Source organism: Meles meles, chromosome X (genome assembly GCF_922984935.1).
Source record: "Meles meles chromosome X, mMelMel3.1 paternal haplotype, whole genome shotgun sequence".
In the NCBI taxonomy this organism is placed as follows: domain Eukaryota; kingdom Metazoa; phylum Chordata; class Mammalia; order Carnivora; family Mustelidae; genus Meles; species Meles meles.
Genome location: NC_060087.1, coordinates 52,105,486 through 52,177,574, shown reverse-complemented (window position 1 = coordinate 52,177,574; position 72,089 = coordinate 52,105,486). Strand labels below are relative to the sequence as shown.

Genomic DNA, 72,089 nt, shown 5'->3' with positions numbered 1-72,089 from the left:
AAGTCATCTAACATCCTATGAATTCCCTGCTGTTGTTAATGTGTAAGCAGGCTGCATGACCACTTCATAAGTGTGGTAGACAAGGCTGAAGAAGGAATTGGGTCAATATCAGCCTGAAAGAAATAGTTGAAAGAGTTGGACTATTCTCACCGAGATAAGGTGGCATAAAGGATAGGATATCTGTGTTCAGAACACTAAAAGACTGTTTAGAGGCAAAGGAAGTGACCGTGTTCTCTGACTTTCTAAGGGTTAGCAAAGTTATGATCAGCAGTCAACCTCAGAGGTGATTTATAGGTGCAGATCTAGATTTAGCAGAAAGACTAGCTGAACTGCCCAGTGATGAGATTTGCTGCTTGTATGTAAAACATACATTTTGTATGTAAAGAATGCCCTATCATTGGAAGCATTTAAGCAGAAATAATTGAATACGCCTCAGAAATGTGGAAATTTCTTTTCAATGTGCAGATTCTAACACCAAGGTAATCATGTAAAGCTGGGTTGCTAGTGTTTTATCTCAACACATCTCTGGTTCCCTCACCGACTTGTTGTTTTCTTTTTCTTTTTCTAATTGAAATCCTCCCTTCCTTGTGATTGGAAAGGAAATAGAAGAACTCTGATGTCTTGGGATCAGAGTGGAATACCTTTGCAGGAAAATTCAAGTTACCATTGCTTGTGGGAGCATGTAGTAACATAGAACCCTGCAGTAATTTGGGAGATTGGCATGCATGCAGAATAAACTTAACCAGCTTTTAGTTCTGGCATTTTTTGAATTATATGAAATATAGTTGTTTCAATATTTGGTTTTCCTAATAAACCATGAGATCCTTCAGGGACACCATGTCTGTCTTTTCTGTGTGTTCTTCCTGCATCTAGAACCTTACACACATAGTGGCTACTTGATAGTTTCCTCCATAAAAAGTTTCTTGGACATGATCAGATTGTTTGTGGCATAGCTTGTATACCAAACACTAGGCTGGCATTTTTTTCCCGGAGGTAATGGGGAACTTCCTCCCAGATTCCTTTTGGGTGATACCTAAAACAGATAATGTGACTATTTCTAAAAGTATCTCCCTATGGCCACCTTCGTATAAAGAAACCAAGGAGATAAGATGATACTCTTAAGAACTGAGCTTTTGACAAAGTTTCCAGTTCTGGAAGTATTTTGTTTGATGCTTTAGGTATGAGAAGAGTGGGAGAGGTTGTGGGCAATTTCTTTTCTTTTTTTTTTTTATTGTGCTATGTTAGTCACCATACAATACATCATTAGTTTTTGGTGTAGTGTTCCAAGATTCACTGTTTACATATAATACCCAGTGCTCCATACAATATGTGCCCTCCTTAATACCTAGCACCAGGCTCACCCATCCCCCCACCCCATCCCCACTAAAATCCTCAGTTTGTTTCTCAGAGTCCACAGTCTCTCATGGTTTGTCTCCTGATCCCTCCCCCCTTTGTTAGAACTGAGGTTACTATATTGGGGAAGCCTTTATAAATGAGCAGGGCCTTCTCAAACTTTGCTTTAAAAACTTCTTCAACTTCACTGACACATGTTCCAGTATGGGAGTGTCTGCTTCTCACTGTTCTCCTCACTCTTGGGAATGGAGGCAGGGTGGTGTGAGGGGAGAATGATGTGTTGCTGGACTTTCAAGAATGAAAAAAGGAAATTCGGAGAGGCTAAGTTAGAGAGGGAAAGAAAAGAGTCCCTGGCCCAGAGGGAGATGTAATAGAGGAGGCTGGGACTTTTCAGGCCCCTTCGTGGATAGTTAGGAGCACCCACAGTGGAGGAGCTTGGCCTGTTTCAATGATGGGGATGCCTAAGCAGGGACAGACTAGAATCCTGAGACCTTGTCTCACCAAGCACCTGTCTATCTGTCAGTCAGAGCTTCCAGGACTTCCTTGCAAATCCCCCCCTTCCTTTTGCTGGGATGGCTCCCAGAAAGACATTAGTAAGATAAGACTGCCCTTGGAAGGGGGGTGGAGGATAGCCTAAAATTAACCCCTGGACCTGATGCCTAGCTTTTAGGCAGTGTTGTTAACAGTGGAAACCAAGGACCCCATCTGCTTAGGCCTCAGGACAAATAGGGGTTCCCTGTGGAGGGGCCACCAGGGCCCAGTGCTTCATAGAGGGGCAGCAACTGGCAGTGACTCCAGGCAGCCTGGCCTCAGGCTGAAGCCCAGTGAGTATCTGGAGCCTAATACAAAATGATGTTGCCAGGGGGGAATGAACCCTTAGGGTTGCAGGCCCATGGACCTGTAACCACCATGCTTCATAGGTTTTTCCTACTGGATCTGGTTTCTGGGAGCACTTGGGAGATTGGTAGGGAAATCTGCCCACATAGGGAAGGAGGATTATGATAATGGCTTCCTGCTATGTCTGTCCCAAGAAGGTGTGTGTGCCTAGGCTCTGGGGTCCAAATGGACTTAGTTATTGAGGGAAATTGTGTTTATACAATATGGGGAAGGTACAGATTTGTCTTTGTATCCCTGTATGTTATATGTCTCTGTTGTGGGGTGCATCTGGCTGGACTCAAGGGCAGAAGGGCAGAGCTCCTCAGGTTGTGGGGAAGAAGGTAAAGCTTAAAAATAGTCTACTAATGCCTCAATAACTTTTCCAGGGCCCACTAAACGTAGGCTCTTCCCTGCAGTTCTTAATATGTATTCATAAACCCAGAAGAGGTCCTTAGATAGAATTTAAAGGGTACAAAAACATGGATGAAGTAAACAACTACCTTTTTTTAGCCTCTGATCTCTAACTGAAGTTTACCATTTCCTTTCAAGTATGAGCAGACTGCAAAAGGCTACAGTATTACTAGTTCCTATAACTTGGTCATCAGAAGAAATCATATTTCATATCATATTACACTTGCAGATGAAATCTGTAAATGTCATTCATACTTATCATCACTTAAATTATTAACAGATCTTGGCATTTAATTTGTTAATAAATAACATTTATTACTACATCATGCAGTTTTAAAAAAAAGCTGTATTTCAATATAATTGGTTCCCTTTGATCTGATGTATTTTATGTATTAAAAAAGAATCTGAAAGGAGACAAGAGACTTAACCAAATTGCTATAAAGGTCAATGTCACACAAAAAAAGTTTTAAAACCTCTGCCTTTTGGGGATTAGGAAGGGGAACCTTGCATAGAATGGTCACATAATATCTCTTAGCTTAATAACCACAGCAAGGTGAAGTTAGTCTCCCTGGAAGTCTCCCTGGAACCAGCCTCCCCTTCCACCAAATAGCAAGGGAATCCCCACTGGCTGTCGGAAGAAATGATCTATAAAGAAATATTCCACGACTGAAGTCCCTGGAATTCAGCATGATCCTCAAAACTAAGGATTCTGAGAACTGTAATGTAACTCTACTTAAGGCAAGGGAAAGGGGCACGTGTTTGCTTTTAATGTTGCAGTAGAAAGAACAGGATGAGCAGTAGGGAAACATGTATCTATTTCTGGCTCTGCTATTTCCTTGATGTAAGGCACCTGGAAAATCCCTTCCTTCTCAGACTTCAGTTTTCTTCACCCACAAAATAGGGATGATACTACCTGTCCCAATGTGTGAAATAAGTTTGAAAAGCACAAGATTATAGGTGTATTCTGGGTTTTTGCTAATGAGACAATTGACAATAACAGCCATGTGACCTTAGAAAAAAGTCCCTGCTCTCCTCTGAGCCTTGGGTTTTTAATCTCTAAACCAAGGGAATTAAATGATTTGAAGCATTTCTCTGAATTTCTAGGACTTTAAATAAGGGAGCAATAGTAGAAACTGGAGACCTAGGTAATAATAATTACTTGGTACTACAGTTACTGAGCTACTGACTACTATATTCAGGTACTATTATAAACACTTAACTCATTTAATTATTAATTTAAGTGTTAACTCATTTAATCCTAGCAATAACTCCATGAAGCAGGTACTACTATCATCCTCTCTTTAGAGATGAAGAAGTAGGCACAGAGAGATTAAGTGATCTTCTCTAGGTTACACAACTACTAAGTAGTGGAGCTGGGATTGAAGCAGAATTCCAGACAACGTCTTTCCACTACCTTATATGTCCTTTCATTATGCAGTGGGTATAAAACAGACCCATATAAAGGAGTTACAAAGCAGTTTCATGACTGCTATGGTTATATAAGAGTACAAACTCTGGAGAAACTAACTCATCAGAAGAAATTGCATGTGACAGAAAGAAGCATGATGCATATGGAGAGCTGTCATTTATCTTCCCTTATTGCTGGATCATGGGGGATAAGTAGAGGAGTAGCAGGAAGTGAGCCTGGAGATGTTATTGGTCAAGATTTGCTCATAAAGGACCTATGAGCCAGGTCAAAGTATTTGGGATATACTCTGAATTCTGATGCTAGCTCAGGTCTCATTGTTTGATCCTGGACGAGCCCCCAATGTTAGGGTCCGTGATCAAAGGAACAAGACTGACACAAAGCAAAAATCAAACAAAGCTTTATTTCACACCAAGCATCAAAAATCAAACCGACCGGTCAGGGCCATCTCTTATGCAGAGGCGATGACGACGAGGATGCCGCTCCCGATGACAAAGAGGCGAGGATGAGGAGGATGACGAGGATGACAACCCTCATGACACAAACTCTGCTCCCTCCCCATGAGGCCACTCCAACAAGGCCACTCTCCAGAGGAGGCCGCTCCCGATGATGAAGAGGCGAGGATGACAAGGACGACAAGGATGACAACCCTGATGACACAGACTCTGCTCCCCATGAGGCCACTCTGACAAGACCACTCCCCAGAGGAGGCCACTCCTGATGATGAAGAGGCGAGGATGATGAGGACGACAACCCCAATGACACAGACTCTGCTCCCCATGATGCCACTCCAACAAGGCCACTCCCCGGACGAGGCCACATGCCAGAAGAGGCCGCTTCTGATGATGAAGAGGCTGCTCTGGACGAGGCCGTTCAAGGACGAGGCCGCATGCCAACGAGGCCACTCCCCGGAATGACGCCACTCTGGCGAGGCCACTCCGGACCAGGCCACTCCAGTGAGGTCTCGTCTCAGGGTGGTGAGGCCGCTGGCGGCAGGGCTACAGCTGGGGGCAGCGAGGCTGCTGGTGGCGGCAAGGCTGGTCGTGGTGGGGCTGCGGCTCAGGGCGGCGAGGCCCCTGGTGGTGGGACCATGGCTTGGAGTGGTGAGGCCGCTGGCAGCAAGGCCGCAGCTGGGGGCAGCGCTGCTCCCAATGACCCCGACACTATCACTCCTATGACTACCCTAATGGCTTCCAAAGGCTACCCTAATGGCTACTCTAATGGCTCCCAAAGGCTACTTTAACAGCTACTCTAATGGCTATTCTAACTGCTATTCTAACTCCTCCTAGTTCTCCAATGGCTATTCTAACTCCTCCTACTTCTCCCATGGCTATTCTAACTCCTCCTACTTCTCCCATGGCTATTCTAACTCCTCCTACTTCTCCTCCTTCCCAGCCTCACAGACTAACCTTTATAGAGGTGGTTGAGCCCGGCCCACACACAGGTGGCCAATGAGATTTCAACTCACCACAGTTAATATATGTGCAACCCACTGATTGGATACAGCTATCTGGCCTGGTCTGCCCCTATATCCAGGGTTTACAGTTCCTCTGGCTAATCAGGCCCCTACAGAAGTATCTGAAGAAACTCAGTTAATACATTTTGCTGAAAAGAGAGCTGGGGGACTTGGAGTGATAAACTTGAAATCATCAGATCTGGAGCTCTGGGACTGGAAAGAAGAGGATCAAGGAGATAACAAAGGAGAGCATAACTATTTCAAGGTAGAACATAGGGGAGAAAAATGAGGAGAGTGTGCTAGTCAGGAAACCAAAGGAGGAGTATGTAGGAGAAAGTGGTTAGTGGGGACTGATGTACCAGGAAGGTCACAGAAAGAAAGATCTGAGAAGAAGCCAGCAGATTTAACCACAGGATGAATTTTTAAAGAACCATCTCAGTATGACAGAGGAGAGGTGGAGCCAGACTGCAGAGGGTGATGAAATGAATAGGAGATAAGGAAGTAGATGGTAGACAACTCTTTGGATACGTTCAGTGAAAAAGAGAGATGAAGAGAAAGGTAACTAGAGTAAGAGAAAGGACCATAGAAGTGTTTTATTTCCTAAGATGGTTGAGGGGAAGGAGCCATTGAGGAGGCTGATGGGGTAGAGAGAGGAAACTCACCTTGAAGGTAGCTCTTTTCCTCTGAACAGCACCATGAAGCAGGGACAATCATTTCTGTCTTGTAGATGAGGAAACTGAGTCCTGAAGAAGGGAAGTGATTTGCCCCAGTCTTCTGAGCTAGGAACTGGGGGTGCTGAGTTGCAAACTTAGGTCTATATGATTTTTAAAATCCTCTATTTATTATTGCATACCTCAAATAATAAGACCATATATGGAGTTGATGCTATTGGGTGAGAAGGGGCCTAAAGTTGAGGGAGTCCCCACCCACTCACCTCACAGGTTTTTTTCTATGAGGTATGTACCTAAAGTACCAGGCTAACAAAGAGGGGTGGAGGTAGATGGTGAATAAAAGGAGATTATGTGGCCCTGAGACCATGGCTGCAGGGTATGGGTGAGTAGGGAGACTTGAGTTCTGAAAAACCTACCAGCTTACCCTGATGACATTACAAACTGAGGTGGGTGACTTTGTCTTTGGAGCACTAGGAATAGGCCAGGTAAGGTCAAAGGGTTAAGTCAGTTATTGGGCCATGGATAATTTTATAAGGCATAGGAATAATGGTGAGAGAAGAACTGAGGGTTGAGGCAAAGACTCTAAGCTGTATTGGGCAGAGATGATGGGAAAAGTTTTGACTCAAAGGGATGGGGACTCCATGGGACTCAAGGAAGTGCTGGGAATCAAAGCGACTATTGTACTGAAGTGGTCCTGGGGGATAAACCAGTTCTCCACCAAAGAGGACTTGCCCTGGAAATGACTATTTCCTGCCATCTTTTTGATTTCATTTTACTTGAAGTGTTCTTTGTAATGTCACCTTTATTTAATCAATAAATGTCATTCAACATCCATTTCCTGTGTAACTCTGTTGCCTAAGCATGAGGCCTGAGTCTGAGGGGAGGTCACATATAAAGGACTGTGAGGAGGTTGAACTTCATCTAAAAGGCCAACAGATGGATTTGAGGACCTGCCCCATGAGGCTAATGTCAGAATGCTTAGATATGACAACTTGACAACAAAAAACAACATTCTTCTGGCCTAGCAACTGCCAGACCAGAGCCACTTCATTAGTCCACACATTCTGAACTAAAGAAGAAGCCTCTATCAAATCCCCAATCATGAGTCCTTTTGGGAGTGGAGGAATAAAAGATGGATCCTGCATTCCTTATCTTGGAATTTATGCACTGAAGCACAGATAAGTGCAAATGTAGTGTGAAAGTTCATAGCTAAAGTCTAGTTGTGATCCTTTGGATTCCCTGAGCAAGAAGATGAGATTAGGGAAAGCTTCCCAGAAGTAGGAGATGAAGGTCAAGCAGAACAACATATACAAAAGCACCAAGCTGTGAAATGGCCTGATCTGTTTTGGAAACTATCTCTGAGCCCTAAAATAATATGAAGTAGGAATTGGAAGAAAGGGGCCCATGAGTGAAGTGCCTGATGATGAATGGTGGGGGGAAAGGGCTGGTATCCAGGCTTTTTGATGTGGGCCCTCAGTCTTCCCCCAATATTTGTCACCCACAGACCTGACATATCCTCCTGCTCATAATGAGAATAGTTCTGCTCCAATCAATCAGGATGAACCTCATGGACATCACCAAGATTTTCTCCCTCCTGCAGCCTGACAAGGAGGAGGAGGACACCGACATGGAGGAGAAGCAGGCTCTCAATCAAGCAGTGTATGACAATGATTCCTATACCTTGGACCAGCTTTTGTGTCAGGTGCGTTACAAACGTTTCATCAACAGTAGAAGTGGTTGGGGTGTTCCTGGGACACCCATGCACTTGGCTGCTTCTTATGGCCACCTCAGGTGTTTGCAGGTCCTCCTAGCACATGGTGCTGATGTTGACAGTTTGGATGTCAAGGCACAGACACCACTTTTCACTGCTGTGAGTCATGGCCACCTGGACTGTGTACGTGTGCTTTTGGAAGCTGGTGCCTGTCCTGGTGGTAGCATCTACAACAACTGTTCTCCCGTACTCACAGCTGCCCGTGATGGTGCTGCTGCCATACTTCAGGAACTCCTGGGCCATGGTGCAGAGGCCAATGTCAAGGCTAAACTACCAGCCTGGGCATCAAACATAGCTTCATGTTCTGGTCCCCTCTATCTGTCTGCAGTCTATGGGCATCTTGACTGTTTTCGCCAGCTTTTGCTTCATGGGGCAGACCCCAACTACAACTGTACTGACCAGCACCTTTTGGCTCGTGTCCCACGGCCCCGCACCCTTCTGGAAATCTGTCTCCACCATAACTGTGAACCAGAGTACATCCAGCTGTTAATTGATTTTGGTGCTAATATCTACCTTCCATCTCTCTCCCTGGACCTGAACTTGCAAGATTATAAAGGCAGTGCATTGCTGTTACAGGCCCGAGGTAAGTTTCAAGCATCTCAGGTCTATGGGCCTTCTGGCTTTGAGGTCCTAGGGCTGCAAATCACCCCTGAAGCCAATCCTTCTATGATGAGTTGGAGAAACTACCATCTTTCTCCCTCTCCTAGGACCCCATTGGAGAAGATGATTCTTTCTTAAGGAAGGGACCACTAAGATAAGGTGGGAGTAGCATCAACAGAATTTCTGGTTCTGGCTCTGCCAATGACTGTTTTGTGGCCTTGAACATGCCCTATCTAGGCCTCAGTGTGTTCCTATTGGCACCATGCATTGAGGACGGTGGGGGGTGGTGCGGTTCATAGAAGGGAGAAAGCAGTTAGAGCTGCAGGGGCCAGGGCAGGGTGGATGCAGGCTTAGATTGGAGAATTACACTGATAATTCCTTCTTATGACTTGTTTCTTCTTGCTGTAGCCACTCCTCGGTCACTACTATCACAGGCCCGTTTAGTTATCCACAGAACTCTGCTCCAGGCCAGCCAAACACAAGCCCTTGACCAGTTGGATATTCCCCTTGTGTTGATTAGTTACCTCAAACACCAACTGTAATCTTGCAGCCTTATCATAAACCCACAATGCCTACAATAACCACCTGGGAATCCAGGTAGCTGGAGAACACTACAGCTACACCGATTCACCTAGAGCTGCTCTCCTGTATTATCCTCCACAATAAAATCCTCAAAATAAATTCTGGTGGCTGTTCTCCTGTATTATCCTCCACAATAAAATCCTCATCAAAATAAATCCTGGTGGCTACTATGACTGCTATGTGTATGGCGGGGGGAGAGGTTCACTGGGGAAAGCAGTCTGGTTGGCCAAGGGGAAGGATGGTAATTACCTGGCATTTGACAGGCATAGGAGTCCTGGCTACAGAAAGGGGAAAACAAAAGTAACTCAATGACTCACACCTCCTTCAAGATTCTCAAGAAAATTTAGAGCTGTGTTGTCCTAAGAAGTAAGGTCCTAAAAATTCAAGTGGATGCAAGTGTAGCATCTGCTTGCTCAGCCTTGTACCTCCATTCACTTCTCTGACTGCTGCAAGGCACCCTTTCTGGGACTGTCACCCAACCCCCTATTCCTCTGAGTCAAGTAACTAAGGATCCTTCCATTCATTCACCTTGAATCATAGACTGCATGCCCACTAGCCCAGTTTATAGTCAAGATATAATTGTAGTCCATAAACAATGAATTCTGGAACATTGAAAAGAAATAGAAAATTAAATTAAAGAAAGATATAAATGGGAAAACAAACTACTAAATATCTATAGCAGAGAATTTAATGCAGGTAAGAAATATGTTACATAGAGGATAGGTTCAGAATCCAAGCAGGACAGGAAGGTAACCCAGAGATTAGTTATAGCAGGATGCCAACACTATCCCTACTCTGAAGGGATGAGGGATGAGGTATGGTCAGAGTCCTGGGACAGGGGTTACCTCATGGAAAGCAGAATCATAGACTTGTCCCTGGGTGCTAGAATCACAGAAGAAAGATGCTGGTCAAACCAGAAGAAAGGAAAAAATACCCCCCCCTTTTCTTCATTGCTGCCTGTCAGTCTGTCTCCAATGTCACTCTCATTGGGGGAAAATAGAAGTCAACGAATATGAGAGTCTGGGAAACAGCTCACAGGGGTCAGCCCACTTGCTGCATAGGGCTGAGCAAGGGAAGGTGAAGAATGGAGGGGCAGTGGGAAAAAGTGGTATGTTCTGAGCCAGGAGCAGGGATCATATAATAGAACTGGAAGTGTATACATTGGGAGCCACAGAAGAGACACTCCAGAGGTACCACCATAGGCACAAAAGCAGAGGCTAAATACCATGTTTTCTTCATTTTTCTAATATTTCATCCAGTTCCTCATTGAACCCAGCCAGATGATTGATGAAAGGACCTGGAAAATGCTTCCTACAGTGGTCAGCCTCCCCATGATGTGGAGAAGATACTGGACCAGGATAAATAACCACCCAAATTCAGATCTAGGCATCTAATAGTACCTTCTTGTATTTCTCCTGCACAACTGTGGGTGGGGATGTGGACAAATAATGAAAGAGACACAAGATGACGGAGTGGAGAAGGAGACCCCAGATAATCCAGGAGCTGCCTTGACTGTCCCTCTACATCATGATCTCCTATTATGAGAAAATGGAGGCAGAGGATAAGGTCTTGAGCTGACTTGCCTCCTAACCTCCCCCACTCTCCCTAGCTCCTAGTGCCTGAGAAACTTTAGGAAGGAAGGTAAGAAAATTGGACATCTATCGCCATAGTCCTGTTCCACTCGGCTTCCAGATTTTCATCTTTGTTTTGGAGAGTATGCAACTGTTTATCTACAAGGAGCAAAATAACTGAAGGATTTAGCTGTAAACACAGACAGACGGATTCAGGGAAGACAGACATAGCTCTGTTCTACCTTTCTTTCAATCTGGTCTCCTGAGGAATGAACTGTCCTGGACCCCATGCTTTGCTCTGTCTCCCATCCCTTTAGGGCTCTTGAGGATTAGGAGTCAATTTCAGAAGTTCCATCTGCTATAGGCCCCTGGGAAAGTACATCTTTCAAATGGGACCTGGCCAGGGACACCTCTCCTGTGGCATCTGGGACATGGATTTTCTGGCTGACCCATGAAAGCATGTAGATACTCTGGGCATTTCAAAAGGAATAACATTTGAGAAGGATGTAAGGACACACCAAATTCTAGGCAGAAAGGAAGAGGTGGAACTCAGATGAGCAGACTGAGAACCTGACAAAGTCAAGTTCCCATAATTGTCCCAGCTCTCCAGACTACCCCTAGCTGTTATTTTTCCAGTTGCCTGTGTTGCTGGTAAGGAGAGACAACTTCAAGACCTGGTTCCTTATTTTACTCCCCTTCCCAGGCCTGACCATTCCCATTTGGACAATAGGACAGGGGCTGGAATGGCTCATTTCAAAGTCTGATGAGAAATCTTCTGAGGCAACTTTCACTAGGAGGCATGAAGAGGAGGAGAAGGCAGAGGTGATATGTGTGTTCCTGGAGTGAAATCTCCCCCATGGCCTTTAGTTTCTTGTTGGCATTGGCCCCCAGTGATAACCCAGTCTCCCTACCACCACTACACTCCCACTTTCCTAACAACAACTACAAGTTTCCAGGAAGCCATATCTTAACCCTTTCAGGTGACCTAGGCTACCTCTGACTGTCCTTTCCTCCTTTCCTCCTTCTTTCCCTCTTTTTCTCCCTTATTTCCTGGCATTGTCATGAATATGGGGCTGGCTCAGCTCTGCACTTGCATCTATTCACCTAGAGTTTGTGTTCTCTCTGGCAATGTGAAAATTCTTTTGCTTTATTCAGAAAGGTGGACCTCAAAGACTAGATCCAAAGTACAAAATGGCCCACTGGACTTCAGACACCAGAGAGATCCCCTTCAGTTGCTAACAGAGAAGGTTTGATGGAAAAGGTTATATTTGATCTTGGCCTTGAATGGTGGAAAGAGTTTTAATCAGCAGAAGGGGATAAAACGTATGAGTGGAGGGAATTCTGTGAGCAAAGACACAGAAGCAGGAAAAAGAAGGTCAGTGTTTGGCTAACCAGTTTAGTTTGGTTCAAGTTCAATGTATTTGAACAAGAGTTAGGCTGGGTACTAGACTGGAGAGGGCCATGGATACTCTGGTGTTGTGGACTTAAAGATTTCAATTCTTAGAATGAGATATGCACAGTCATAGGAATGACTTATTGAATGAATGGAAAACATGTTTTCTGATTTCCCAGGGAAAATCTGGTATCATTATATTTTTAAATTGGGATATAATCAACACATTTTATTAGCTTCAGATGTACAACATTGCTTTAATATTTGTATATATCATGAAATGGTCACCATAATGTCTAGTTAACATCCATAACCGTACATAGTTACAAAATCTTTTCTAGTGATGAGAACTTCTAAGATCTACTCTCTTAGCAACTTCCAAATATTCAATAGAGTATTTTTAAAAGATTTTATTTATTTATTTGACAGACAGAGATCACAAGTAGTCAGAGAGGCAGGCAGAGAGAGAGGAGGAAGCAGGCTCCCCGCTAAGCGAGCCCGATGTGGGTCTCGATCCCAGGACCCTGAGATCATGACCTGAGCCGAAGGCAGAGGCTTTAACCCACTGAGCCACCCAGGTGCCCACATTCAATAGAGTATTATTAACTATAGTCAACACGCTGACATTATATCCCCTATAAATTATTTATTTTAAAACTGGAAGTTTGTACCTTTTGATCTCTTCACCCATTCCAACCAACTCCTTCCTCCCACTTCTGGCAATGACCAATCTTTCCTCTGTACCTATAAGCTCATTAAAAAAAATTAGTTTTAACATATAAGGGAGATCATATGATATTTGTTTTTTTGAGTCTGACTTATTTTACTTAGCGTATTTCCTTCAAGTCCATCCACGTTGCTTCAAATGGCAAGATTTCATTGTTCTTTATAGTTGATCCACATTTTCTTCATTAATTCATCAATGGACATGTAGGCTGCTTCAGTGTTTTGGCTATTGTAAATAATGCTACAGTAAACATGGGGATGCATGTATCTTTTCAGTTGTGGTGTTTTCTTCCTCTTTGGATGCTCAGAATTGCAATTTCTGGATCATATGTAGTTGTATTTTTAATTTTTTGAGAAAACTCCATACCATGTTCCATAGTGGCCACAGCATTCACTCACCAACAGTGCATAAGGGGTCCATTTTCTCTATATCTTTACCAACAATTGTTATTTCTTGACTTTTTGATAATAGCCATTCTAACTAGGTGTGAGGTGATAGCTCATTTTTTAAATTTAAATTCAATTAGCAAAGGTATTGTTTGGTTTTGATTTTCATTTCCCTGATGATTAATGATGTTGTGCACCTTTTCATGTACCTCGTGGCCATCTGCATGTTCTCTTTTTAAATTTCTGTTCCCTGTGTGATATTTTTATTATGCTCAATTAGACATCATATAGTACATAATTAGTTTTTGAAGTAGTCTTCAATGATTCATTAGTTGTGTATAACACCCAGTGCTCATCAAATCACATATCCTACTGATTGCCCTCACCAAGTTACCCCATCCCCCACACACCTCCCTTTCTGCAAGCCTTACTTTGTTTCCCAGAGTCAAGAGTCCCATATGGGAAGGGAAGAAAAACTGAAGGGAAAGAAAGAGGAGAGGGAGACAAACCATATGAGACTGATCAATTTTTTTTAAAGATTTTATTTATTTGACAGAGATCACAAGCAGGCAGAGAGAGGAGGAAGCAGGCTCCCTGCTGAGCAGAGACCCCAATGTGGGGCTTGATCTCAGGACCCTGGGATCATGACCTGAGCCAAAGTCAGAGGCTTTAACCCACTGAGCCACCCAGGTGCCCGGAGACTGACTATTTTTTTTTACTTTTATTTAAATTTCTTTTCAGCATAACAGTATTCATTGTTTATGCACCACACCCAGTGCTCCATGTGAAACGTGCCCTCCCTATTACCCACCACCTGGTTCCCCCAACCTCCCAACCCCCCCCCCCCCACTTCAAAACCCTCAGATTGTTTTTCAGAGTCCATAGTCTCTCACGGTTCATCTCCCATTCCAATTTCCCTCAACTCCCTTCTCCTCTCCATCTCCCCATATCCTCCCTGTTATTTGTTATGCTCCACAAATAAGTAAAACCATATGATAATTGACTCTCTTTGCTTGACTTATTTCACTCAGCATAATCACTTCCAGTCCTGTCCATGTTGCCACAAAAGTTGGGTATTCATCCTTTCTGATGGAGACCTAATACTCCATCATGTATATGGACCACATCTTCCTTATCCATTCATCCGTTGAAGGGCATCTTGGTTCTTTCCACAGTTTGGTGACCGTGGCCATTGCTGCAATAAACATTGGGGTACAGATGGCCCTTGTTTTCACTACATCTGTATCTTTGGGGTAAATACCCAGCAGTGCAATTGCAGGGTCATAGGAAAGCTCTATTTTTAATTTCTTGAGGAAACTACCACACTGTTCTCCAAACTCGCTGCACCAACTTGCATTCCCACCAACAGTGTAAGAGGGTTCCCCTTTCTCCACATGTTCTCCAACACACGTTGTTTCCTGTCTTGCTAATTTTGGCCATTCTAACTGGTGTAAGGTGATATCTCAAGATGGTTTCAATTTGAACCTCCCTGATGGCTAGTGATGATGAACATTTTTCCATGTGTCTGATAGCCATTTGTATGTCTTCATTGGAGAAGTGTCTGTTCATATCTTCTGCCCATTTTTTGATATGATTATCTGTTTTGTGTGTGTTGAGTTTGAGGAGTTTTTTTTTTTTTAAGATCTTATTTATTTATTAGACAGACAGAGATCACAAGTAGGCAGAAAGACAGAGAGAGAGGAGGAAGCAGACTCCCTGCTGAGCAGAGAGCCCAATGCTGGGCTCGATCCCAGGACCCTGAGATCATGACCTGAGCCGAAGGCAGAGGCCTTAACCCACTAAGCTACCCAGATGCCACCGAGGAGTTCTTTATAGATCCTGGATATCAACCTTTTGTCTGTACTGTCATTTGCAAATATCTTCTCCCATTCCGTGGGTTGCCTTTTTGTTTTGTTGACTGTTTCATTTGCTGTGCAGGAGCTTTTGATCTTGAGGAAGTCCCAAAAGTTCATTTTCGCTTTTGTTTCCTTTGCCTTTGGAGACATATCTTGAAAGAAGTTGCTGTGGCTGATATTGAAGAGGTTACTGCCTATGTTCTCCTCTAGGATTCGAATGGATTCCTGTCTCACGTTGAAGTCTTTTATCCATTTCGAGTTTATCTTTGTGTACGGTGTAAGAGAATGGTCGAGTTTCATTCTTCTACATATAGCTGTCCAGTTTTTCCAGCACCATTTATTGAAGAGACGGTCTTTTTTCCACTGTATATTTTTTCCTGTTTTGTCGAATATTATTTGACCATAGAGTTGAGGATCCATATATGGGCTCTCTACTCTGATCCACTGGTCTATGTGTCTGTTTTTATGCTGGTACCATGCTGTCTTCGTGATCACAGCTTTGTAGTAAAGCTTGAAATCAGGTAACGTGATGCCACCAGTTTTGTTTTTGTTTTTCAACATTTCCTTAGCAATACGGGGTCTCTTCTGATTCCATAAAAATTGTAGGATTATTTGCACCAGCTCTTTGAAAAATACAGGTGGAATTTTGATCAGAATGGCATTAAAATTATAGGTTACTAGGCCGTATAGACATTTTAACAATGTTTATTCTTCCGATCCAAGAGCATGTAAAGGTCTTCCATATTTTTGTGTCTTCTCCAATTCCTTTCCTGAGTTTTCTATAGTTTCTCGAGTACAGATCCTTTACCTCTTTGGTTAGGTTTGTTCCCAGGTATCCTCTGGTTCTTGGTGCTATAGTAAATGGAATGATTCTCTCATTTCCCTTTCTGTATTTTCATTTTTAGTGTATAAGAAAGCCACGATTTTCTGTACATTGACTTTGTATCCTGCCACGTTACTGAATTGCTGTATAAGTTCTAGTAGTTTGAGGGTGGAGTCTTCTGGGTTTTCCATATAAAGAATCATGTCTTCTGCAAAGAGAGAGAGCTTGACTTCTTCATTGCCAATTTGGATACATTTTATTTCTCTTTGTTTTCTGATTGCTATTGTTAGGGCTTCTAATACTATGTTAAACAAGAGTGGTGAGAGTGGGCACCCTTGTGCTCCTGATTTCAATGGGAAGGCTGCCAGCTTTTTCCATTGAGGATGATATTTGCTGTGGGTCTTTCATAGATAGTTTTTATGACGTTCAGGAATGTTCCTTCTATCCGTACACTTTGAAGCGTTTTAATCAGAAACGGATGCTGGATTTTGTCAAATGCTTTTTCTGCATCCATTGAGAGGACCATGTGGTTCTTCTCTCTTCTCTTATTGATTTATGCTATCACATTGATTGATTTGTGAATGTTGAATCATCCTTGTAACCCAGGAATGAATCCCACCTGGTCATGGTGGATAATCTTTTTCATGTGCTGTTGGATGCTGTTTGCTAGGATCGCGTTGAGAACCTTAGAATCCATATTCATCAGTGATATTGGTCTGAAATTCTCCTTTTTCGTAGGTTCTTTGCCTGGTTTGGGGATCAGGGTAATGCTGGTTTCATAAAAAGAGTCTGGAAGTTTTCCTTCTGCTTCAATTTTTTGAATCAGCTTTAGGAGAATTGGTGTTATTTCTTCTTTGAACGTTTGGTAGAATTCCTCAGGGAATCCTTCAAGTCCCGGGTTCTTGTTTTTTGGGAGGCTTTTGATAACTGCTTCAATCTCGTTACTAGATTTTGGCCTACTCAGGTTGTCAATTTCTTCCTGGTTCAATTTTGGGAGTTTATAGTTTTCCAGGAATGCATCCATTTCATGTAGGTTGCTTAGCTTATTGGCATATAACTGTTGGTAATAATTTCTGATGATTGTTTCTGTTTCCTTTTCTTTCATCATTTTATTAATTTGAGCTTTCTCTCTTTTCTTTTGGATTAGTGTGGCCAATGGTTTAATGGTCTTATTGATTTTTTCAAAAAACCAGCTTCTAGATTCATTGATATGTTCTACTGTATCTCTGGTTTCTACCCATTGATCTCTGCTCTAATATTGATTATTGTCCTTCTTGTGTGTGGAGTTGGATTGATTTGTTGTTGATTCTCCAGTTCTTTAAGGTGTAGAGACAGCTGGTGTATTCTGGATTTTTCAATTTTTTTTTGAGGGAGGCTTGGATGGCTATGTATTTCCCCCTCAGAACTGCCTTTTTTGTGTCCCATAGGTTTTGGACCATAGTGTCTTCAATTTCATTGGTTTCCACGAATTGTTTAAGTTCTTCTTTGATCTCCTGGTTGATCCAAGCATTCTTAAGCAAGGTGGTCTTTAACATCCAAGTGTTTGAGTTCCTTCTGAACTTTTCCTTGTGCTTGAGTTCCAGTTTCAAAGCATTGTGATCTGAGAATATGCAGGGAATAATATCAGTCTTTTGGTATCGGTTGAGTCCTGCTTTGTGACCCAGTATGTGGTCTATTCTGGAGAAGGTTCCATGTGCACTTGAGAAGAATGAGTATTCTGCTGTTTTAGGGTAGAATGTTCTGTATATATCTATGAGGTCCATCTGATCCAATGTTTCATTCAATGCTCTTATTTACTGATTTTCTGCTTGGATGATCTGTTATTACTGAGAGGCATGTTAAGATCTCCTACTATTAATGTATTCATATCAATATGACTCTTTATCTTGATTAATAGTTTTCTTATGTAACTGGCTGCTCCCACATTGGGGGTGTAGATATTTACAATTGTTAGATCATCTTGGTGGTTAGTCCCTTTAAGAATGATGCAGTGAAAAAAAAAAAGAATGATGTAATGTCCTTCTGTATCTCTGACTACAGTCTTTAGTGTAAAATGTAATTTATCTGATAGGAGAATTGCTACCCCCGGCCTTCTTTTGAGGCCCAGTGGCATGAAAGATTCTTCTCCATCCCTTCACTTTCAGTCTGGGTGTATCTTTAGGTTCAAAATGGGTCTCTTGTAGACAACATATGGATAGGTCCAGTCGTTTTATCCAATCTGCAACCTTGTGTCATTTTATGGGTGCATTTAGGCCATTTACATTGAGAGTGATTATGGATAGATACATTTTTATTGACATCGTCTTACCTTTGATGTTTTTCTATCTGTAGATTGTCTCTATATTTCTGTTCAATGAGATTCTTAGAATTTTTTCTTTTTTATAGAACCCCCCCTTAATATTTCCTGCAGTGTCGTCTTGGTGGTTACATAGTGTTGTAAGCCTTGCCTGTCTTGGAAGCGCTTTATCTCTCCATCCATTTTGAATGTCAGTCTCGCTGGATAAAATATTCTTGGCTGTATGTTCTTCTCATTTAGTGTCCTGAATATATTTTGCCAGCCCTTCCTGGCTTGACAGGTCTCTGTGGACAGATCTGCCTTTATTCTAATGGGCTTTCCTCTGTATGTAAGCAGCTTTTTTGTCCTAGCTGCTTTCAAGAAGGTCTGCCTACAGTTATAATTCTTCATTCTTACTATCAGGTGTCGCTAGGACTTTTGAGAATCCATAATCTTGGGGGGAATCCTCTCTGCCTCTAGTATATGAACACTGTTTCCACTCATGAGATTGGGAAAATTTTCATAGACAACTTGTTCCACTATAACTTCTAGACTTCTTTCTTTTTCCTCCCTTTCAGGGATTCCAATAATTCTGATGTTGGAATGTTTCATGGCATCATTTATTTCCCTGATTCTGTTTTCGTGGCTTCTGAGCTGTTTGTTCCAGGCTTCCTCCTGATCCTTTCTCTCTATCTGTTTGTCCTCCAGATCACTAATTCTATCTTCTGTCTCAGTTACCCTAGCTTTTAGAGAATTTAGATAAGATTGGAACTCATTGAGAGCATTGTGAACATCATCCCTGGTGACATTCAGTTCTGCCCTAACATTGCGAACATCATCCCTGGTGGCTTTCAGTTCTGCCCTAATCAATTCCATTTGGTCATCCATGGCTTTCTCCAACCTAGCTATTGCCTGGATAATTGTTAGCCTGAATTCCTTTTCTGACATATTGTCTATGTCAATAGCCATTAGCTCTGTTGCAGAAGATCCATCCTCTGTATTTTTCTTCTGCTGGGCATTCCTCCTCCTAGTCATTTCGGTGAGAGATGACTGAATGGATGTAGCTGGATGTAACGACTATGGTGCAGTCAAGGTGCTCCCTGGAATGCTTCTGAGCAATCAGTATTCCCCACCGAAATGAGAGAAAAAAGAAAAGAAAATGAAAAAGAGAGAGAGAGAGACAGGAAAAAAGGGAAGATAAAAGAGAAGGCTCAGCCCAAATGGGCCACAAGGTAAGATTTATGAAGTATACAAACAAAAACAGACAAACAAAAAGACTGATAAAATATATGACAAGAGAAAAAAATATATATATAAAAGCAAAAAACGGAAGAACCTCATCAAAAAGAACCCCAAGTATTAAATTTATATACTATCCGGACAAACACAAATACACAGAAACAGTGGTGGAAGTAAAAGATGGGAAAGTGGTTATAAATTCTCAATGTGGGTGAGGAAGTTTATTTTCATTCTTCCTGGATGTATCTTGATGTCTTTGTTAAAGGACTCAACTTTCCTAAGATAAACGGGAATTAAAAATTGGTTTACCTATAGGGGTAGCATTGATTGGGGAAAGGGGATTACCTTGAATTTTAACTCTATATGTATATTAGAAAATACAAATTAAAAAAGAATAAACTAGACTAAACTAAACTGAAATTTTTAAAAAATTTAAAAAATAGAAAAGCAAAAGAAAAACATGGGTGTATGTATCAAAAGTTCAGGTTTGATGGTTATTAATGAATTTGATGTACTGGACATCCCACTGTGGTGGTAAATAGGTTAAAAAATTATCTATATGTATTAAAAAAATGAACCAGAATAGTGGTAAGAAGTTAAAAATAAAAGTTGTATCTATGAAGTAGTGGTGGTTATTCTCTTATTTTCTTTTTTTTTTCTTTTTTCTTCCCTGGTTGGTTTTCTGGGGGAGGGGCCTGGCATGTGGTTTTTCAGTCAATGATGTTCCCTGAGTTAAGTCCTCCTTCACCCCTCAAGGGGGTGGGCTCTGAGGAAACCGGTTTTTTTCAGGATTTTGTTTTCTGGAGGTTTTTATGTTTGTTCATCTGTTTTCTCTCACCTTGACAGCTTTTGATGGTTTTTGGAGGTTTAGAGGAAAGCAAACTGCACCCCGACCTCCCTCTCAGAGAGAAGCCTCAGAATGCTCTGCAGAGCTGCTGGCAGAGTAGGTTCCAAGTCACGGTCCCTGGGGATGCAGGATCTCTTCCTTGTACCCAAAACCATGGCAGCGGCGGCTGTCTGGGCAGCTCCAGACTGCCAGAGGGTTTCCAAGCAGTGATTGCACACTGAGATTTTCTCACTGGCCCTGGCTGGGAGTGCCTGGTTTTTCCGGGTCCCAGAGCTCCCGGCTAGTGCCTGTGAGTACCTCTCCCAGGGGAGGGTGTGGGGCGCATGCATCTCAGGCTCTGATCCCTCCACATGGGTCTAAGAGCACCAGGCTAATGCCTGCCTGCATCTCTCTCAGGGAGGGTATGGGGTGCACGTGTCTCAGGAGCGCCATCTTGTGAGGCTCACAGCCCCTCATGGGGGCTGGAACCCACGCGTTCTAGGCATGGTTATGGCTCAGGCGCACTGGCAGCTCAGGGACCAAGACCTGGTTTCTCTGCTGCACTCTCTCTGCCTCAGCACTAGGGGAGGCTGTCCTGGGTCCCGGGACTTATGCCCCTGTCCCTAACCACCCCGATTCCCACAATTTCCCCCACAGTCCTTTGCTCTTTTTTGAGTGCTTTCAACCAGACTCCAAGTTAATGCTGGTCCCCAGATGCAGGGCACTCTCGTATTGGGGTATTACTTTCCAATGGGTCGCCTCTGGTGGCTCCCTCTCCCTTTTGTTTATCTTCAGATATCAGTCTGACGTTCCCACTTCGCTTTACCTGCCCACTGGCGTCTTCTACTCCTGTGGAGATCCAGACATGTATAATTCTGATCTCAGGCTGATTTCATGGGTGATCGGGGTTCTTTGGTAGGTAATCAGCTCACTTTAGGGTACAGGTTGAAACAGCGCCTCCTCCTACTTCCCCGCCATCTTGACTCAGAGACTGATCAATTTTTAATGATTGTTTTGTTTTTGCTATTGAGTTGTATGAGTTCTTTTTTTAAGAGAAATAAGTGTTTATTTTATTTTATTTTATTTTATTTTATTTTATTTTATCCCTTTAGCCACTGCACACTATATCATTAGTTTTTGATGTAGTGTTCAATGATTCATTAGTTATGTATAATACCCCGTGCACACCACAACATATACCCTCCTTAATACCAATAACCTTGTTACCTCTGCACCCACCACACCTCTTTCTGAGACCCTCAGTTCATTTCCCAGGGAACATAGTCTCTCATAGTTCATCTCCCTCTCTGATTTCTCCTCCTTCAGATTTCCTCCCTCCCCATGCAGTTCTCTGTGCTAATGCTTATGTTCCACATATGAGTGAAACCATATGATAATTGTCTTTCTCTGCCTGACTTACTTCACTTAGCATAATCCCCCTCCAGGTCCATACATGTCGAATTAAATGGTTGATATTCATCCTTTCTAATGGCTGAATAATATTCCATTGTATATATGGACCACCTCTTCTTTATCCATTCATCTGTTGAAGAGCATCTTGGCTCCTTCCACAATTTGGCTATTGTGGACATTGCTGCTATGAACACTGCGGTGCATGTATCCCTTCTCTTCACTACATCTCTATCTTTGGGAAAAAATACCTAGTAGTGCAATTGCTAGGTCATAGGATAGCTCTATTTTTAACATCTTGAGGAATCTCCATACTGTTTTCCAGAGTGACTGTACCAGCTTGCATTCCCACCAATAGTGTAAGAGGGTTTCCCTTTTGCCACATCCTCATCAATATTTGTTGTTTCCGGTCTTGTTAATTTTTGCCATTCTAACTGATGTTGTGCTTTTGAGTTGTATTTTCCTGATAGCTAATGATGTTGAGCACTTTCTCATGTCTATTAGCTATCTGTATATCTTCTTTGGAGAATGTCTATTCATGTCTTCTGCCCATTTTTGACTGGGTTATTTGTTTTTTGAGTGTTGAGTTTGAGAAGTTCTTTATGGATTTTGGGTATCAGCCCTTTATCTGTAATATCATTTGCTCATGGATTGGAAGGATAAACATTGTTAAAATGTCTATCCTGTACATAGCAATTTCCACTTTCAATACCATCCCTATTAAAATACCATTGGCATTTTTCAAATAGCTGGAACAAACAATCCTGAAATTTGTATGGAACCAGAAAAGACCCAGAATCCCCCAAAGGAATGATTAAAAAGAGAAAACAAAGCAGGGGCATCATGTTGCCTTATGTCAAGCTGTATTACAAGGGTGTGATCACCAAGACAGCATGGTATTGGCACAAAAACAGACAGATGGACCAATGGAACAGAATAGAGACTCCAGAAATGTACCCTCAACTTTATGGTCAACTAATCTTTGACAAAGCAGGAAAAAATATCCAGTGGAAAAAAGACAGTCTCTTCAATAAATGATGTTGGGAAATTTTGACAGCCACATGCAGAAGAATGAAACTGGACCACTGCCTTACACCATACACAAAGATAAATTCAAAGTGGATGAGTGACCTCAATGTGAGATAGGAATCTATCAAAATCCTACAGAACATAGGCAGTAACCTCTTTGACATCTCCACAGTAACTTCTTTCAAAACATGTCTCCAAAGGCAAGGGAAACAAAAGCAAAAATGAACTTCTGGGGCTTCATCAAGATAAAAAACTTCTGCACAGCAAAGGAAACAGTCAACAAAACTAAGAGACAACCCACGGAATGGGAGAAGATATTTGCAAATGACATTACAGATAAAGAGTAGTATGCGTTCTTTATATATTTTGGATATTAACATTTTATCAGTTATATGACTAAGAAATATTTTCTCCCTTTCAGGAGGTTGACTTTTCACTTCCTTTGATGTACAGAAGCTTTTTAGTTTGGTTTAGTCCCACTGATTTATTTAGGTTTTTGTTGACTTTGCTTTTGGTGTCAAATCCAAAAGTGTCATTGCCAAGACATGTCAAGGAGTTTACTGCTGATGTTTTCTTCTAGGGTTTTTATGGATTTAGGTCTTATATTCAAGTTCTTAATCCATATTGAGCTAATTTTTGTGTATAGTGTAAGATAGTGGTCTAGTTTCACTCTTTTGTATGTGGCTGTCCAGTTTACCCAACACCATTTATTAAAGAAACTGTTCTTTCCCCATTTTATAACCTGGCTCTTTTGTCATAAATTAATTGATCATATATCCTGGATTTGTTATGGCAGCATTAACATAACCATCCTCTTGTAAACACAGAACACTTGACTGCTCACACATTATTTGTGCACTCCTCACTTCATTTACTTCTAGAATAGTTCCTGAGCTGCCTGGGGAAATCCTGCTCTTTCACTGTCAAGCAATCTTCTTGACCAAGTTTCAAGATAAATGACCATCTGCTTCATCCTTGCACCTTCTAAGCTCTGTCTGTCAATAGTTACAGAAGACAATGGCTTCCAGACCCTAGTCTACTTGGTAGCTCCTACTTCACCAGTTTCCTCCTAGCAGAGGCTGCCTCCTCCCAGTAGAGAAGCAGAAACTGGGCTGATGTCAGGGTCTGTTCCAGTGGTGCAGTTCCTTCACCTCCTTGACTCTTCTAACACCATATAACCTCCATTTTACCCCTACTCCCTTGGCCTCACCTGGAAATGCAGACCCTCATTTCCAGTTAGAGCTGCCTTCTTTTCCAGAAGTGACATTGATGGAACCCTACGGTTTGACCCTACAGACTTTCCCATCCTTTCACTCAATAAAGATGTACTCAGACCTAATATATGACAGTATCTGAGGTTCAGTTACCCCCATGATTTCCTACTTTCTTTCTATTTTCCCACTCCCCTGTCTTCATATCATTCCCTGTCCATCTTTGATTCTGTATTCATTCAATCACTTCAATCTCTCATCTAGTACCAGACTAACTTTGGATCAAGCCATCGTGTCCTATTCTAAGCCTAGGTTGATGAACACCATAGAAGAAATAAAATTTAATTAATCATCATGGAAATTTAGAGAGTTAATATACATTGAACATTTACTATGTTCAAAGCAATGTGCTCAGCAATTGCTAAGCATGGATTAACTCATTTAATTCAATGACCTTTTTTACTCATGTTCACTTTATAGATGAAGAAACTGAGGCATAGTAAAGTAACTTGTTCAAGGTCACACAGATAGGAAGCAGGATCTCATGAAACTGAGTGAGATCACAGTACCTTCCTGGATTACAAACCAGCTAAGCCTTTAACAACTTGCCCATTCTCTGCTGTAACTATTTCAAACCTTGTCCAATATTAACAAGCTTCCTTAAAACTACTGCTTTTCCTCTCACTTGGGGGACTTTATCTCCCACTTCCTGGAGAACCTAGAGGTCATTAGGCATGACATCTTCAACTTGTCATTACAATAGACTCTACTACATCCACCCATCCTTCCCTCTTATCTTGGTCCCTCTTCCCCATCAAGGCCAACTCATCTCTAGGGGCTCTGGATCCCATCCCCTACCACTATTCAGGGCCTCCCACCCATCGATTATCCTGTCTCCTGTCTCTTCAACTTGATTGGTTCCCCCCAATCATATAAGTAAACTCACATCGTTCCATCTTGTAAAAAACAAATCTGAACTCCAGTGTCCCTTTTAGCCACCATCTCAATAAAAGTCAAACTTCTGGAACAAGAAGGTTGTATAAATTCTCCCTTTCCTTGCAGACCATTCTCTTGACACTCCATTGTAGTCTGGTGTACACCCTCACCCCTGATCCACAATGGCCTGCCCACATCATCAGTGACTTCCCAGATAAACATACAAGGTCATCTTTTCTACCTCTATATTTCTGGACTTCCATGCAGCATCTGACACATACACTCTAAGTAATACAATTTTCCATAAAATCCCCATGTCTTCCTTGGCTTCTGAGAGACCCAGCTTTCCTGGCTGTGGTCTCAACTTGTCAATCCCTCCTTCTCAGGACTTTATGGGCTCCTGTTCCTTACTCCTCTCTTTCTCTTAGACCTTCATCTAAGGTGCCATCACCAAGTCTGGCCAGTTCTGTCTTCCAAATACATCCAAAATTTAACCTCTAATCATTTCACTGCCTCCACCATGGTCGGGGCTACCATTGCCTCTCACCTACATCACTGTAGGAGCTTCCTTCTTCACTTCACTTCTTCCTCCCTTGCTAGTACAGCTCCCTGTACATTTCACTAAGACCACGCCACTCCTCAGCTCAAAATCCTGCAAAGTCTGAAGTCTTTAAAATGACTCATAAATCCATCTATTTATGATGTTTCTGTTTATGATATGTTTGTTTCTCATGTCTTTTCTGACCCCTCTCCTACCACTTTCCCTCCACACTTTCTCTGCTCTAACTGCACTGGTTGCTTGTCCTTCTAACATTGCAGTATGTCCCCACCTCAGGGTCTTTTTAGTTTCTGTTTGTTTTGCCTGGAATGCTCTTTCTCTATATATTCTTATAGTTTGCTCCCTCAGTTTCCTCAGATCTTTGCTTGAATGTCACCTTTTTGGTAAGGCCTATCCCACATGCCCTTTATAAAATAGCATCCTTCCACCAGTACTTCCTGTACTTCTTTCTTGCTCTGTTTTTCTCCATAACATATATACTACATATTTTCCTTACATATTTTGTTCATTATCAGCCTTAATGGAGACTTCATTATCATAATGGGACGCAGACAATTAAAAATTGATAACAAATTCCATTCCTTTTATTCTTTTTTAAAGTTAATTTTGTATTAAAATATATTAATATACAGTGCTATATTAGTTTCAAGTGTACAATATAATGATTCAACAATTCTATACATTACTCAGTGTTCATTGCAGTAAGTGTACTCTTAAAACATGGATGGACCTACAGAGTATTATGCTATGTAAAGTAAGTCAGACAAAGAAAAATATCATATGATTTCATTTATATATAAAATCTAAAAAGAAACAAAACACATGAATAAACAAAATGAAACAGAAGCAGACTCATAAATATAGAGAAAAGCTGGTGGTTGCCAGAGGGTGGAGGCTTAGGGGATGAGTGAAATAGGAAAAGGAGATTAGGAGGTACAAACTTTCATTTATAAAATAAGTCATGGGGATGATTTACAGCATAAGGAATATAGTCAATAATATTGTAATAACTGTGTATGGTAACAGACAGTAACTAGATTTATTATAATGATCATTTATTGTGATGCTGTGTATATAAATGTCAAATTACTATGTTATGTACTTGAGATTAATATAATATTGTATTTCAACTGTATTTTAATTAGAAAAAAGAAAAGAAATGAATTTCTTGTTGATAAAGTGCCTGCTTCAGAGCTTAGCCCTTTTTCCAACTCAGAAAAAATAAAAAATAAAAATTGACAAAAATAAATAACAATAAAACCTCATATGCCAGGAGATGATATATGTTATGGGTAAGAAAAAGGTCAGTTAAGGGATTGGATAGTAAAGGGGGTAGAAATGGAGATTGCTATTTTATATTTTAAGTGTCCAGGGTAGGTTTCACTAATGAGATGTCATTTGAGCAGACATGTGAAGGAAATGTGACCCAAACTATGTTAGTATTCAGAGGACAAACACTGTAGGCAGAGGGAACAGCAAGTACAAAGCCCTGGAGGTGGGATTTAAGACAAGTCAAATATAGAATGTCCTAAACAAAACCATTACATTTTCTTTTTTTTATTTTATGTTGCTTTTAAACTGTATTTATTTTATTTGTTTTAGAGAGAGAGAGAGAGCAAGCATATGCACACATGTGAGGTGGGGGAAGGGGCAGGGGAGAGAAGAATTGGAAGCAGGGAACATGCCCAGCACGGAGCTTGATGTGGATCTTGATCTCATGATCGAGATCATGACCTGAGCCGAAGAACTCAAGAGCCGTTTGGTCAACCAATTAAGCCACTCAGGTGCCCTCCAAATACATATATACCTTACTATAAATTACAAGATCACAGGCACATCCACACAATAGTATAATATGCATCTGGAAAAAAACAAAGAATATTGCTATGCCCAAATAATGGGTCTGTGATTAAAGGAGCTAACAAGACTGATATAAGGCGAAAGCCAAGCAAAGCTTTATTTCCCAACAAGCATCAAGAATCTAACCGAACGTTCGGGGCCGCACCCTTTACAAGAGAGGGCGACTCTTCTCTGTTTCACAGACTAGCTTTTTTTTTTTTAAGAGATTTTATTTTTCTTTTATTTATTTATTTTTATTTATTTTTTTTATTATTTTTGTTGTTTTTGTTGTTGTTTTTTTTATTCGTTTATTTATTTACAGCATAACAGTGTTCATTGTTTTGGCATCACACCCAGTGCTCCATGCAGTACGAGCCCTCCCTATTACCCGCCACCTTGTTCCTCAACCTCCCATCCCGCCCGCCCCTTCAAAGCCCTCTGGTTGTTTTTCAGAGTCCATAGTCTCTCATGGTTCATCTCCCCTTCCAGTTTCCCTCAACTCCCTCTCCTCTCCATCTCCCCATGTCCTCCATGTTATTTGTTATGCTCCACAAATAAGTGAGACCATATGATACTTGACTCTCTCTGCTTGACTTATTTCGCTCAGCATAATTTCTTCCAGTCCCGTCCATGTTGCTACAAAAGTTGGGTATTCATCCTTTCTGATGGAGGCATAATACTCCATTGTGTATATGGACCACATCTTCCTTATCCATTCATCCGTTGAAGGGCATCTTGGTTCTTTCCACAGTTTGGTGACCATAGCCATTGCTGCAATAAACATTGGGGTACAGATGGCCCTTCTTTTCACTACACCTGTATCTTTGGGGTAAATACCCAGCAGTGCAACTGCAGGGTCATAGGGAAGCTCTATTCTTAATTTCTTCAGGAGTCTCCACACTGTTCTACAAAGTGGCTGCACTAACTTGCATTCCCACCAACAGTGTAAGAGGGTTCCCCTTTCTCCACATCCTCTCCAACACACATTGTTTCCTGTCTTGCTCATTTTGGCCATTCTAACTGGTGTCAGGTGGTATCTCAATGTGGTTTTAATTTGAATCTCCCTGATGGCTAGTGATGATGAACATTTTTTCATGTGTCTGATAGCCATTTGTATGTCTTCATTGGAGAAGTGTCTGTTCATATCTTCTGCCCATTTTTTGATATGATTATCTCTTTTGTGTGTGTTGAGTTTGAGAAGTTCTTTATAGATCCTGGATATCAACCTTTTGAATGTACTGTCATTTGCAAATATCTTCTCCCATTCCGTGGGTTGCCTTTTGGTTTTGTTGACTGTTTCAAAAGCAGAAGCTTTTGATCTTGATGAAGTCCCAAAAGTTCATTTTCACTTTTGTTTCCTTGGCCTTTGGAGACATATCTTGAAAGAAGTTGCTGTGGCTGCTATCAAACAGGTTATTACCTATGTTCCCTTCTAGGATTCTGATAGATTCCTATCTCACGTTGAGGTATTTTATCCATTTCAAGTTTATCTTTGTGTAGGTGTAAGAGAATGGTCGAGTTTCATTCTTCTACATATCGCTGTCCAGTTTTCCCAGCACCATTTATTGAAGAGACTGTCTTTTTTCCATTGTATATTTTTTAGTGTTTTGTCAAAGATTATTTCACCATAGAGTTGAGGGTCCATATCTGGGCTCTCCACTCTGTTCCACTGGTCTATGTGTCTGTTTTTATGCCAGTACCACGCAGCACCAAGCATATTCTCTGATCACAATGCTTTGAAACTGGAACTCAATCACAAGGAAAAGTTCAGAAGGAACTCAAACACCTGGAAGCTAAAGACCACCTTGCTTAAGAATGCTTGGATCAACCAGGAGATCAAAGATGAACTTAAACAATTCATGGAAACCAATGAGAATGAAGACACTTCGGTCCAAAACCTATGGGATACAGCAAAGGCGGTTCTAAGGGGGAAATACATAGCCATCCAAGCCTCCCTCAAAAACATTGAAAAATCCAGAATATACCAGCTGTCTCTACACCTTAAAGAACTGGAGAATCAACAACAAATCAAACCAACTCCACATGCAAGAAGGGAAATAATCAAGATTAGAGCAGAGATCAATGAGGTAGAAACGAGAGATACAGTAGAACATATCAATGAAACTAGAAGCTGGTTTTTTGAAAGAATCAATAAGATCGATAAACCATTGGCCACACTAATCCAAAAGAAAAGAGAGAAAGCCCAAATTAATAAAATTATGAATGAAAAGGGAGAGATCACAACTACCACCAAGGAAAGAAAAACAATATCAGAAATCATTATCAACAGTTATATGCCAATAAGCTAAGCAACCTAGATGAAATGGATGCATTCCTGGAAAACTATAAACTCCAAAAACTGAACCAGGAAGTAATTGACAAACTGAATAGACCGATATCTAGTAATGAGATTGAAGCAGTGATCAAAAACTTCCCAAAAAACAAGAGCCCAGGACCTGACGGATTCCCTGGGGAATTCTACCAAACTTTCAAAGAAGAAATAACACCAATTCTCCTGAAGCTGTTCCAAAAAATTGAAGCAGAAGGAAAACTTCCAGACCTTTTTTATGAAGCCAGCATTACCCTGATCCCCATACCAGGCAAAGACCCTACCAAAAAGGAAAATTTCAGACCAATATCACTAATAAATATGGATGCAATGATTCTCAACAAGATCCTAGCAAACAGGATCCAACAGCACACGAAAAAGATTATCCACCATGACCAGGTGGGATTCATCCCTGGGTTGCAAGGTTGGTTCAACATTCGCAAATCAATCAGTGTGATAGAACACATCAATAAGAGAAGAGAGAAGAACCACATGGTCCTCTCAATTGATGCAGAAAAAGCATTTGACAAAATCCAGCATCCGTTCCTGATGAAAACGCTTCAAAGTATAGGGATAGAGGGAACATTCCTGAACTTCATAAAATCTATCTATGAAAGACCCACAGCAAATATCATCCTCAATGGGAAAAAGCTTGCAGCCTTCCCGTTGAGATCAGGAACACGACAAGGATGCCCACTCTCACCACTCTTGTTCAACATAGTATTAAGTTCTAGCAATGGCAATCAGACAACAAAGAGGAATAAAAGGTATCCAAATTGGCAAGGAAGAAGTCAAACTCTCTCTCTTCGCAGATGACATGATTCTTTATATGGAAAACCCCAAAGACTCCACCCCCAAACTACTAGAACTCATACAGCAATTCCGTAAGGTGGCAGGATACAAAGTCAATGTACAGAAATCAGTGGCTTTCTTATACACTAACAATGAAAATACAGAAAGGGAAATTAGAGAATCGATTCCATTTACTATAGCACCAAGAACCATAAGATACCTGGGAATAAACCTAACCAAAGAGGCAAAGCATCTGTACTCTTGGAACTACAGAACACTCATGAAAGAAATTGAAGAAGACACAAAAAGATGGAAGACCGTTCCATGCTCTTGGATTGGAAGAATAAACATTGTTAAAATGTCTATACTGCCTAGAGCAATCTATACTTTTAATGCCATTCCGATCAAAATTCCACCGGTATTTTTCAAAGAGCTGGAGCAAACAATCCTACAATTTGTATGGAATCAGAAGAGACCCCAAATTGCTAAGGAAATGTTGAAAAACAAAAACAAAACTGGCAGCATCACGTTACCTGATTTCAAGCTTTACTACAAAGCTGTGATCATCAAGACAGCGTGGTACTGGCATAAAAACGATTACATTTTCTGACTGACTTATTTCACTTTGCATAATACAGTCTCGTTCTAGTCATGTTGTTGCATTTTCCTTAATATTGTTCCTGTATTTCTCAGTTCAGTGGATGGCAACACCATCCAGTGCCTTGCCTAAGTGAGAAACTGCAGGGCATTGGTCTGATGGGTTATGTACCTCCTCATGAAACTGTCTGCCCGAAGGCCAGAATCTGTGTCTAGTTCACCATTATGGGTGTGGCACTAAATACAGAGCCTGACACAGCAGTGCTCAGAGAGTGGTAACATCATTCTGGTGGATGCTGGCAACTAAGTTTAATATTAGACCTGAAGATGCTTCATTTGACGATGTTCAACAAACTTATGGTAAGCATTAAGTTTGTGCTAAACTCTCTGTTGGGTACTAAGGATACAAAGATGGCCAGAGATCCTCTGCCCTGGGAAATTTGGTCTGGCTCTGTACAACAAGAGAAACTTGTTGGGGCACCTACATGGCTCAGTTGGTTAGGCATCTGCTTTTGGCTCAGGTCATGATCTCAGGGACCTGGGATCAGGCCCTGTGTTGGGCTCTGTGCTCAGCGGAGAGTCTGCTTCTCCTTCTCCCTCTGCCCCTCCCTCCCTTTCTCATAAGTTCTCTCTCTCTCTCAAATAAATAAAATTTTTAAAAAAAGAAATTTTTGTATAAGGAATCATAGACTCATGTGTATTTATATCAAAAAATGGTTTCAAAGTCATATAAGTTCTATAACTATGAAGATCTGTACATTGGATCAGGATACTAACAATAATAATAACAGCAACAGTAACTAGCATTTATTTAGGGCTTTGGATGTATCAGATGCTGTGAAAAATACTTCAATGAAATACTTAATTCTTACCCCAGTTCTGTGACATGGGTACTATTATTATTCCCATTCTGCAGAAGAGAAAACTGAGGTGCAGTTTTTTGTCCTTCTCTGAGAAGGACAAACTTAGCTAGCTGAGCCTCAGTCTTTTAGCTAGACAATCATGGTCTTACACACTTTGGCCCCAGACCTATGTTTTTAGCCCTAATTTTCAGTTTTTTCTCTCCCCCATACAAATACTTTCTCACTCTCCTATATCCATATGCACCAGTCCCAGGTGTCCAGAATCGTAGCTCTTGCCCAACCTACTACACCCTCTCACACTGATTGGCTTTGGACTGGGCAAGAATCCTTTCCCTACTTTTCTGACTTGACATAATCATTAAGGTCATCCCTCCATGGAACTTTTCTCTGATGCCTCTTCCCACACTGAGGGGAAGGAATCTCTTCATCTACAATGCTCCAAATCACTTTTGTCAGATTTCTAGTCTAGCTTTCAGCTCCTCTAGGAACTCCATCCACTGAGTGCCCATTCTCCCAGAATGTTACCAATGTACCCCCTCTTCCCAAAGTCTATCTCCAGGCCTGGCATATAGGAGGTACCCATGCAGCATTTAGAAGCACCATATTCATGTGGACTAGTCTGTCTACCTAAGTTTATGAAATTGCCTCCATATAGCCTGCACATCTGTTCTCATAAGCTTTTCACTGCCACCACATATCACCAAGCAGCAGAGGTATTATCTCCATTTTGTAAGTGAAGAAACTTAAGAAAGTATTCTTGCTCTCTGACAACTAGCCCCTATAGTGATCAAACTAGTTGACCATGTGTCAGTCAGCATGTGGAAGGGGGGCTTGGAAGACTCCCTCTTTGAGAAGGCATTTGAGGTACAAATTTATGCCCACACTTGTTCTTTCCATACACTGTCCTGGAGAAGAGTGGACCATACAAATCAGAATTTGTGCCACACCCCCCCCCCTTCTTCCTTAATGTATACATACACAATCTCATCCTAAGACTTAGAAATATCAGGACCAAGAAGAAGGGCACACAGCTGGAGGACTTCATTAGCATGTCAAATACTACTTTTGTTTTTCTAAAATCCTGTATCTTTTGGAGGCAGGCCAGTGTTCAGTATCTGTCCATCCCAAGGCTAACTGATACAGTGGAATGTTTGGCCGCTGGGAAGAGGACATAGAGAACTAGCTCCTGTGACAGGAGTAGTACAGGAGTACTTCCTTGCCTCACAATTATTCAAGCCCACCACTTGACTGTTTTGCACAGTTCCTCTCTCCCTGTGGAGAGAGGTAGTGGAGACTGCTCTGGCCCTGTTTTTCTCTGGGCTCTGGGATTTAGAAGCTGTCTTTTTCAAATTGTAATATTTGACCTACTTCAGAGAATCAGGGTTCTAGGTGAAACATGAACAAATGGCAGGCAACCAGAGGCACAAGGCAGTTGCAGAAGCATATGGAAGAGGCACCTGAAAAAGGACACTTCCATATCAGGTCCAACAAATCAGGTCCAACAAATGAGAATCAGGACTTTGCATTTGCAAAGCAGGAAAGCACAGCTCCAAGGAAATATTATGGTTCAGCCATCCAGATGGGGGAAACGAAGGCTAGGGAGGAGAAAGTAGTTGCCCAACAAAGTCACACAATGAGCCAGTGGCTCCCTACTACCTGCCATTTACCTAGACCCAGGACCAGAATAGGAGGTCTGATGTTCAAGTTGCTCTTTTTTGTTGGAGATGTATAGAATGTCATGGAAGGTCATAGAACATCATGGAATATTAGAGAAATAACTGATTTCAATGATCAGAGTTGGAAAAGATCAAGGAGCTTATACCTTATACCTTGCGGAGATTAGGTGATAGACTGTCCCAGAGGAAAATGGATTAGCCAAGGTCATACAGCAAATCTGAGGTAGAGCTGAAGCCAGAGCCCAGCAGGAGCAAGCCATGTGAGTTACTGTGCTCCACACACAGCAGAGGCAACAGTCCTTCTCTGTCCGCTCTAGCTGCTGGATCTTTTCAACAGCAGATAGGACCCTGTAGAGCAAGAGTGAATACTCCTTCTGAAATGCAAAAACAACAGGCATTGTTCTCTAATCTTTCCTTTCCTCAACTTTAATCCCCACCACCCTTTTCGATATTCTGCATTTTAGGGGTAGCACCTTCTGGATATTCTTGAGCTAGTGGTAGAACTGGATTTTTATTGCCTCAGTTCACTAGTTAGTCCTTGGCAGCCACTTACTGCCCTCAGGCTAGTTAAGACCCAGGCTGGGGCTGGCCACCTGCCACATCCCAAACACAGAAGCCAGAAATGCTGGTACAAGCCTCCTCACTCCATCTTCAGCCTTGACCTCTAGTAAGGGCCCAGATAATTTTCTCTCAGTTTCTAGACTTTTCAGGGACAGGGAACTGCACAAAGCCTGGCTTACCATAAGAAGTTTGAGGGGTCCTCTAGAGGGCTTGGAGATGCCCTCTTGTTCCATGAAAGGTGTGAAATTTGGGTGAGGGTCAAACTACAGGAACAGGTCTCTCCAGAGAAAAATGAGAGCAGCCTAGGACGGGAGCCTGGGGTTCTGAATTCCAAATCCACCCCCGTCGCTCGCAGGTTAGGTGACCTCAGGGAAATGCTTTCCCTTCTCTGAGCAATAGCAGGCCCATGGGTAATGGGTGCAAACTGACCTCAATTGTCCCTAAGGGCCCTGGTGCGCGTGAGAGGCCAAAGCTGGGGCATGGACGCTGCAGTTGGCTTTTCTGGCAGGTAAGGAACCCCTCTGAACAACCTGGCGGTACGCGCCAGGGAGCCCTATCTCTACAACTAAGGTTGGCCCAGCGAGGCGCCAAGGGGCTTTGCAGTCCCCCAGGTTCCCCAGCCTCTCCGCCCCGCCTCTCCTTGCCCGCCTGTCGCTCTGGAATAAACTGCCTGGTGGCGGCCAGGGCGCCTCAGCACGATTGCACAGCGTCCACGGAAATGGGAGTGCATGTAAAACCGAAACCGAACTCCAGGGCTCCAGCGAGCCCCATCCGGGCGGGACCGGCCCAGCGAGCTCACTGGGTCGCCCAGCCACAAACCGCCCAGTGTGGGGGTGGGAATGGGGAGTCCAGGCAAGGGCTTCTTCACCCTCTCCGCCCCCCAGCAAACACCACGCCCGCGCTTATTTGCATTTAAAGGGCAATGCACCAAGGAAAACAGTGGGCGGGAAGGGACACGCCTTCCCACCGTTGCGATTGGGCCAAAGGCCTGCCAATCAGGTCTCCAACGCCCCACCCTGTGGCTGTGGAGTCCAGGGGGAGGGGAAATGGGGGAGCTGCCCCAAGCCTGGGGAAGGGGACCCAGTGCAGGAGGTGACTGGAGCCGTGGCGGCGGCGGCGGCAGGAGCAGCGGTGGCGGCGATCTCAGCCTCAGCAGCCTAGGCTCAAGCCCCGGCCAGGGCGGCGTAGCAGACAATAACCGGGCTGGAAACCCGACCCGGCGGGGTAAGCGTTGTGCGCAGCCGGGAGCCGCCGCCTGCCGGCCGGCCGGTACAATCCCGCGTGCTCCGCTCTGGCCGCCTGAAGAGGGGCTTCAAGGGCTGGGCCAGTGGACATCCAGTCCGCTCTCCGTTCCTCCCTGGGAACCCGCATTGAGGACTGGCTGGTGAGGGGGCAAAGCAGAGTCCCCTGGGCGCGGGCGACCGTGGCTGGAGGGGGTACAGAGGGCGGGCAGGCAAGCCGGCTAGCCTGGGCCATGCCTCCAGGCTCTCGGGGGAGGCGGGGATGGGGCCCGCACGTGCTACCGCACTGACCCGGGAGGGGAGCCACCAGCCAACACCCCAGCGGTGCATGTGTAGGCCGGGAGCTCCACAGCTTTGTTGTAGCACATTAGCTGGAACAGCTGTGTTACGTGAGTATTGCTCACGCCAGCGGCCCAGCTGCCTCCCCTTCCCTCCCCTGCGCATCCCCTACCTCCTGATCCTCTGTGCGGATGGAACCCGCGCGCTGGCCTGGGCCCAATGGATACTGGCTTTGACATGGATTGGGCTAGCCACACTGTCTGCCTCCTCTCTCAGGGAGCTGAGTTGGGCCTGCGGGCTGCCCACTTAGGAGCCTCGGCCTTGTGGGCCCCAACCAGCCGCACACCCTGCTCCTGGGCCTCCAGGCACATCTGGCGCCGGCCCCCACGGATAGGCGGGCTGGCAACGGAGTTCTTGCTGGACCTTAGTTTAGAGCTGCAGCTCAATCTAGTACTTGGGTTAGATCTGCAAGGCCGCTTTGTCCCCACTCACCTCGCCTCATCTCCCCTTGCAGAGTTCTGGCCGCTTTTTTCTCTCCCGCCTCCCGTTTAAAAATAGCGATAAGCATCCTGTGGGGGTGGGGGTGGGATTTCTGTGTCAGAGGCCAAGGGAGCAATTATTGTAGTAGAGAACGCACCCTCTGGGTCTGTATGAGAGAGCTACAGAGACAGCCAAACCTTCCAACTTCGCAGTTACTTAAAATACACAGCCTGCTGAGCTGCTGTCATTGTCTACTGCAGACACCTCTGACACTGGTGACCACCTGACTGCAGGACTTTGCCCAAGCTCCCTGGTGAAGGGGGCTGTGCCCTCCATGCGTTCCACAGTCCAGGTGCCCAGGTAGCAACTGGACTGGCCCTGAAGAGCTGACCTTGGTTTGGTCAGTCTCATCTTGTCACAGCCCACAGGGTCAAGGGGAGCCTCCTTCTACACACAAACATTTTCCTCTGTGGCTTTGCCAGCCTGTCACATAGTCATGGGCATGGGCTAGGTGGAGGACACTGTGCTATTGGACTCCCTGCCCTACCTGAGGGCATTTAGCAGAGCCCTCTCCCCCCTACCCAGTGCAGCTCCCCTCATTCAGCCCCACCCACCGCTGCTCAGTCACTGCACCATGGTTTGCCTCTGGCAATAAACTCTAGGCCTTTCCAAAGAACAGGAGAGAGGGAGTGACCAAGGGGCCTGGCAAGCTCTTCTTGGACCTTTGACCAGCCTCCAAGGGTGGAGAACCCTGTGGGCTGCAAAACCGGGGTGTTTGAGAGGAGTAAATCCCTCACTTGGGGGAAAGCTAGCTGAGGACCTTTGTGACACCAGCCAGCACTGCAGATAATACACTATAGTCACTTCTTGCCACTTTGACCAGGCACCAAAGGAAACCAACCCTCTATTTGCAGCTGGGTATCTCCAGCTCAGGGCTGAACCTGCTCTCCGCCCTGCCTCAAACCAACAGCCACCTATTATATCTTCTCTGTATAACTCCCCTCCTCACACCCAAATCCACTTACCCACACTGTGCAAAATCTTTTCCCTCTCAGGTCCCAGCTCTGGGCCCACCTTCTCCTGAGTGTCTTTTCTGCCTGTCTCTTACAACCCATAATGACCTCTTCTTGCTCAGAACTCCTACAGGCTTGCCTGCATCCCTTAGCTATTTGGAGGCTTAAATTATAATAGGAAGCAAACTATAAGTTTCCCTGCCTCTACTTTGTCTCCCTGATATCATGGATATCTAGGTTCTTTCAGAACCCCTCCAAGGGGTAAATGAAACCTTGAATTCAGCCACAACCCCCTCAAAGCCTAGCAATGCATAACAGTTCATGAATGCTCTAGAAAGACTTGCTGTCTTTATGGAGCTTTCAGGAAGACCTTTATCTCTCCAAGTTGCACTTGTCCTGATCCATATGAAAGTGCTTAGAGAAATGATACTCAAGGCTCAGATATTTACTGAGTATGCCCAGTGAGAATGGAGAAGGGTGATGGGTTGCAACCACAAGAAAAAAAATAAATCATGTCTCCCTTTAACAACAAGCTCAAGATCTGTACTACCCAGACCTCAGACTACACACACATATCTTTGGTTGCTAATTCATGAGCCTCGAGACAAACTGGAGAGAGAGGAGAAATCTGTATATGCAGGGTGATTACCCTGGAAACTTCCAGAAAGTAGAGGGGTTTGACTAGGCATAGTTAGTGGCATAAGCAAAATTAGGAATGCAAGGGGGTTGTTGGCAGCCAGGCTGAGAGATGTGACCAATTCTTTTCTGGTTGAGATTGTTGGATTTAAGGTAGAGAGGAGGTTGGTGCCCAGTGGTAGGGATTCTCAAATGCGAGGCTGTGGAATGGGCATCTGATCTTGGGAGAATGGGAGAAGGAGCCATTGAAGAATGGAAAATTGGGAGGTTTTAATACTTCTATGTGTGGGTACAAGTATGCCATAATAATATGGGATTTTAGAAAGGGGTCTTCGAGATTGGAAAGCATGATATAAGGTGGAACTGTAAGAATTCACCTTTGGATTTGGATGTAGAACTGAGGGGCAGCTATCTCTGGAGGGAAGTTAGTTGTACCATGTTTAAGCCTTTCGGGGGAGTGAAATTGAAGGAGGGTGCCTAGAGACTACATACCAATGTGGTGGAGGCTAAGCATTTCTCCAGGCCTCTGCTGATCCCCATCCTTCCAACTGGACAGGCCTTCAGGGAGCACCAATTTGGGCTCCTGTGCTTACAAGATGGAAAAACAGTCTTGGAAAGCAACAGGGACTTCCTTATGGTCACACAGCATTTAGGGATGGACTGCTGCCTCCTGTGCAAGAGCTCTTACACTGTATCCCACTGTCTCCAATGGCCTCTGTTCAATACAAATCTTACTAACCAATCTCTAACCTTCCTCACCTCTTCCATTCCTCAAGACTGAGGTGCTGGGTTTAGGTTGGGGGCCCCATCTGGAGAACTCTACTTTCTCTTTCATGTCTATTTTGCTTCTTGGTCTTAGTCTGCAGCCTGTTGGGGGCTGAAAGTTTCTGAAGGAGGGGAGGTAGTTGGGAGAAGTTGGAAGTCAAGTCATTCTCTCTTAGTATAGTGGAAGGGTTAACAATTCCTCAAAAACTGTTACATTTACACTGGCTGAAAGTGTGTGTATCAGGTGTGGGGGCAGCCCTGCTCTGCTGGTGCAGGGGAATAAGTAAATAAAAAACAGCAAACCTGACAGGTCACTGGCTTGCTTGTAGAAACAAAGAGGGAAAAGGGGCTTCCAGACCCCTCGCTTTCAGATTGACTACTTGAGGCTAGAAGAGGGCATGCCCAGTGTTATTTCATCAGTTCCCCTGTCTTAATTCAATCCAGGCAGATAAACTAGGTGATAAAGATAAAGCCTCCAGAGGAGGCATTTCCTCCCTGTGTCACTCATTCCCTGGCCACATATCTCACACTGCTAGGAAGTTCTTTCTCAGGGCTAAGCTGAGCCTCTCATGCTCTATATAAACCTTGTATGCTTGCACGTGTGTGTGCATGCGTGTGTGTGTGTGTGTGTGTGTGTTGGAGGGTGAGGTTGAGGGCAGCTGGCTATCATTGTTCCTGCTTAACAAACCCCTGAAGATTTCATGGGCATTAAACTGTCTCTCCCCACTCCCAACTTCTGTTCTCTGAATTAAATAATTGCCTTGGTCTTATTCTTATCTCCTTGGTCTTATTTTTCAAACCTGTGTATGTGTAAGTGTATCTCCAGGAAGAAAATTAAGGTAACCAAAACCACTGAGGAGGTGCCCGCTGAGTGAAGGTGCATTGCTTCTCCACACCTCCTCTTTTGGGATTAGGGGATAATTATGGACAATGAAGAATAATATGAGAGGCCTTGGTGGCAGCAGATGTAGGCATACTGGTGCTGCAGGGGCATTTTGGACCCTTTGATCTGCAGTTCTTATTGCAGAGCCTTCAGTGCTTTCATCTCCTACAGTTTTTGTTTGTTTGTTTGTTTGTTTTTTTCCCCAAGCAGATACTAATCCGACTTCTCCAGGCAGGACTCCTCAGCCCTCCCTGCTGCTCAGAGGAGAGAGGGCTGGACCAGGACCAGTTCTGTTCTCCCTCTCCTCTGGACATATAGGAAATATTTGCAGGCCAGGCCTAGTGCATTTTGAAAGTGTTGGGCAGTGTTCTCTAGTTGGAGGCATGAGGAGTGAGGCTGGGCTCAGTGCAGTGGTATACTGAGCCCAACCATTAAGGCATTCAGGCCTCCCACTGAAGCCTAAGACCCCCAAAATCACATGTCCCCATCATGCCTCCTCTTTCTGCAGCCACTAGAAAACGGCACAGGACTACCCTTCTTCCAGCTTCTCACACAACCTGGGGCAAGCAGACCCCTAGTTCAGTGTCCCATTTCTAAATGGGAAACTGAGGCCCTTAACAGGGAAGGGATTTGCTCAAGGTTACACAGGAGCATAAAGCTCTTGTCCCTCCTTTCAAGATTTCTTCCTCTAAGTACACTGATACCCTGATTCTGATCCCCTCCCAAGCCTCAGTTTTCTTACCTGGCCTCTTATATAGGGTATGGTATATATAGGGAAGTGGATACATGGGAAAGTTCAGGGTCTCCATTGTTCATTTAGCCCAGCTGTTCCTCTTCAGGCTTTCCTTAGCTGCCTTGTCATCTCTGTCTCCCTGGAGTTAGATCCTCTTATTCTTCATCTGAACTGGGTGGGGGGAGGTGGCGCCTGTCTTTGATGTCACTCTTGCTGGTTTCATATTGACATAGTAGAAGCCTTACTAAGCAGGCATGACACCCACCTCAGATATATTCTTCTCTAAGGAAGTTTGGGAACTTGAGAGGGGGGTATCAAATAGATGGGTTAGCTCCCAGAATCCCCATCATTCCAGGTAAGCTGGGCAGGGAACCTTAGCAGCCTCAGGAGAAAGTGGGGCATCAAAAAGTCTTACCAGGAAAGCCAATTTCTAGGAGGAAGTGATGCCTGGGTGACCATACCTCCTACACTGGAGAAGTCCCTATGTATCTGGGGCTAAAGGGTAGAGAAGTGAGGCTAGGAAACCTGTAAGGGGCCTGCAGGGAGAGTGAGTCTTGAAGGCCAGGGAAAGGGGTGTGACCCTTTGACCCCTCAGGGGTTTGACCCTGATTCTGTAGGTGGTGTGGAATAATTTGGTAAGTAGAGGAGTGATGTACTATAATCAAGATGGTAAAAATGAATCTGGCAAGGGTGTAGGAGGAGATGGAAGAAGGGGGGAGAATAGGGGGGATTCCAGTGTTGTGGCAGGGTAGGACCAGAAGGAGCTCAGCTAAGAGGCTTATGTCCTCTTCAGAGGACATGGACTGGCAGCTGAGGAGCTAAAGTGAAGTTGACTGCAAGAGGCCCTATCACAAGGGTCTTTTATTGAACATCTGCTCAGTAACTAGGGAGCAATTTATCCTTTTCATTTATCATCTCTAATTCTTATAGTGATCTTGCATGATAGGTAGCATTTTCTTCATTTTCTAGATAAGGTATTTGAGTCTCAGAGAGGTTAGGCCTGTTTTTCAAACCCCACCACTTGTAAGGGATGAAGCTGGCATTTTAGTTCTGGGCTGACAAACTCCAGCTGAATTTGGATTTCAGTTGAACCAGTGTTGTTTGAGCTCCTGCTCTGTGCTATATGTAGTGACTATAAGATGAAAAAGGACCCATTTGAGAGAGATGAACAGATAGTCCCTAGGCTGAGTATGTTAACTCATTTGAGGAGATGGTGGTGGGGAAATGGGATCCAAGGAAAGGAGGTCCATTTTGGGGTGTGTGCTGCATCTAGAGGTTATGGGATACTGCCTTGAGAGGAGGTGCTCCTTAATGGTAAGGCTGCAAGTTAGGGGAGATGTGGTTGCAGGGATAGCTTGGGTATACCTCTGCGAGAGAAGTCTGTATAGCTTCACAAAAGGATGCCAAGCCAGGCAGCCCTTCCTTCAGGTCCTGAACAAATGGTCTTGAGAGTGGACCTTGGCTGTGGACTTTAGAAATGATTGATTCCAGTTCCAGATCATCTCGTAGGTCATTTCCTTTAAATAGTAGCATCATATTCTACATCTTTGTCCCCAGTGGCAAGTTTCTGTTTGAACCTTTTTTGGCACCTCAAAATTATCTCCCAAGGGAAAGGAAAGTAAAGGGATGTGATCCACAATTTGGGAATGGTGGTGGTGGAATTGCTGATGAGGGGAGCAGCCATAGTCTGGATTGGCAGCCCTTGTATTCTGAAGTCAGCATGCTTTCTGGAATGTGCTAGGTGGGGCCAAAATAGTGGCAGCCAAGTGAGGACTGGAAGTGCTTCAGAGAAAGCTCAGCTTGGCTGGGACAGGAGTGCAAGGGGAGAGTGAGATGATGGCTTTCAGGTATGAGGGGAACCTGTACAGTCCTTGCTTTCAGTCTTCCTCCTTCAATTGGGAGTTAGCCCTGTGCATCAAAACGGCATTGGAAGGGGAACTCCAGCAGCCTGGGGGTTGGTGTAGCTCTGTCACCATCCCATTGTGTGAATTTACCCAAGACTTCTCCCAAGTCTAGATAGTTTCCTTTTCTGTGACAAGATGACAAGGAGTTTGCATCTCCTAACAGGACTGATTAGTGGATTGCTGGGAATGGCAAATGGGAGGTGAAGGAGTGGGCAGTGCTTTGTAACCTGGTAAGTGCCCCATTGGGTGAAGGGTGTCTGTTGATTTGCACTTCTTTTGATGTTGGTACCTTTAACTGAATTTGAATTGTTTACCTTTCTGGCCTAGACTACAGAACCTGGCTAGTTGAAATTCCCAAATAATCCAGAGCTGCTAACCACTAGCTGACTGGAGGCAACATTTTAGGTCCCTGAACATCAAAGTTTGGCTAAAAGAACAGCTAAAGCCTCCTGTGAGATAACTACATAGTCACCCTCATTTACCACTTGGGGCAACTGAGGCCCAAGGAGTTTTGGTGACTTACAAAAAAAGAGGAGTTTTGCTGCTGGAAATTGTCCAACTATGGGTTGAAATAAATATTTTAAAAAATTAGTTGCTATGTTTTTTTTTGTTTTTTTTTTCTCTTGTTATGCTTTTTTTTTTCCCTTTTTATTAATTTTTTCAGCGTAACAGTATTCATTCTTTTTGCACAACACCCAGTGCTCCATGCAAAATGTGCCCCCCCATCACCCACCACCTGTTCCCCCAACCTCCCACCCCTGACCCTTCAAAACCCTCAGGTTGTTTTTCAGAGTCCATAGTCTCTTATGGTTCGCCTCCCCTCCCCAATGTCCATAGCCCGCTCCCCCTCTCCCAATCCCACCTCCCCCCAGCAACCCCCAGTTTGTTTTGTGAGATTAAGAGTCATTTATGGTTTGTCTCCCTCCCAATCCCATCTTGTTTCATTTATTCTTCTCCTATCCCCCTACCCCCCCATGTTGCTTCTCCATGTCCTCATATCAGGGAGTTGCTATGTTTTTGAGCCTCTGCTATATACTGAATTTTATTCGGTATACATATATACATTGGTTTTGTTCCTTACAATGGTTTTAAGAGATAGACACTCTCAATAGCCTCATTTTCCAGTTGAGGAAACTAAAGGAAATTGCTGGATTTCCCCCAGGTAGGCAGAACTGATTATAGTGCAGAACTGTCTGACTCTTGTTGGGGGGAGGACTTCCTATCCTTAGCACTGCTTCCTTAGTTACCATGCCCCCATAGCAAGCACAAGGTGGGCACAGAGTAGTCTTGCCCCCAGGAAAGCTGCTTGGTGGAGGTCTAGGGAAGTATGACTGGTTAAGGTCATGCCTCTGGAGCTACTATATGAATCCACACACTTCTTCCCTTAACTCTAAGTCGGCTGAACTGGCCCCAGGAAGCTGAGCTGGGAGCAAAATATGTAAGTCTCAGGCTGCAGCTGTTTCCTCCTCACTAAGGATTCCTGGGGCAAGTTTGTGTCTGGTCTCCTGCTTGTGTTTTGAGAGGAAGGGAGGAAAAACAAGTTCTGCTCTAGCAGCCAGCCTTCTACTGGTCCCAGCATGACCTGAGGCTGGTCCTGGGAGCAGAGATGACCATATCCCACTCCCTGTCATGACAGAAGCAACTGCAATAAACAGCAGGGACCACCCAACAGTCCACCAGAAATTTGGCCACATGGGTTGAGAAACCCAAGGGTTGAGGGGCCCTGCATTTAGCAGGACCACTTTCTTGGCAGGAACCATGAGGGGAGTCAGCTCCAACCTGAAGGGGTTACAGAGTCTGTCCCTTGCCGTCCTCTTTGCCTTCTGCCCCACTTCACTCTACTGGCCAGTTGATTCTGTGGTCCCAAATAAAGGCACATAGCCCATTAGGGAAGGACAGCAATGGGACCAGGTAGGGTAGCAAGGAGTGGAGAAGGGATCTGGGCCAGAGGTAGCTAGATAGGGCTGGGCTAGGGGGATACCAGCTATGGGTGATCCCTGCCACCTCCTGTTCTGCTGCCTTGGGGAGACATAATAGACATTATGGGTGGCTATAGGGAGGTACATGCCCTGGGAAAGACAGGTAGGGAAATGGGAGACAGCAATTTCAAGGCTGGTCCTTGCCAGCCAAGATGACCCTGGTTCTACTTAGGAGGAAGGCCTGAAGTTGTGGGGAGAGAATCCCAGTCCAGAGATATGCCTGCCTAGTTCACCCACTCTCACCACACACATACTTTTAAAAATACCCTTAGCAGAGGACTTTATATAAATCCATGCTCCTGTTTTTAAAATCCCCCACACCTGGCTCTTCCTCAGAATGGCCAAGGCAGCTGGTCCCTCGGGCTCCTCACAGTGAATGCCTTTCCCAAATAAGTGGCCTTTTACATATGGTCTGCTACTTTCTAAGAAACTGGGATCTGACTTGGAAGATGATAATAATAACAGTAATCTTGATCTTTCTCATTTGCACTGCACTTTACAGTTTACAAAGTGTGTTTGGTGTCCATTATATCATGTAATTCTAATACCACTCTAGTGATCTTCATAAGTTTTCAAGCCTAAGAAGGGTGCCTTGGCCTGTTTAGGGTCCCCTAACATGGCCTGGAACCCTAACATGTGTTGTGGCTCCTTCCACAACACACTGCAGATTCATGCAGCAGGGAGGGGGACAATGTAGAAAGTAGTGGTCTGGCTTTTACACCAGTGGAGCGCAGGAGCAAGGTTAAGAGAAGGCCCATAGGAACTGCCTTCTAGCCAGGGCATCAAGTTTCTAGAAAGCAACCCTCTTTAAGATTCAGTTTGCCTAATCCCTCCATTCATGGGAACTCCATCCCTAAACCCAGCAGGGAAATTCAGCCTTCTGTCCACAAGGATGTTTATGCCTGTGAGGTTTTTCTCTTGGCCCTTGGTCTTCCTGATGCCCAGCCATATTTACTAGTCTCACTCATCCCTTCCCCTAAATTATTGCCATTTCTACTAACTCCTGTCTGACAAGGCCTAGATTGAATGCCTTCTCCTCAAGGGAGCTTTTCTGAGCCTGGGGGGTGTATTTTTGCTTTTCAGATTTATCCTGTGATATGATAGCTAGGTATAAAGAACAATATTCCACCATGCATCTTAAGATGGGGAAATCTTCTTTAAGACCTGCATTATGCTGTATCCTACATATAGGAATTCCCCCTGAAAGCACTAGCTAGGGGTTCTCCCTTCTTGGCCTACCTTGCAAAACTAAGCTCAATGTCTATTACTTACCAAATGTTCAGGAGAGGTTGGTTTCATAAATTCTACAGAGGGGACTACAATTTCATAAACAACTCCACTACTGCTATCCAATCTCTCCCATGTCTAGCACCATAAATGACAACACTGTCAATATTTTCAGGGTTGAAATAAAAACATCTCTGTATTTATTTATTTATTATTAATTAATTAATTATCTATCAGATAGATGATAGGGCCCCTATTCCCATCCTATCCCTGAGAGAGGACTCTGAGTGGTTTTGTGTGTGTGTGCGCAGGATTGTGTATTTTGGGGTGATGGTGGTAGTGTTTACTGTAGGGATAACTCTAGTGGGGGAGGGGGAGCTGAGCTGGAACAATATCATGTAAAAATATGTCATCCAGGAAAAAAAAACAAACAAACCCTAACCTGAGCAAATGACATTACTTATCTCTACAGAGAAGGGATCAGGTGATATCTTTTCTCTTTTATTTTCTGGATAACCAGCCATTATCTTGCTCCAAGTTTAATATTCAGTTATGCAGAATGCTCCTGATGGAAGGCTGGTCACACTGATAGTTCAACTGTCAAGCCAAGCAAGGTGCAAGGCACAAAATTAATGTTTGCAGGACAGGATCAGGGGCTCCAGGAAGGTTCCTCCAATTAGGTCAGGACTAGTTAAGCTGCCAGTCTCCCCACCCCCAGTGCTGGTCCATAATCTTCCACTGCAGGTGAATCTTATTACTGTTGCAAACATTATAAGGTTGATGTGCTGACAAACTACTCCTGGGACACCAGCAGGGCTTACCTGTCTCTTTCGGGTTCCTAGCAGTTGTTTTGCCTCCTTTCGTTACCCTAGCTCCCTGTCTACTAGTGGCTATCCTACAGAGAGGGGACACAGTGGTGAGGAACTTTCCAGAGATAGGTCATTAGGTTTTAGCAGGCTGGTCATTGATCCATCTGTCAACCAGCTGGAGTCACTAGAATGAATATATCAGACTTGGGGTGGAGGACATGTGTTGGGGTGGGTGGTGAATAGTCCTTTTTATTCCATCTCTGTGGCATTTGGATGTTTGGAGGATTCGGAGACCAGAAGGGTATGCCTTGTACCAGGTTTATTTATTTAATAGCTGTTGAGAGCCTAACTTCTAGGCTAGAAACATGAATCATGTGGAGTTATGCCTTCAAGGAGTTCCCTTTCTAGACAGGGAGCTAGATGGGGGCCAAAATAATGAAGACAGTGGAGAAGAAATAGTTTGCCTCACAATTCTAAAGTGGAACATGGGGTTCCAGTTGCCAAGAGCCACATTAAAAATTTTTCCCAGCAGAACAGTCAATAGAATCTGACCTATACCTACCCTTCACATAACCATTATGAGGGGCAAGTATTGCTAGGCCTCTTGGACCAAAGATACTGAAGTCTAGAGAGTGACTTGCCTCAAAACCACCAAGTACTTTTAAGCAGATCCTGGATTGCAGCTCTGGAATATGGATCTGTGAAGTTCCTATTCTGGGCTTCTGAAGGTCTGAGCCTGTGCATGTAGGCAATCTAGGGAGCCTATGGAGAACAGGTGAAACTTCAGGTATACTTTTCTTTCTAGCCCCAGGAAAAAATGTCAGTGAGAACCCAGACCAATGTGAAATTGAGGCCTGGGTCCTGCAGAGACCAGTGAGGACTCAATGGGCTATTTTGTCAAATGATCTTTAAAAATTCTGTGTCATCAGACCTGACTTCCCTGCTGCCTTTCCTGCCTCCCCCTACCTTAACCATTTGATAATTCCTCCTGTAGTCAGTAGCACAAGTGAGTATTTCCCACATCTGCAGATCCCCCTGGCCAGTGTTATAGGACTAGGGTGGCCTGAAGGGAATGAACCCAATGAGGGGCAGGGCTGATGGCTGTCTATTGTTTTAATGTGGGGTTTTATTGCCTTGGGGCGCAGAGAAGGCTGGCTCAGCAAGCCAACCATATGGAATGCATTAAGTTTTCCCTACATTTTCTTTTACTTTCTTTCTGGTTCTGGTTCCTCTCAAGTCTGAAATAACAGACACCTGTGAAAACAAACCCAGCCTGGCTGCTTGCTTACCAGTATACTCTATTTTTTTCCCTCTCATCTCCTCTAGATCCAACTGGGATGCTTCCTGACTGATGATGTAACACTGCTTGGAAGCCAGAAGGCTGTTTTTTCAGCTGAACATACCTGAGTTTTCCCCATCACCATGGAGACTGGAAAGGATGAAGCTTCTCAGGCCAAGGAAGCAGTAGCCTCTATGGACACCCAGGACCAAAGGGCAGAGAAAGGAGCCAAGAACAAGGCAGCTGAGATAACAGAAGGGACAGTATCAGAACCACCATCATCTGGTCCAGGTAGGCTGAGGAAAACTGCCATGAAACTTTTTGGTGGCAAGAAGGGCATCTGTACCCTACCTAGTTTCTTTGGAGGGGGGCGAAGCAAAGGTTCTGGCAAAAGCTTCTCCAAGAAGGATCTTAGCAAGAACAAGACCCACAATGGCCTGAATGAAGCAGCTTGTGGCCCTGAAGATATTGTCAGTGAAGGAACCAGCTTTGCCTTACCCTTGCCTGAATCACCCTGCCAACTTCCCAGTTCCCAGAGTGCCCATGGGGTTTTGGAGACTGGCTCCAGATGTAAGACATCTGCAGCTGGAGCCACAGAGAAAGCTGGGGCTGAGAAGGCTCCTTCTGTGCCCAAGCCAAAGAAAGGACTGAAAGGTTTTTTCAGCAGTATCCGCCGTCACCGGAAAAGCAAGGTCTCTGGGGTTGAACAAAGTGAGCTAGGTGCTAAGAGGCCTCAAGGGGCCAGAGCCAGGCCTCAGGAACACGTGAACTCAGCCATCCTGGCCCATACTGAGGATATCCTCCAAGCCCCGAGAAAGGAAAATGCCAAACCCCAAAATTCTACTGGGCTGAAATTTACTTTAGTACCAGAGCCTTCTCTAGCAGTCACTGAGAAGACAGCCTGTAAAGATCCAGAAAAACCCAAGGAGGCCTATGCCTCAGCACTTCTGCAGCCCAAGCCTGCCTCTGAATCCAGTGGCCTAGAGGAGCACCACAGTCCAGAAACAGGAGAGAAAGTAGAGGCAGAAGAGGTAAATCCACCAAATGGCCATGTTGGGGACCAACTAAGCCTCTTGTTTGGGGATGTCACATCCCTGAAAAGTTTTGACTCACTGACAGGTTGTGGTGACATTATAGCAGAGCACGACATGGACAGTATGACAGACAGCATGGCCTCTGGAGGCCAGAGGGCAAATCGAGATGGGACCAAGAGAAGTTCCTGCCTGGTGACCTACCAAGGAGGTGGGGAGGAGATGGCTTTGCCAGATGATGATGAGGAGGAAGAGGAGGAGGAAGAGGAGGAAGAGCTGGAATTAGAAGAGGGAGAAGAGGGTGCCAAGGAGGAAGAGGATTATGACTTAGAATATCGGTGGGCAAGGTCCCAGATGTACTCAAGGTCCAATCTGAATTTGGGCTACCATCCCATCACATCCCCAGACCACCATGACTACATGCTTCTAGACTCAATTCGATCTTATCCTGGCTTAGCCCCTGGGGACCTTTTGACTCCTCAGAGTGACCAGCAGGAGTCTGCCCCAAATAGTGATGAAGGTTATTATGACTCCACAACACCTGGATTTGAGGATGATTCAGGTGAGGCCTTGGGGCTTATCCACAGGGATTGTCTGCCCCGAGACAGCTACAGTGGAGATGCCCTGTATGAGTTCTATGAACCAGATGATAGTCTTGAGACCTCCCCACCTGTAGATGACTGTCTTTATGACCTTCATGGTCACAGCTCTGAGATATTTAACCCCTTCTTGAACTTTGAGCCCTTTTCTTCCTCTCGGCCACCTGGGGCAATGGAGACAGAGGAAGAACGGCTAGTGACCATCCAGAAACAGTTGTTGTATTGGGAGCTTCGGCGAGAGCAGCTTGAAGCCCGAGAGGCACAGGAGGCACGTGCCCGAGAGGCTCACACCAGGGAGGCTTATACCCAAGAAACTCATGCCAGGGAGACCCATGCCCAAGAAGTTCATGTCAGAGAGACCCAAGCCCGAGGGGCCTATGCCAGGGAAGTCCAGGCCCGAGAGGCCCATACTCAAGAGTCTCAAGTCCAAGAGGTTCAGGCCTGGCAAGAGAAGCCCATCATGGAATATCAGATGAGGCCCTTAGGCCCATCAGTGATGGGCCTGGTAGCAGGGGTTTCAGGGGCCTCTCAGACTTCCCATCGGAGAACCACCTCAGCTTTTCCTGCCACTGCAAGCAGTGAACCAGACTGGAGGGACTTCCGTCCTCTGGAGAAGCGTTTTGAAGGCATCTGCTCCAAGAAAGATCAAAGTACCTGTCTGATGCAGCTCTTCCAAAGTGATGCTATGTTTGAGCCAGACATGCAAGAAGCAAGCTTTGGAGGATCTCCCAGGAGGGCCTACCCTACTTATTCACCCCCTGAGGAGCCAGAGGAAGAAGAGGTTGAAAAGGAAGGGAATGCCACTGTGAGTTTCTCACAGGCCCTTGTGGAGTTCACCAGCAGTGGGAACATCTTCTCCAGCATGTCCTGCAGTTCTGACTCTGACTCGTCCTTCACTCAAAACCTCCCTGAACTGCCCCCTATGGTTACTTTTGATATTGCTGATGTGGAACAGGATGGGGAAGGCAAGTGTGAAGAGAATCCTGAGTTCCACAATGATGACCTTGCAGCCTCCTTGGAAGCTTTTGAGCTAGGCTACTACCAGAAACACACATTCAGTAACTACCATAGTCGATTCTATCAAGGTCTGCCCTGGGGTGTGAGCAGTCTCCCTCGCTACTTGGGACTGCCTGGCATGCACCCTCGGCCTCCACCTGCTGCTATGGCCCTCAACAGAAGGAGTCGCTCCCTGGACACTGCGGAAACCTTGGAACTGGAGCTCTCCAATTCCCACCTTGCCCAGGGGTACACAGTGTCTGATGAGCTTCACCCTCAGCAGGAAGATTCAAATGAAGAGGAGGAAGAAGAATGGGGCCGAGACAGTCCTTTGTCCCTTTATACTGAACCACCAGGGGCCTATGACTGGCCTGCCTGGGCTTCCTGTGCTCTCCCAGTGGGACCAGGCCCTGCCTGGATAAGTCCCAACCAGGTGGATGGGTCTTCTGGCCAGTCTCCATATGGGCAGACAGCCTGTTGCATACCTCCTGTGGCCATGTCAATGTTGCTGTCAGTACCAGATCCAGAGCCAAGGGCACCTGGGATATTCAGGCCTCAGCTATCTCGGCCTACACACCTACCCCTGCCCATGGTCCCTTGTTATAACATGCAGCCACAGGCCTCTCAGAGTGTGAGGGCCAGGCCCCAAGATATGTTGCTGCCTGTCGATGAGCCCAGTTGCTCCTCTAGTACTGGAGGCTTCAGCCCCAGTCCTCTGTCCCAGTCCAAGCCTGTGGGCATCACTTATGGCATCCCTAAGCTGCCCAGGATCCAGCCTGAGCCCCAACAGCCTCAAACCATTCACTACAGGGCTTCCAGCCTTGACCTGTCAAAGGAGATGGCTGAGCAAGGTGCCTCTCTCCCCCTCCCCACCAGTTACTCCTCCACTGCTGTGAATGGAAAGCTAGCTGAGTAGTTGTCATCTGTTCTGGAGTGGGGGCATGGAGCGTGAGCATGTGAATGGGGATCAGGGGTTGGGCAGAGGGGAGGGGGGATAGGGGTTGCTATTTAACTTGAAGATCCTTTTGGCCAAGGAAAGCTTCTGTGAGATTTTGCCTTTGTTTTCCCACTTCCCTCTTCTGCCAATCTGTGGTTACATTTGGCTTAAGTACTCTGCCCAAGAAGGCTGCTGCTGCTCTGTTGCTCCAGCTTTTCCTTTTGGGGTTTCTTGTTACCCATGCAGGATTTGGGATGCTGTACTTTTGTGCCTATTCCAGTTGCCCAGTTAGTGATTATATATATATATATATATATACATATATATATATATACACACACACACACACACACACACACACACACACACATATATAGCATGCATCCTTGACACAGGGTGAACCCTTAGTACCCCTGCCACGCCCCTACATACAATGAATAATGAGCCACTGATGAGCAGCCAGGTCTGTACTGCTTCCCACTTGAGGACGGGGGCTTGTTTGCTGTTAACAAAGTCAAGTAATGGTATGGATCCTCCCCACCCCCACTGCCTTCAGTCTTGGCATAGCTGTCTCATTACCTCAGATGATTATAATATATTCACCCCAGCTAGCTCTCCTTAGAGAGGATCAAGTAGCATGTGTCTCACTGCCTATTGCTGCGAACTTTGGCATCGTAACCAGATGGGGGCCTTTTAACCTGGTCTGCCATCGCTTGGGTTAAAGACAAGAATGCTGTCCCCTTAATGGAATGAACAAATTCATTCAGTTGCAAACAGAAGACAAAATAGAGTTCTAGAGTAGATACTGCCATAAAACTTGAGTTGTGGAATGATAAAATTTGTTCCCTTCTTCCTCTCTTAAGCTTGTGATGTCTAAGTTATGGACACTTTTGAATTTTTCTTTTACTCTAAAAGAAACTTTCATAATCTCATCACAAGGAACATATTCTTTTAATTGAGACACAGGAAGAGAAGCAGCCTAAATTAGCCTTGGCTATAGGGGTCAGGATTTTTGCAGTTTGCAGGGAAGGATAGGAGAGGGAGGTCCATTTGTCCCTGCTGGCAAGAGAGATTTTTAGATATTGCAGAGCTCAAGGTAACCCAGTTTTTTAGAAGAGAAAATAGTTTCTCCCCCAGAAGCAAAAAGTCCCTTAATCCTTGCCCACCCCTTCCCTTGCATGCTATAAAGAGGCTCCAGAGGCACCAGGCTAGCACTCCCAAGAGACAGGATACCAAAGACATCTAGACTGATGTTCTGGTTCTCTAAAGAGCTTTCATCTTCTAATTAACCAAGTCCTTAGCATCCTCAAAGGACCAGCCTTCTTGAGAGGAAAGACCTGCCCTCACTGCCAAGCTTCAGGATTCTGATTTGCAATGGCAGTTGCAGTCCTTTATGGAATGAATAGTACACTCACTTCTCCATCCACAGGTTTCATTTCTTTATTGGAAATAGAAAATGGAACATTTTTTGCCTGGATGTGTGGACCCAAATTATAATCCTTGCCTCCCTGCCACTGTCCCTTATCCCATTTATCTCCATGTCTGTTATGAGAAGAGGTTAGCAGCGCTCTTGGGAACAGAGGCTGTTGACTCCCTGAGTCAAGGGGGCAAATTTTATGGCAAACATCCTCTTGGCCAGGGAATGTATTTGTGCTGGTTTTTATCACTATTTCTCAGATTGGGGTTGTCAGTGCTCCTTCTCACAAAGAGCAAACCTATTTGATAAAAACTTCGCCCCTGGAAGTAACACCTGAGTTTGCATGGCACTAACACTGTTCAAAGGACCCAAACTAACTCTCCAGGCTAACTCTATCTGCATTGTGAAGAATACGTAAGTCATGGAGTTGGAGAAAGAAAGAGCACGAGGAAGGCCCTCCTTACCCCAAGCACAGCATTCCAGGAGAGAAGTACCCACATTCCAACCATCTGGCCTCTTATAAAAGCGGCCCTGGGAGGGTGGGGCTGATATAGGCCTGGCTGTTTGGCAGGAAGTAAACACCAAATGCCTTTACAACAGGGGAAACCCCACTCCTTGCCTCCTCTCTCTCTGCTTGTCCTTCAGGACAGGTCAAGCTCCTATCTGCATGTGGACTGTGCCAGCCACAGCAGGTAGTAGAGCCATCACCAGCCTCTAGAGCCTGCTGGACCTCCAGCCTATCTGAGAAGAGAAAAAGTAGAAGGTCAGACTTTGGCCAAGGGCAGAGGGTTGCTCTCAGTGAAAAGAGGGCCATAAGAGAGGTGCTGCCCCTGAGCGGAATAGTCATTGATCATCCTGACACACTTTTATGGGCATTGGAAAGTCAAATACAGGGCCTAGAACTGAGCAACATCTCATGGTTTGGACAACATTGCTGTCTGCAAGTTCTTTCAATGTCCTTGCCAGCCCAAGGACAGGATTCTCACCACCAAAAGAGGGATGGTCAGGGTGCATGGCTACAGAAGCAGGCTCCTTTGAGTCTCACTCTATATCCAAGCAATTGATGGCTAAATACTATTTGCAACCTGAAAGAGAAAGGAAGATCTAGCTGGGGACATGTGTTGATGGCTGCACAGGCTGACACTGGGAGAGCCAACTAATCTCGAGTCCTCTCCCCCAAAGATAGCCAGTGCTTGCTTGGTTAGCACCAGATATGCCTCAGACTACTAAAGGTATTGATGTCAAGCCCACATATCTTAGGCTGTGACCAGATGAACACCATATCTGCATTGCAAGGTACTGGGATAATGCTTGTGGATGTGATTTCAAAGGAAGATATGGTTTGAGAGGAGGTGTCTGCTGTTATCTTGCTACCCAGTAGGCTTATCTAGTGCCAGACAGCTCTGTTCTTGAGAATTCTCAGAGGAAACCAGTTCGTGGGGAACCAGTGACTATGGATAGAGAAGGCCAACTAGCAGGCTTCTTTCAGGGCTACCAGTTTCTCAGTGCTTTAGCACCTTCAAGGAAGCCCTGCCTTGGGGCACTCAACTTGGACACCTGTTCATAAGCCTCATGGGCCAAAGGCTTTGGTAAACACGATTTTCTCTTCTTCCTCAATGCTATACCAAGCAGGGAAGTAGCTTCCTACACCCAGGATGTGTTCCTCTCCTGTTGCCAGCAACTTTCCCACCCTTGCCAGTGCCACCACCCCACCCACCCTCGGCCCCTGGGCCCAATTGCTAGAGGGAGGCATGGGGGATTTAGCAGGGAGATTTCAAGTTTACTCATGTGTATGTTACATCTAAGTTCTGTGTGTATGTATGTATATACATATGTATACATACATACATACACACATACATACATACACACATATATTCAATTATCTATTTTTGTATTGTTTGAATTTTATATTCATGGAAAACAATATCAATTGTTCTTTTCTGATATATTTTATTTTTAAGTGGTGCTGTTTACAGTTTTAAACAAAACAAAGATGACACAAAAATTGCTGCTGCTTGTGCAGAGGGCTGGCATCTCAACCGCCTAGGGTCCTCTTTCCCCTCTCCTCACTCCAATGTATCTTACTGTCCGTCCCCTCCCTTCACAATAGGGACAGCAAAAGATGCCCAGGTACTATGACAAATGCCAGGTGTCTCAGGCATGGAGAACCTGATAGATAACATGTTTATGACTTTATTTTTTCTTTTGAGCCTTGCCCCTTCCCCATGTGTAGACTGTCTGGAAGTACCCATCTGTCCTCTCTCCCTTCTCTCTCTCCCCATGTCCTTTTTATATTTTGTGCTTTCATTTTGAAAGGATTCCCCATGTGCTATTTGTCATGCCAAGTTTCTCCAAAGGATCATTTTGGGACATTCTCCACCCAGTGGGGAGGACATGGATTTTCTATCATGCCCCCTTTCCCTGAGAAGCTGAGGAGACAGATAGCAGTGATGCTTCAAACACCATGAATTGGCTATCTCATTGGGGAAACCCTTGCATGGGACTTTCCAAGAACTCAGTTGACATTTGCCCAGAAGAGATGTTGGAGCACTCCTTGACCCCTTTTGCTGCTTTGGGAGTTTCTCTCCCCCTATCCATTTCCCCTGCCTTGTCCTGCTCCAGTTCACATATGAATGGTATTAAGGGGAACAGTGACTATCAGGGTTAATGGCTTCCTGGCCCGAATCCCACTTTCCTATCCTACAGTCACTCCAAAGAAGAAAATCCACATGGCATGTATATGTGTGAGACTTGGGTCTACTGAGAGACGGGGCTTTAATTATTGTTCTTGTTATTATTGGTGCTTATTTTCCCTGCTATATATGGGGATGGGGTGGAGATGAAACCAGGAATGTATATTTAGCTCATATTAAATAAAATGGCTGGAAGACAGAAGAAATTGGTAACTGCAATATATAGCCACCCCAGGTGCAAGAGCTTTTTTCTCTCCCAGTGTAGAATGGGGAGCATGGTCCTGGATGTGCCCTAGCTTCTCCTTCCTGCTCCCTGAGACATCACATAATTGTCTGGGTTATGACCTCTCAAATCCTAGCTCTCACTGACACCTGATATCTTGATGCATTGCCTATTTGTTACAACATATATTTCTTTTGCTGAATGCTAATAAATGGGTTCAAGGACTCCTCCCTCGTCACGAAAGTGCATTCTTGTGGTTTGTTCCACAGCAGCATGCCTGTGACCAATGGTTGTTGGGTTTGCCCTTGAAGGGAAAGGGAGAAAGCAAGGAGGTTGGCAGGGGCTGGGGGTCACCCACTGGGGAAACAGAACCCAGAGCTGAAAGTAAAGTAGAGGAAACTTAAGTTCTTCATCCAAGTCATGCCCTGCATCTGTCTGATGCTGTGTTGGTAAACTCTCCAACACACTTTTCACATTTTGAGAACTTCCCAGGGGCTGGTTAGCACTTACCCTTGGCTCTTGATAAGCCAGGACTTCTAACAGCTGCCAGTGGGCTCCCTTGAGTTCTTCCCAATTGTAATGCCCAAGCCAGAAAGCCTGAAAGAGTAGCTGCTTGAAACTGCTATAGACTGTAGACAGTACTGCCACAGACACATAGGAAAACACTCTGGGGTCCCTTCCCAGATTAGCAGTTTGGTAACCCCAGTACCTTATGAATCAAGCAAAGCCAAAATAAAAGCAATTTAATGAGAGAGAATAGAGAGAAGATCCTGGGAGGGGAGTTAATAATTCATAGATATTGAATTGTCTACCAGGGACTGTTCATGGAAGGAAGAGGGTCAAGATTGTTCAGAGAGTGTTTGTAGCAAGACCTTCTAGGAAGGTCTTATTACATCCATTGAGAATCCAAGGGGTTGTATAGTATGGGATGCCTAAATTTCTGCCTCAATTTGCAGCCCTCATTAATCAGTTGGGCTTGGGACAATCTGTTCTTCTGAGTTTCACTTTCCCCATCAATAATATATGGGTGGCGTGGGCATAAGACTAGTTTCCATAAGCAAGAAGACTGGTCTACTACAGCATAAACCATGGAACTTTTTCAACTGCCTAAATCCAGCACTCCCCACCATTTTTTGACTCAGTTGGCCTGGGTTGAAGTTCTTTTCTGTGATGTGGATCCCACATGACTAGTGCTTTGTACCTGCTGGACAAGATGAGTGGTAAGAGCTCCTTCTGTTCTGCTGTGACTGATGGCTGCCTTCATTGTGACCCACTGAGGAGTCCTTTGCAATACTGAAAGGGGATGTTAGTGGAGGGAACCTCCTAAGACCTTCCATAGATCACCAAGGAAACCATCTTGGTCAGCTCCAGTCCTGTTCTCTGATCTGCTTAAGGACTGGGGTGTGCATGGTGAACAGGCTGTCTTTGTTCCCAGGATCTGTTCAGAGCAGACATAAACATGACAGATATGATAACTTTGTACAAATCTTTTGGAGGATGTTGTGGGTAAACTGCTAGCTCCCCACTGCCCCCAACCTCACTGGGCTATGGGCCTTACTGATCATGATCTTTCTCTAGATAATTCTTATGCTTTAGCTGGGCTGCATGGCTTCTGAAATCCAGATCTGGCCAATAAAATCAAGTGACCTGAGGGTAACACTTTCTAGTCTGCAACCTCTTTTCATCCCCATTATCTTTTTTTTTTCTTTTCTTCCTTGTATTTATCTTTTTAAAAAATTCAATTCAATTTTATTTTATTTTTTCAATGTTCCTGAAGCAGGTGGAAATGTTCTCATTTCCACTTTACAGAGGTGGAAAAGGAGCAATGGAAAAGTGAAATGACGTTCTCATGGTCATACAGAACATTGACTGTAAGTCAAAGTGAGAAAGAGAATGGTCAGGTAGGGGTGGAAGATGTGGTGGAAGAGAAAGATTACCGCTAATAATCCTCAAGGCCTGAATGAATAATATCCTTGATATATGCAGGACTAGACACTTTAACCGCATTATCTTGTGTAATCCTTACCTTATGTAAATTTTATGTACATTTTAAGATGAGAAAACTGAACCTCAGAAGGGTTAAGACCCGACAGATAAGTGGACTCCAAATCTCCTGCATTTTTCTATCATACTTCTAATCAAGCTTCTGGTTAGTTGCACATTAGGGATGCTAAGGGTGAATCCAGCAGCCTATGCAAAGTGGGAGAGCATCCTAAAACTAAAAGGAAACTCTGGATGCCTCCTTATTCCCCTGGGCCCAGCCCACTCTCCTACCCCAAGCCCAGATCAGAGGCCCTTGTCAGTCCTGGGAGGGACTCCCTTCCCCCACTCCCAACCCCAGCCTTGGATCTCTGGGAATTTTTCCCAGCCAGGTAGGCCCACTTAATCCTGCTAATAAGTGGCCTGGGGATTATGATGAATAGCAGAGTGAGTCAATAAACATGAGCACTTAGATGCCTGGAGAAAGGGCCTCCCACCACTCAGACCATCAACTGGAGCACTGCCTCATGAAGAGGTACTTAACTGTAAATCACTTAATAGCCGCGGTGGAAAACAGTCTCATTCTCTGGGAGAATAACTGCTATCTGATGGACTCTTGAATGCTGCTGTCCTCTGCTTTTACCATTTCTTTCCTGCTTTTCTACTTTCTCTCTCTGGGTGCTTGAAAACATTTGTTCTCCCAGGACATGGAACATCTGATGAGGTTTCCCAAGGGCTCCCATGCAGCACCAGTTGCTAACAGGAAGTGGATGCTCTGCCTGGTCACAAATGCTGGATTAAAATTAATGTTATGTTCTTCAAGAAAACAAAAATGGAATGGGCATCTATTTATGTCCACAAACTCAGATGTGGGTAGGTAATAAATAGTCCTTTGTTTTGTGACTAAATTCTGACTTCAAACTCCTCATCCTAGCAGGGAAGCAAAAAATTTCATGTCAGTCATGACCGGGGGCCCCTTCAAGGGTGGCACTGGAATTCAGGGGACACTTGTGGTACACATAAATTAGGCCAAGGACAACTAATCTCTAACCTATTCCGATTACCACTAACACCCTCATTTTCCATGCCATCAGTGGGAAAGGGAAAGCTGAGAGCCCTAGAGAATTAAATTCTACCTCCCTCTAGGTACCTTACAACCATCTCCTCCCCATCCTTAAGGATCTATACTCAAGCAGTGCTTAAGTTCCTACTACTCTAGGCCCAGGAACTCTTCCTTTTTAGGTGAGGCTGAGAGAGATAGGGATCTATCACATTTCTTTCTCTTTGGGTTTTCTGATTCCTCTTCCTTTTCCTTTATGACAGTATGTAATCAATGGGATTTTCAGGCTTTTGTAAGAGAATGATAGATTTGGTCACTTCAGGTTGCTTCTGCTTTCTGCACTGAGAAATCCTTCTGGCAAGAGATCTGTCAAGGGCCTAGTTACCTCCAAGGTGCAGGGGAATAGGAAAGGACATAGAAACACAACAGACACAAACAAATGTGAATATTTCTAGAAATCACCCTGCCACAAAAATGCAGCTTTATTGAAAAAAAATGTCACTGTCCTAAAATTCACGACACCATGATATTAGTCCCTGCTCTATTGGCAACTGATGGAAATTTCTGATGGTGATTTCTCAGAGCCTCAGTTTATTCATCTGTAAATGAGGAGGCTGGAGAACATAGAATCTTAAGCTACAGTCCTTTTCTTACCCTTCCCCTTTTGATGCTTAAATTCTTCCTATACCATCTATCCTTTTCCTGCTCACCTTCACTGGCATAGACTCCTGGGGCAGTTTTAATGCCCAAGAGGTGTCTTTTTAAAATAAATCTTTCTTTTTTTTATTTTATTTATTTATTTTATTTTATTTTATTTATTTGCCAGAGAGTACACACAAGCAGACAGAGAGGCAGGCAGAGAGAGGAAGAAGCAGGCTCCCTGCCGAGCAAGGAGCCTGATGCGGGACTCGATCCCAGGACCCCAGGATCATGCCCTGAGTCGAAGGCAGTGGCTTAACCAACTGAGCCACTCAGGCGTCCCTAAAATAAATCTTTCTTTATTTGATTATAGTTGACCCACAATGTTATATTAGTTTCACGTGCACACATAGCAATTCAACATCTTTATATGTTATGTTATGCTCACAAGTGTTGCCACACAACACTATTACAATATCACTGAATATATTCCCTAAGCTGAAACTTTTATTCCCATACCTCATTTATTCCAAACTGGAAGACTTATCTCCCACTCTTCTTCACCCGTTTCACCCATTCTCTTACCCATTTTCCCTCTTGCAACCATCATTGTTGGAACATCATCATTGTTCTCTATATTTACAGGTCTGATTCTGTTTTTGTATTTTTTAACTAATTTTTTTTAGATTCCACATGTAAGTAAAGTCATATGGTATTTGTCTTACTCAGTTTGACTTATTTCACTTAATATAATACCCTCTAGGTCCATCCATGTTGTCACAAATGGCAAGAACTCATCAGCTTTTTTTGTGGTTGCATAATATCCCATTGTATATATACACTGCATCTTTTTCCATTTATCTATCAGTGACACGTAAGTTACTTCCTTATCTTGGCTATTGTAAATAATACTGCAATAAATACAGAGGTGCATGAAACTTTTCAAATTAGTGTTTTCATTTCCTTTTGGTAAATATCTAGTAATGCAATTACTGAATTATATGTTTTTTCTATTTTTAATTTTTGAGGAACATATATACTGTTTCAACAGCAGCTGTACCAATTTATATTCCCACCAACAGTGCATGAGAGTTCCTTTATCTCCATATCCTCACCAACACTTATTTCTTGTGTTGATGTTTCTTGTGTTGTTGGTTTAAGCCATTATGACAGGTGAGGCAATATCTCATTGTGGTTTTGTTTGCAATTCCCTGATAATGAGTGATGTGAGCATCTTTTCATGTGTCTGTTAGCCATCATGTGTCTTCTTTGGAAAAAAAATATCTACTCATGTCCTCTGACCATTTTTTAATTGGATGTTTTTTTGGTTTTGAGTTGTAAAAGTTCTTTATATTTTTAGAGTATTAACACCTTATTGGATATATCATTTGTAAATATCCTGTGCCATTCAGTAGATTGCCTTTTGTTTTGTTAATGGTTTTCTTCTCTGTGCAAAAGATTTTTTTTTTATTTTGACATAGTCCCAATAGTTCAGTTTTGCTTTTGTTTCCTTTGCCTTAAGAGATGTATCTAGAGAAAGGTTGTTATGGTCAATGTTAGAGAAATTACTGCTTATACTCATCTAAGGTTTTTGTGTTTTCAGGTCTCATATTTAGGTTGTTAATCCATTTTGAGTTTATTTTTATGTATGGTGTTAGAAAGTGGTTCAGTTTGTAGCCATCCACTAAGGTGTTCTTTAAGCTGCTATTGACCTAGTTTAGGACCTTGGAACCACATGGATCCTTTCTGCTGTCCACTCTTTGTCCTATAACAACCATTCCAGATCTGAAGACAAAGATGGTGCTTTTGATTCAACAAACATTGAGTACCTATTGTATTGCAGGTTCTATTCTAGGTGTTGAGTGTGCACCAGTGAACAAGAAAGATAAAAACCTCTGTCATCATGGGACATACTCATTTTTCAGGAGGATGGGCAGACAAAAAACCAAATAAATAAATAAAACATATAGCATGTCAGATGGTGACAGGTAAAGTGGTGAGAAATAGAGGGGGAGAGACAGGAGGTTATAATTTAAAACAGAGTGGTTAAGAGAGGACACACTGAGAAGGTCATATTTGAGAGAGTAGATACATTAAGTCCTGACGCAAGAGCAGATAATGTATACCAGGAAAAACCAGGAGTCCAGTGTGGATAAAATGGAGTTAGTGAGGAAAACATCATGGAAAATGTGGTCACAGAAGTAATGCTGGGGTTGGGGAGATGGGAAAGGGCCTTGTAGACTATTACAAAGACTTTGGCTCTTGTCCTGAATTATATGGAAGCAGAGAATGACATGACCTGTCCTATGTCACCTGGAGTCCACTCATTCCAGGCTAAACAATTCCAGGTCCTTCCAACTTTCCTCATGTGTTCTGTGTCTCAGCCCCCTGCCAAGCCTTCTCATTCCCTCCTGGATATACCCCAATGTTTGTGGCCCTTTTCAAGTTTGGGTCCCAGACAAGACACAATCTCTCAAGGGTGGCCTAACCTAGGCAGAGGGGCGAGGAGCCATTGCCTTCCTTGATGTCCTCTAATATCTTCTTAACACTGACAATATTTTAGGAATAAAATCTTTAACAGAGATTAAAATTCTGTCACCATAGAACAGGTAATTCCATTCATTTTAACTTGTCATATGTGAACACTTTGGACAAGTTAATAGGACTTTTGTCATTACTCTTGGAAATCTATTAGAGTCTGAGTGGTATTATGAGTTTTGAAGTCAAACAGACCTGGGTCCTGTTCTTGGCTCTTGACCTACCAGCTATGTGACCTTGGATAAGTGAAATGGTCTCTAAGCCTCAGTATCTTCTCCTGTAAAATGGGGAAAAATAATTTGTACCTTGTAAGAATTAGCAATGATATGTATAAAGCCTCTCTGTCAAGTGTCTGGCCCATGCAGATGCTAGGCAATCTTAGCTGTCATTGTGCCTTATATCCCTAGCACATAGGCAACCTCACTTTGTATTCTTAGTAGGTGTGGACCCTGTAGTGGAGAGAATCCGGTCAACATGGTCTCCCTGTATAGAGACCTCAGCAACTGGGGAAGTAAGAATATGGCCCCATCATGCTTTTCCTATTGAGCTATGTGATTGCATGTTAGTGGCTGCATACAAGGATTCCAGAAGAGCCAAAGCTCTCAGCAACCAGGATTGTGGTCGAATGTTTCACCCTAAGAAGAGGTGGGAATGGAAACTTCAAAGAGAATGGGTATTTCTTTTATCAGAAATTGGAATCACCTGGAAACAGGATACTTTTAGTAGCCTGTACCCAGACAAGCAGGTTAAGGTCTGAGATGCATAATCAGGAGAAAAACCATTATCCATGTAAGGAGCCTTAAAGTGCTATGAGATGCTTAGGTGCAAAGTGAGAAGGAAAGTAAGAGAGAGTGGGATCAAACAAATGAATCGAAAGGAGATAAGAGTGGCTGGTCCTTGGTGCCTGGGTGGGTTTTTATGAGTTTCCAGCAGCATTTTGTGTTTGTGAGATTTATCTGCATACAAGGTATAAAAAAAGGATGCATCAAATTCTTTTCTCAGGGGCCCCCACTTTCAGGGATGCTTTCAGGGTAGCCCAGCTTTAAAGCCAAGCATTTTGGGGATATTTTTTAAACATCATCTCTGGGGCTGGGCTTAGTTGTAGGCTAGGCTAAAGAGGGACTCTGCTCACTTGGAAGTTGAAAAAATGGCTTGGGGCAGGCCTGTACTGGGAGCAGCCAGTGTGTAACAGGCATAAAGGAGTTGCCAATCTAACAGTGTGTGTGTGTGTGTGTGTGAGAATGTGTGCATGCACACATGCATACTCCTTATGTTACTGTCCTGATTATTAAAACTTCACACTCTTTTTTGTTTTTCTTATTCCCTTGATGTATTGATAACGTTCACAATGAAAGTGGATGCAGAACTTGGCTCTGGACCTGGACTTTTTAGCACTAGAGTGTCTGGTCCCCATGCCATCTCCTTTCTCCTACAAAGGTTACTGGAGTAATCTTTTTGTTTGCTGCCTCAGGATTTGCTGGCCAAACCCAACAATCTGTTTGTGTCTTGCATTCTGAAGGTGGGAGAAAATAGAGCATATCCAGAAGAGAGCAAAAGAAAATGATTATAACAGTTGGAAATAAAATCAATGAGGAAAGGTAGAAGGAATTTTGTCTTGAGAAAATAAATTTGCCTGTCAAAAGAATAATAGTATTCATGTCTCAAAAGTTTGACATGCAGAGGATGCTATACTGCCTTTTTCCATTTCCTGAAGCCAGAAGAAATCAACCTTTTAGTTAATGGCATTACCAGCCAGCCAGGCTCCTAAATGGAGTTGTCATTGATTATTTACTCTTGCTCAGAATCTACATCTAATCAGTTACCAAATTCTGTTGATTCTATCTCTTTATTGTCTCTTGAATCCATTCCCTCCTATCCATCTCAGCTGTCATGGTCTTCATCAGGACTTCATCCCTAAACTCCACTGAGCTCCATACCTCCACTCTCTGCTGAAACCACCAGAATGTTCTTTAGAAATCACCCAACCGCTCAGGCTATGCCTCCTGTGAAGTCACTATTGTCTACGAAATCAAGACTAACTTTCTCAAGCTGGCATTCAAAGCCTTCTCTCTTATGGCTCCAACCTTTTCTTAGTCCCAGTTCTCACCACTGTATATACTAGATGCTTTAACTGTTTCCTTGGCAGGACATTGAGTATGATGTTAGCTGGGTTTTTCGCTAGACATCCTTTATCATGTCAAGAAAGTCTCTTTCTATTCCTAATTTGTTGAATATTTTTGTCATGAAAGAGTATTAGATTTTATCATTTTTTTCTGTCTATTGAGATGATCATTTGATAGCTTTTGTCCTTTATTATATAGTGTATTGCATCAACTGATTTTTGTATGTTAAACTAAACTCATTTCTAGAATAAATTCCACTTTTGTCATGATGTCTAAACCTTTTCATGGGCTGCTAGATTTTACTTGCTAGTATTTTGATGAGAATTTTTGTGTTTATTTTCATAAGAGAAATTCATCTGTATCTGTATTTTCTTGAGATTTCTTTATCTAAGTTTTATATCATAGTAATATTGGAAGAGCTTTTGAAAGACTGATGTTAATCCTTCTTCAAACTTTTGGTAGAACTCACTAAGAAAGTTGTATCATTCTAGGTTTTCTTTGTTATAAGATTTTAGGTTATTAATTCAATTTCTTTAAATGTCTATTAAGATTTTCTATTTTTTAAATTTTATTTTATTTTTTCAGTGTTCCAAGATTCATTGTTTATGCACAACTCCCAGTGCTCCATGCTATATGTGCCCTCCTTAGAACTCCCCACCAGGCTCACCTAAACCCCTACACCCTCTCCTCCAAAACCCTCAGTTTGTTTCTCAGAGTCCACAGTCTCTCATGGTTCATCTTCTCTTCCAATTTCCCCCAATTCGCTTTTCCTTTCCTTCTCCTAATGTCCTCCATGTTTGAGTTTGAGGAGTTCTTTATAGATCTTGGATATCAACCCTTTGTCTGTAGCGTCACTGGAAATATCTTCTCCCATTCTGTGGGTTGCCTCTTTGTTTTATTGACTGTTTCCTTTGCTGTGCAGAAGCTTTTGATCTTGATGAAGTCCCAAAAGTTCATTTTCGCTTTTGTTTCCTTTCCCTTTGGAAAGAAGGGAACTTCTTGAAAGAAGTTGCTGTGGCCAATGTTGAAGAGGTTACTGCCCATGTCTTCTTTAAGATTTTGATAGATTCCTGACTCACATTGAGGTCTTTTATCCATTTCTAGCTTATCTTTATGTATGGTGTAAGAGAATGGTCAAGTTTCAGTCTTCTATACATAGCTGTCCAATTTTCCCAGCACCATTTATTGAAGAGACTGTCTTTTTTCCACTGGATATTTTTTCTTGAGTCATTTTCAGTACTATGTGTCTTCATGGAAATTTGTCCATTTCATTTAGGTCATCTAATTTTTTGGCTTATAATTGTTCATAGTATTGCCTTATAATTCTTTTTATTTCTGTAAAATTGGTATTCATATCCTTTCTTTTATTCCTAATTTTAGTAATTTGAGTTTTCTCTTTTTCTTAGTCACTTGAGGTATAGTTTTGCTAATTTTGTTGAACTTTTCAAGGAACAACCTTCTTGTTCTGTTGATTTCCTTTATTTTGTTTGTTTTATGTTTCATTTATTTATGCTACATTCTTTATTTGAGTGGAAAGACATTAAAATGCCTTAATATCTCATGTTTGGCTGACTTTAAGGCTTTTCACAAGAACATGTAAATAAGGCAGAATTGAAAACTGTCTGCCTAGTTTTGATGGCCCCCTCCAACATATACACTGAAATCCTTGGCAACAGCTGGAAAACAAAATAGTTTCAGGCATTTAAGGAAATTTCTATCCAATAATTAGCTGACCATTAAGTTAGCCATGCAGAGTCTTCAATGGCCAGATATTTCAAAGAAGTTAGTTGAGGAAAGTCAGTTAAAAACAACAACAACAAACAACCCTGGGAAAGAAAGAAAATCTCATTTCCAGAGGTGCCACATTATATTAGTTAAAAGGCCAATCTTTTTGGACAAAAAAATTATTATACATGCAAAAAATCTAAAAATAGAACAAAAACAATAACAAAAAACCCCAAGTATATCTATATGCAGAAAAAAGTGTTCAAAAGAAATTGTCCATGAGGAAGAATTTTGGGCTTATTAAGCAAAGAGTTAAAATAAGCTATTTTAAGTATGTTCAAGGAATCAAAAAATGTATTAGAACAATATTTCACTAAATAGAGTATTGATAAAGAAAATGAAAGTCTAATAAAGAACCAAATAAAAATCCTGGAGTTGAAAAAAAAATCCTGGAGTTGAAAAGTTTCATAACTGAAATGAAAAATTTATTAGTGGTTCTCAATGGAAGATCTGAACTGGCAGAAGAGAGAATAAACTTGGAGACAGATCATTGGGGTTGTCCAATCTGAGGAACAGGAAGAAAAAAGAATAAAGAATAAAGAATAAAGAGGACTGTGGGACACCATCAAGGGTACACATAATTGGAGTCTCAGAAGGCAAAAAGAAAGGAAAAGAAAGAATATTTTTAAAAAATAATATTTCTTAAAAATAATAGCTGAAATTATCCCATTTTTGATAAAAACATTAATCTGTACATCCAAGAGATCAATGAAATTCATGTATAATAAGCTTTCAAAAAGGCTAAACATATTGTAATCAAACCTCCAAAAATAAAGACAAAGACTCTTGAAAAAAGAAAAAGAAAAATAACTGATCATATACAAGCAAATCACAAGGTCAACAGCTGTCTTATCCTGAGAAAGAATATGGGCAGTGGGATGACATAGTAAAAATGCAGAAAGAAAATAATGTAGAGTGTTGTTGAATCAATATGTCAAACACCTGAAACTAATAAAACATTGTATGCTAATTATACTTCAATAAATAAAGAAAATTAACTGTCAAGCAAGATTGTATATATGATAAAATTATCCTTCATAAATGAAGGGAAATGAAGACATTCCCAGATAAGCAAAAACCGAGATAATTTATTGCTTGAAGACATCCCTCACAAGAAACACAAAGGGAAGTTCTTCAGGCTGGGAAAAAAAAAGTGACACCAGATACTAATTAGAATCCACATGAAAAAATTAAGAGCTCCAATAAATGTAATGAGGTTGGTAATGATAATAGAGACCACAGTTACATATTTGTCTATTCTTCTCTTAACCAATTTAAAGGGTAATTGCATAGGATAATGTCAGTTGAAAGTGTGGGCAGTAAGGACCTCCACAATTCATCCCTCCATAAAGGTAATGTAAAACTTGGTAAAATTTGTCAGAATCAACTTTTTCAGAACACAAGAACTTAATCAAAGGCTTTCAGCAACCCAGTGTTTATTCAAGCAATACAACTGAATCTCATTAAGAATAGTGAGCTTTGTGGTACTTTAATTTTTCCTAATTCTAGCCTCTACTCTCATTACTCAGTAACCTTAAAAAAATCAGCCTACACATTGCCTGTTATATACAACTGATGAATCACTAAGTTCTACCCCTGAAACTATAGTACACTATATGTTAATTAAATTGAATTTAAATTTAAAAAGTTAAAAATATTGGAATAAAATAACAGTCCACATTGACAAACACCTTGGCAGCCCCTGAGGGGAGCAAAATGGAGCTACAACTCTCTCAAAAGATCTTATTATCAAAGAATTGTTATTACCTTGTCTGATGGTGTCCTAAAAGATCCCTTCTAAAAGATTGATTCAGATATCAAAGAATTAAAAAAAAAAAAAAACACCACTTATCTCTGGAAGGGGGCAGTTGTTTGTTGAAAACAATCACAGACAAATGTTTTAACTTTGCAGTTCGCTAAGACAGTTTCCATGTCTATGGCAAACAGTAGACTAATCAAAAGATGAATGGAATAGCTGAAGAATGAAATGTACATATGAACCTTGAAAAGCTCCAACATATTTATGAGACTCAAGAAAGCCATACACATGCCTAGGGCTCTGTGAATTCTCAGGTAAAAGCTAAGAATGTCCTAGGATCTCACCTCTGGCTGATCTTGGAGCCCTGTACAAGTAGGAACTGAAAGCTAAGTACACTTGTAAGCTGCTTGCCTGAATGTTGAAGGCATGCTCCAACATACACACAAATGTTTCTGAGCACAGATTAAGGGTATACATTGGTTTCAGGAATTTAAGGAAACTGTTGTCTAATCATTAGCCACCACTAAGCAAACTGAGCAGAGACTTCGGCGGCTACACACAAAGGATTTTTACAAAAAATCCTTTACAAAAAGAGTTCATAAAGTTTATACACACACAAAACAAAACCCAACAACAATTACCATAAGAAGCAACAATAATACAGAGAATCCAATTTGCAGAATTGTCACATCAGATCATTTAAAATATTGTTTTACAGATGAACATACAGGAAAGAAAAAAAGTAGGAAGTAAACCATAAGAGACTCTTAACTGGAGAGAACAGAGTTGATGGAGGGAGGTGGGTGGGGGATGGGCTAAATGGGTGATGGGTATTAAGGAGGGCACTTGTTATGATGAGCACTGGGTGTTATATGTAAGTGATGAATCACTAAAGTCTACTCTTGAAACCAATATTACGTTATATGTTAATTAACTAGAAATTAAATAAAAACAAAAATCCAATCCTTTAAAAATTTTCAGACTTGTTTTAAATCTTGGTATATACAATCTTTATGTGTTTTTTGTATATTCTTGACAACAATGTATACTCTGCAAATACCAGTCCAAGTATTTTGCAAAAACTGTTTTCATAAATTCAGTTTGCTTCTGAGAACTGTTCAGGTGGAAACACAGACCTACTTAGGTGATAAATTGTGTAGCATTTAACACATAAACACAAATGAATGCAAATCGTGGAAAACTGGACAAAATATACAAGGGATTGCTCAATATTATTTCTGAAAACTATGTAAATCTATAATTTATCAATTTTATCAATAAAATTATGATTAAAAATCTAATTGATCAATATTTGATATCTTTTTTACAAAAAATAATTATAATTCAGTAATGGATATATTAAACGTTAACTTCCTGGGACATCAAATAACTAATTTCTGGTAGATGCTTTATTTGAACAAAATCCTGGGAAGAGTTAAATTACCATTTGAATCCTAGAATAAGAGGACTGTAAGGATTATAAACATTCACAATTTTTTAAATGCATCTAGGTATATTTAGTCACAGAGAAGGGAAGAATTGTTTTGAACCATCAGCATTGAGATGGCAAAATGAAAGCCCAAACCAGGTGTGGGATGGGATTCAAATGCTGGGGGTGGGGGGAGGCGTGCAGTAAGCAGACAGCTAAAGCCAAGAAAAGTGAAAATCTATGGAACATATGGGGATCAGAAATCTGCATGACTAAACCAAAAGAAAAGGTAATGGAGATGGTGTTGTTCCCCATCTATTACCCTTCTTGATCTCCAGAACACCTTTTAGTGCTTTACTGATAGGAAAATGAATACTTTCTGTACTGCAGATACTGCTTGACAGTGTAAATGTGAAATATTTTGATACAATTTTTACATTTGTTTTATCAACACCTGAAGAAATATTTTAAGGTAAAACAGTTAGGGGAAGGAGAAGTAAAAACTAATAGCAATTCTTTTTAAAATTTATTTATTTATTTACTAATAGCAATTCTTTTTTTTTTTTCAGCATAACAGTATTCATTGTTTTGCACAACACCCAGTGCTCCATGCAAAACGTGCCCTCCCTATTACCCACCACCTGTTCCCCCAACCTCCCACCCCTGACCCTTCAAAACCCTCAGGTTGTTTTTCAGAGCCCATAGTCTCTTATGGTTCGCCTCCCCTTCCAAATTTTTTTTTTTAATAAACATATAATGTATTTTTATCCCCAGGGGTACAGGTCTGTGAATCGCCAGGTTTACACACTTCACAGCACTCACGATAGCACATACCCTCCCCAATGTCCATAGCCCCCTCCCCCTCTCCAAATCCCACCTCCCCCCAGCAATCCCCAGTTTGTTTTGTGAGATTAAGAGTCATTTATGGTTTGTCTCCCTCCCAATCCCATCTTGTTTCATTTAGATGTGGTATATATACACAATGGAATACTATGCAGCCATCAAAAGAAATGAAATCTTGCCATTTGCGACGACGTGGATGGAACTAGAGCGTATCATGCTTAGTGAAATAAGTCAATTGGAGAAAGACAACTATCATATGATCTCCCTGATATGAGGACATGGAGAAGCAACTAATAGCAATTCTTAAAGATAAATCTCAATCAGAACATTATGAAGACAATAAAGAATAAAAAGCCTAAGAAAATAAATGGTGTTAAAATAATTATTATGTTTCACTTGCTTTTGTAAAGTACATTCTTTATGAAAAAATAGAGGACTAAGGTGAAAAAAAAATCAAATTTTAATTAAAAATTAAGAAACATGTACAGGCAAAAGAAATTTTGGCTTGTACATAGGGAAAAATAATCAGCTAATAGAAACTGTCCCTGAGGAAACATAGATATGAGATTTGCTAGAAAAATGCTATTATTCATTTTATTGTTATTATTATTTTATTTAAATTCAATTATCTAATGTATAATACACTATTTTTAATTTTTATTTATTTTTTCAGCATAACAGTATTCATTGTTTTTGCACTATTTTTTTAAATTTTTTAAGACTTTTATTTATTTATTTGCCAGAGAGAGAGAGAGAGCACAAGTAGGCAGAGACTCAGGTGGGGGGGTGGGGAAGTAGGCTCCCTGCTGAGCAGAGAGCCCAATGCAGGGCTCAATCCCAGCACCCTGAGATCATGACCTGAGCCAAAGGCAGAGGCTTAACCCACTGAGCCACCCAGGTGCCCCATACACCATTATTTTTATATAATGTTCAATGATTCATTAGTTGCATATAACACTCAATGCTCATCAAATACTGTAAATCAATTATTTTAAATATGTTCAAAGAGCTAAAGAAAACTATCTAAATTAAAGAAATACAACTAAAAATTATAAAAAGAAACTAATAGAAATTCTGGAGTTTTATATTTACATGTGTAAATATTAAAGACAGTATAGATGTATTTTTGCTTGTAACTCATTTTTATTCCCATTGCATTTAAAATATGACTGCATAAAACAATAAGAATCAACCTATGTTGATGGTCACATAATGTATAAAAATGTAATTTTGGAGGGAAAATTAATATATAGAAGCAAAACTCTAATATACTATTAAAATACAATTGGTATTAACAATATTTTGATTGTTACATATTAAGATGTTATTTCTAATCATTGGGGAACACTAAGAAAATAAAACTAAAACTTGTAGGAAAAGAAATTACAAGGGAGTTAAAATGGTACACAAGAAAGTATCATTTAACAAAATAAACACAGCAATGGAAGAACAAAAACATGAGACATATGATACAAAATATGGAAAGACAGGCAGATAGTCTACCTTTTCCATAATTATATTAAAAGTAAATGGATTAAGCTCTCTGCAATTAAAAGTAATACTGACAGACTTGATAAACATAATGTGATGCATATGTCGTGTGTAAGAGACAAAATTATATTCAAATACATAACTTAGTTAAGTAAAAAGGTGGAAAATATATATCATGCAAATAATAAAGAGAGATGAAGTCAGCATACTAATATAGGAGAAAACAGACTTCTTCGGATGACTTAAAAGTTGAATGCAGTCTCTATTAAAATCTCAGCTGGATTCTTTAAGAAATTGAAAGGTTATCTTAAAATTCATTTTAAAAAATGTAAGGGACCCAGAATAGCCAAGATAATGTTGAAAAATAATGACAAATTTGGAGAAAATGTATTCCTATTTTCAAATCTTACTACAAAGTTACACTAATCAAAACTGTGTGGCACTGGCTTAAGAATATATATATAAATGAATGGGGCACAATTGAGAGTCTAGAAACATCATTGTATTATTTGTCAATTAATTGATTTTTTCAAGTTTTATTAAAATTCCTGTTAGTTAACAAAAATAAATTCCAGTTAGTTAATTTATAATGTAATATTAGTTTCAGGTATAAAATTTAGAGATTCATCCCTTGCATACATACATGCATTCAATGCTCATCATAAAAACTTTACTCCTTAATGTACATCACCTATTTAAACCCATTCCCTCTTGCACCTCCCTTCCAGTAACTTTCAGTTCGTTCTCTATAGTTAAGAGTCTGTTTGATGGTTTACCTCTCTCTTTTCCCTCCTGTGTTCATCTGCTTTGTTTTGTAAATTCCACAGATGATGAACTAATATGGCATTTGACATGCTCTGATGGACTTATTTCAAGTAGCATAAAACTCTCTAGCTCCATGCACATTGTTGCAAATGGCAATATTTCTTTTTTTGATTATTGAATAATATTGCATTTTATATATACACAACCTCTTACTTTTTTCATATTTTCTTTAAATTCAATTAGCCAACATGTAATACATCATTAGTGCTTCATGTAATGTACTATGATTTAGTAGTTGCTTATAACACCCACTGCTCATCACAACACATGCTTCCTTAATGCCCATCACACACTTACACCTTCCACCCACCTACTCCCCTTTCCACAACCCTCAGTTTGTTTCTGAGAGTCAAGAGTGTCTCATGGATTTTCTCCCTCTATGATTTCTTCAAAGTTTCCCTCCTTATTCCCTATGATCCTTTGCACTATTCCTGATATTTCACATA

The 72,089-nt window shown here is 42.7% G+C and overlaps 2 protein-coding genes across 3 annotated transcripts; both read left to right on the top strand.

Moving 5' to 3' along the window:
* The first annotated feature begins 7,613 nt into the window (after positions 1-7,613).
* ASB12 (ankyrin repeat and SOCS box containing 12) lies at positions 7,614-9,106 on the top strand. The gene is made up of 2 exons (XM_045994596.1): positions 7,614-8,547; positions 8,973-9,106. The coding sequence occupies exons 1-2, from the start codon at positions 7,722-7,724 to the stop codon at positions 9,104-9,106; spliced, it is 960 nt and encodes a 319-aa protein (XP_045850552.1). The 5' UTR covers positions 7,614-7,721.
* Positions 9,107-35,123: 26,017 nt separating this feature from the next.
* On the top strand, positions 35,124-55,867 carry AMER1 (APC membrane recruitment protein 1). 2 transcript variants are annotated; one of them, XM_045996198.1, is made up of 2 exons: positions 35,124-35,268; positions 47,320-55,867. In XM_045996198.1, the coding sequence occupies exon 2, from the start codon at positions 47,416-47,418 to the stop codon at positions 50,812-50,814; it is 3,399 nt and encodes a 1,132-aa protein (XP_045852154.1). In that variant the 5' UTR covers positions 35,124-35,268; positions 47,320-47,415; the 3' UTR covers positions 50,815-55,867. The 2 variants fall into 2 exon arrangements, with proteins under 2 accessions (XP_045852154.1, XP_045852155.1); XM_045996199.1 differs by lacking the exon at positions 35,124-35,268 and adding an exon at positions 35,295-35,428.
* The last annotated feature ends 16,222 nt before the right edge of the window (positions 55,868-72,089 follow it).

Bases quoted from the DNA above. Each gene is read 5' to 3' on its own strand.
- ASB12 (XM_045994596.1), top strand. From the start codon at position 7,722: ATGAGAATAGTTCTGCTCCAATCAATCAGGATGAACCTCATGGACATC. The intron at 8,548-8,972 runs GTAAGTTTCAAG...TTCTTGCTGTAG, and splicing joins ATTGCTGTTACAGGCCCGAG to CCACTCCTCGGTCACTACTA.
- AMER1 (XM_045996198.1), top strand. From the start codon at position 47,416: ATGGAGACTGGAAAGGATGAAGCTTCTCAGGCCAAGGAAGCAGTAGCC.